We start from the raw sequence: 72,089 nt of genomic DNA, 5'->3' as shown, positions 1-72,089 counted from the left end.
TCTGTGTGAAAAAGTTATCCCTTGGGTCTCTTTTTTAAATCATTCCCCTCTCAAACTAAAACTATGCCCTCTAGTCCTGAACTCCCCGACCCAGGGAAAAGACTTTGTCTATTTATAATGTCCATGCTCCTCACACTTTTGTAAACCGCTATAAGGTCACCCCTCAGCCTTTGATGCTCAAGGGATAACAGCCTCAGCCTGTTCAGCCTCTTCCTATACTTCCAAGTCCAACCATGGAAATATTCTTGTAAATCTTTCTGAACCCTTCCAAGTTTCACAACATCTTTCCGATAGGAAGGAGAACAGAATTGCTCGCAATATTCCAACAGTAGTCTAACCAATGTCCTGTACAGCCGCAACATGACCTCCCAACTCCTGTACTCAACACACTGACCAAAAAAGGAAAGGATCCAAAACGCCTTCTTCACTATCTTATCTACCTGCGACTCCACTTTCAATGAGCTATGAACCTGCACTCCAAAGTCTCTTTGTTCAGCAACACTCCCTCGGATCTTTCCATTACGTGTATAAGTCCCGCTTTCCCAAAGTGCAGCACCTCACATGTATGTGATTTTAGATGAGATTACTTACAGTGTGGAAACAGGCCCTTCGGCCCAACAAGTCCACACCGCCCCACCAAAGCAGAACCCACCCATACCCCTAACCTACTGACAATTTAGCATGGCCAATTCACCTGACCTGCACATCTTTGGACTGTGGGAGGAAACCAGACCAGACACGGGGAGAGCATGCAAACTCCACACAGTCAGTCGCCTGATGCAGGAATTGAACCCACTGTGAGGTAGCAGTGCCGACCACTGTGCCACCGTGCCGTGCACTAATTAAACTCCATCACTTCTTACCTTTTCTTTCATCATGTTTTTTAGCTTATCAGACTCCCCAACTATGTTTGTCAGAATTACCTCACTCCAACTGGACAATAAACCAACAGTGTTAGGTCCCATTATCGTTCTACTTCTGTCACTATGGTTTCTTTATAATTCTACTTCATATTATTCGACTTCACTATTAGATATTCTACAGCCACCTGTGCTACAATGAACTTCCATCCCAGACTAACCTGTCATGATTAGATACTTACCTACCCCATCTATCACAATGTTTCCCTGTTCCAAGCTGACTCTACTAAGTACTGTTTAGATATTTAATGTCATATCTTTCCATCTACAAGCGTGTCAAGCAGGCTGACTTAACTATCAATTAATTATTTTAAGTCATGTCCTTAGTATGTATTGTCATGACTTGTCCCAAACTGCCATGATGATATTGAGTAGGCGAGTCTGACTTTACTGTTTGTTATTATCTCAGCCTGCCATTTTAAACTTTCAGCCCAGTCTGACTCTGCTTATTGGTCTAAGAACATTCCACTATTCTTATCCCATCCTGTCACACTGGCTCCATCCTGCCCCAGTAACCTTTTGACAGGTGTAACTTTCCGCAGACCCCTTGTAACAGATCGCCAGTAGTTTTCGTGCCTTTACCCTTCCCATGCTTTCATGCTCTGTATTTTCTATACAGTGTTCGGTTCTTTCATCAGACATCTGTTTAGCTTCACCCCACTTTCCAGTACCTGATCCTTATCCATGTGTGCTCTAGCTTCTCAGGTATTCAGTTTAATACTCCTGAAATGTTTTGCTGACTCATACCTTTACCACACGTTCAAACAGTGAATTCCAAATAAACAACACTCTAAGAGTGAAAACGTTCTTCCGAAATCTCGTCTGAGCACCCTCTCCCTTGTGTTTAACGGAGATCCCTGGTTGTTAACTCTTCCCAGAAGAAGTTTGTTCCTATCACACATACCGATCCCCTTAATGTGCACCTTAATCACTTCCTCACTCAGTCTTCTCCGCTCCCAGATAAAGAGCCTGAGCAGAGCTCGTCTATCTTCGCCATGGCGATAGTGTCATACTGGAAATGTATCGCAGGTCAGGCAGTATCCGAGGAGCGGGAGAACAAACGCTTCTGGCATAAGTCTTTGATCAGGAATGATACTTGTGTGTGGGGGCTGGGAGATAAATGGGAGGGGGTTGGAGTTGGGTGCAAGGTAGCTGGGAAAGTGAATGGTGGTTTGAGACAGGGGAAGAGGTGATATGTCAGACGGGGAGAGATGTATGGATCCGGAGGGTGGTGCTGAGTTTGATGCTTCAGACTGTAATAATGTGTAGCGAGGGGTAACGTGGGACCCATTGAAATCCACATTTTTCCCATGTGGTTGCAGGGTCCTAAGGCAGAATATGAGGCGTTCATCTTCCAGGCGTCAGGTGGTAACGGATTGGTGGTGGCTTATGCCCAAAACGTCGATTGTCCTGTTCTGCAATTCACATGATAGGATAGATGTTAATAACAAAGACTAAAAAAAGGACAAAGACTTACAGATACAGAGTTAATAGAATTAGACACAGTGCATACAGAAAACATTTGGCCAGTCGAGTGTACACTGTGCCATGGAAGATATTCACACTCCGCCACTCTATCTTTCTAAATCCGCATTTATGATCCACGTACAAAAATGGAAATTGTTCCAAAAGCTCAGCGAGTCAGGGAGCTCAGTGGAGAGAAGTTAGAGTTAACATTGTGAATTAAAAACAGTTCCGAGGAAGGGTCTGTTGACCTGAAACGGTCATTCTGTTTTCCTCCAGCTGCAATTCTGACTTTTGACTCTGATTTACAACACTTACAGTCCATTTAGATTTCGTTTGCCATTGACCTGAATTGCACACCTTTGCATTGTGGGAAGGAATCGGAGCAGCCAGAGGAAACTCACAAGGGAGAGAGAGAGCATGAGAGTTCAAATTCCACACACTCAGTCAAACAATTCTGGAATCGAATGCTGGTTCCTGGCGTGGAAATGTGCAGTTCTACCCACTGATCCCTCCCAATATGCAAACATTCATCCTGGAAGCGGATTGAACCGGATCTCATGCAGCGACATACGGTGGTACTATCCAGGAATTTTATGCAAAAAGAAGCCTATTTTGTATTACTGGATATTAACATTCGCTTATCTATCCGAACACTTTGTAAAATCACTTGGCCTATAGCCTCGTCTGTCTTGGCATCTTAAAATTCACATCTGAATACTTCTGAAAGTTATGAGAATTTCTGCATCTCCAACCTTTGTATGCACTGAGTTCCATATTTCAACCAATTGCTGTTTCAAAACATTTGTCTGTTCATTCACTCAAATCTTTCCTCTTCTCTCCTTAAGTCTATGCCACCTTCCTTTCCCCCCGTGATCGATCTCACCATCAAAGAGAAATGATTATTTCAGTCTACACCTTCTATTCCTGATTATTTTGTACATCTCAATCATGTCTCCTCTCAATTTCTTCTGCTTTAAGAAAAACATCTCCAGACTATCCAATTTCTCTTTATAATTAAAACTCTTCGACCCAGACAATATCCTGGTAAATCACTCCTGCATCATTTCCAGTGGTATCATATCCGTAGTATCATGAGAATTGCAGAACTGCACACAATAGACTAGATAGAGCCAAATGAGCAAGTGAAATAAATGATGTAGAAGTCCACATAGAGAGGTACTTCCAAATAAATTTTCTTTTCCTCACTGCTACCCTGTGTCCTTTTGCTGAGCCGGATGTTCCAATAATCTATGGTCCATGTTGTAAAAGCTGCGACACGAGAAATGATCTCATAACCACGGTATTGAAATGGAATGACTGCTTTGAAAGTGAGGACATGGTTCTTATATGATGGTACAGAGGCGCATGAAATGCCAAAGCTGGGAGTGTTCCTGGTCAAACGCGGGGAGGAAGGTCATATTTGTCTCCATTTATTAGATTATTAAGATACAACAGCAGCATTAACCTCCACTGCAGATTGGCTCAGCTGAAGCGTGCTGGAGTCTTAAGCGAGAGGTCAATTAATTGAAAACATTCTCTGAAATTTTCCTTAACAATGCGCTGTTTTGTTACTTTGACAAGAAGAGCTGTTTCTGATCACATCGTCTCCAAATCAGCCTTTTGATCCGAGTAAACATTCCAATCCAGCATACATCACTTTCATTCCGACACAGCCGCTAGTCATATTCGAATTCCCTCTGTGATAATTGGAATTGACAATGTCATTCTCTGAGATGTAGCAATGTAGCATGCAGTTGGTAGTGTAGTGAACACAGAGGAACAGAGAACACAGAAAATTTACAGGCGAAAAACAGACCCTTTGGACGTCAAAGCCTGAGCTGATCCACTGTCTAAACCTATCACTAAATTCCAAAACAACTGTATCCTTCTGCACTCCATCTACTCATGCATCTGTCCAGTCGCACCTGAAATGAATCTACCGTGCTTGCCTTTAATACTATCCAAGTACTTACCATCCTCTTAAACTTTTCAACTCTCATCTTGAACGTGTGACATCTCATTATTGAATCCCTCACCTTGGTAAGAAGCTTAACTCTATCGACCCTGGCTATACCTTTCATGATTTTGTAGACGTCAATCAGTTCCCCCTCAATCTCGTTTTCTTTAATAAAAACAAACATTACTTACTCAACCTCTCTTCAGAGCTAGCATCTTCCATACCAGGCAATATCCTCATAAACCTTCTCTGCACTCTTTCATAAACGTGCAAACCATTTTGGTAAGTTGGCGACCAGAACAGTACACAGCATTCTAAATGCGGTTGAACCAAAATCTTGTACAATTTTAACATGCCAGCTCTTATGCTCAATGCCCCGTCCGGTGAAGGCAAGCACGTCATATGCCTTCTTGTCCACTCAATCCACCTGTGCAGCTACATTCAGGGTGCAAAGGATCTGAACTCCCAATCGCTCTGCTCATCAACTTTACCAAAGGCTCTTCCGTTTACAGTACACTTCGTTCGAGAATTAGACTTCCCAAAATGCATTACCTCACATTTGCCTGGATTCAACGCCATCTGCCAATTCTCCGCTCAACTCTCCTGTCTATCTATATTCTCCTTCAGTCTTTGACACTCCCCTATGATTTCTGGTACTCCACCAATCTTCGTGTCATCTGCAAATGTAATGGCTATATTTGGGACAGCAACCCTTGGAGAATGGCGCATGGCAGCTGGTAGTAATTAGATTTGATGAATAAAACTGGAATATAAACCCGCTCAGAGGAACAGTGACAAAAGGTTTTAATTTGCTGAAAACCCATTCATTCATTTCCCTTCAAAAGGAAAATCTGCCGTCCTTAACGAGACCTGCCAATATATGACTCCAGTCGCACAATAGTACGGTTCACCCATAAATTCCCTCTGACTCAGGTCAAGGAGTGTTAAGGGTGAAAAACAAGTGCTGTTCAGATTATGATGGTCACACTCCGTGGGAGAATAAGGAAGGATACAAAAGACACATGGATGACGCGGATAATTGGGAGCCGTCTCAGCGTGGACTCAAATAAAGCTGCTTATCCAAACTAAACAGACACAAGGATACACACGCCGTAATGAAGTCAGGCCCATGCAGGCGGGTTCTGCAGGAAAGGATTCAATTACCAGCTGAAGTATAAACTCACTTGCTCAGTCACAACTTGGACAGGTTATTCACCACTCGCATATGTGAGAAGGAATCAGTCAGGAGACCAACCTGCAGAGTCACCATCAGGTTTACAAATGACAGCAAGGGTCCGATTCTGCTGTTATTTTAGGTATTCATACCATTCAAAAATGAACCATGTATGGATGCCTGTTTCCAGTGTAGTACCACTGTTTCCTCATTAGATCGATAATTCAAAGTTAGTTGTAGGAGTCATGGTTTAGAAGTTGACAGAAGATACAACAATTGTTTGTATAGTTGATTATGATGAATAATTTCAGGGACCGCAGGGATGTAACAATCAGGTAGAAAGGAAAAATGGCGAATGTAACTGAATCCAGACCAATAAGTGGTAATGAATTTGGGGAGTTGAAACAATAACAGTGGAGATTCTGAGTGGTGTACAGGAACAAAGAGATCTTGGAGTGGACATTCACAGATCTCTGAAGATTGTTGGACAGGGAGATCAGTTGATCGAGAAGGTTTTTGGATATTTTCTATTGTTGACCACAGGCTGAGGATGATATTCGATCTTTAGCAAGGGCCAGTTTAGGAAACAACCAAAGGAATGAGCACAAGTCTGGTCCATGCAATAGTCAATTTTTTAAAAATTGTATGATAAAAGGTGGAGGGCTGAAGTGTAACTCTTTGACCATCAAGACCGCTTCATCACTCAATGAGTTTACCACTGACTCCTCCCCAAGTCATGTTGATATGTTCCTTGGATGGTAATTTGCAAACGGTGACATTTCAGTGCATCTTCAACCTTGTATTATAGTCGGTAAAGTTTTTGAACATTGAAGGTTCTGTCAACAAAACCTGAATGACGTACTCCAGTGAATCTTCTAGGTGGTGCACTCTGCTGCAATTGTGCCTTAGCAATTAAGGGAATAAATATTCAGGTATTGAAGAATGTGCAGTTAAGTGACTGCATTGTCGTGGAGGGTGTCCAGTTCCTTCAGTGGTATTGAAGCTGCACCCACCTCGGCAAATGAGAGAGTTCTGTTAAAAATGTAATTCGTGCGTTGCGGACAACGTAGGCTTCACGGAGACGAGAATTGAGTTAATAATCAAACAAAGTCGACCAACGGACATGTTATTGTAGTCAACTTTTTCATATGGGCGGTAAGGTTCCATTTCTCCTAAATACTCCCTCCCAGGACGATTACATGGAGGAATTCAATTACAATGAAGCCATTGAATTTCAATAGAATATGATTAGATTCTCATTTGTCAGAATTATCATTGCTGCATTTGGTCCTTCTGTGGATCAATCCGATTTCAATCGCTTTCTGATTTCAAGTTCCAATTCCCATCTGCGCCTGAACTTTCAACCTGTTTCCTCACCGAAATTTCTCCACCTGTCTTATAACTTCGTAAGGACGCTGTAAGGGCCAGCAGAGATTTACAAACATGTTGCTAACTCTATATAAAATGGAGCTTCATGGATTGATTGGTTAGGCTGGGATTATTCTACTTGAAACAAAGGAGGTGGAGGGGAGCTCTATAATCACATAATAACAATTATAAACGTTCAATATTTACTGGATCTTGGCAGGGTAGATACAGGCAGGTGTCTTGCCCTATGGTGTGAGGAGAGCACCAATCGAAATGAACACAGAATTAGGTATTGCCTACTTATTTCAGAAATGATGAAAAATTTCTTTACTCAGGGGCCAGAAAGTCAGTGGCAATTTGTGGCACCCACTGTTGAGGTTGAGTTGTTGGGTATTTTCAAACTGTGACCGATAGTTAATCAGAAAGATGATGAAACTTTGTCGAGGGAAGTGAACAGAATCGAGTTGAAGATTATCAGATCAACCATGAGTTCATTGAATGTTGGGGCAGACTCGATGGGCTGAGTGGCACACTTCCACTTTTTTAACATTTGGTCTAATGCCTCATTTTATTCATAAGCTCAGAATTGTGAGCGAATGAGCTGAAGTGATAGGAAACATTTATTAAACAGATCAGACAGATTAGGAACAAGGCTCAGAAACTCAGGAAGAGGAAATGTGCTGTGGCCTGGGTGCAACAAATGACACTGGGCATAACACAGGTGGCTGTGTCCAGAAGCTGGGATTGCTGAAGAAAGTTGGTAGACCTTACACAGTTGGCAAGTCAGTGATCACGCTGGCTGATGAATCGTTGTATGGTTCACACACAGCAGAAATTTGTGGAAGAATGAAAGGTTCATTTCATTGGAGATGTTTTCTGCGGTTCCGATTCCGAATGACTGTTTGAAATACTGATCAAATCATTTTGTGAAGTGTCAGGTTAAAATACTCATGTACAACCCCATTGGATAAAGTCGTGCTCCTGATCTCTTGTTATCTGTTTTTCTTTCTTTCGATGTAACTTCACAGAAAGACAAGATGGAATGTGGGGCAGAAAGAAAAATGCTTTCATTCTTATTATAACAATTTAATGCACAATTGAATAGAATGACTGCTCTCGTTCTTCATTTCGACTTTAATGTGGTGCTGATTGCTCGTCAATCTCCCGTGCAGTGAAGGGCAAGAACAAGATTCTCGACCCAATCTGACGTGCAAAGGAAAACTGCTGGAGCGGTTTGTGAAGTTAGCAACCAGAGTGTGACTCGAATCCGTGAATGTGGAGAACAACAGTATAATAACCCACCACCATAATCGCTCGGTCTCCTCAGCACATTTTGTAAAGCAGTGACATGTGACCTCATCAGGTTACATGTAGTGAAAGTCATGGATGATAAATTTCCAGAGCGGAATCGAATCCACGCCAATGTGTTTCTGCTTTCACCAGAATTATAATGACAGCAAATTCCAATAAATAGCCATGCTGCTCAGAATGAATAGCTGTCATTGATACATTCTGAGTCTGAACTGTGTCAGAATCAAACAGAGAACAAGACTTTTACGTCATATTCTCACCTTCATTTGACTCATAATTTCTTCAGTGACTTTTTCTCTCACGTGAAGAAGCAGCCATGGAGATGGAGATAAAGACGATGTTGTGGCTCAATGGCCTTTCTAATATGGCTGAACCTGAATTGGATTAAACCGCAAGAAACGCTGTTTGTTCGTTTCATTTTAATTTTGCTGCAGCCTGACAATGTTCATTGTAATACCGGAAGTGAATTAGATTTATCTCATTGGAACGTTTAATGTTGTATTCAAATTTGCTCCAACTTTATTTCAGCTTAAGGAGAGTACTTCTTAGAAAAGCTAAGGGTTAAATTGCAGTTTTGTTGCTCGTTACTTTGGCAGATTTCACCGAGTATTAAATGGACCAAACATCCTGGTGTTTGTCCTCACATCTTTAACGCATGTGATTAAAGCACGAAGTCGATCTCCCAGCAACTGGTCACTTCCTATTCATTATGTAATATCTTCCCATCGCAATAAAAAAAAATCCGCTCAGTTCCATTTACAATGCTTGAAGTGGAATATTATGCCAAATCTTTCTAAACTTAGAGTTTTGGAATCGAATCTTATTCAGCTGCACATCTTCACGAAATGTCTTTGCATTCAAAGTCAACCAAATTAGACAATGTTTCCCCACAACTTCCGACCGACTACACCACACCCCTACTCCTTTACCTCGCCATACGCTGTCGCTCACCTTGTGAAATTTATTCCTTGTATGTCACCAAATGTGCCTTTTCAAATATTTTGAAAAACAGATTCTCGGAGTGACAACGGTTCTGTTATAATTTTTTTGTCCTTCAAAGGTTTTATTCAAATGATTTGAATGCCTGACATCTGGAAGTTTACTTACTTGAAAGAGGGAATTTTCCACCCATTTACTCTGTCCAAACATTTCATAACCGGAAAAAACCCCTCTAAGTCTTCCTTGGTTCAGCGATAACTGTTCTCAATTTTCCAAGAAGACAAGTGAATAAAATCTCATCCTCACTACACCCCGTCAGCATCTTCTCTAATGGCTTTACACCCCAGTAAACACCAACATTATCCTCTCCGATAGAATCACAGAATCCTACAGTGCAGAAAGGGCATTTCACTCAATCGAGCTGGTGTCGACTCTCTGAAGGTTATCTCTCCCAGACCTCGCTCCCCTCCCTATTCCCGTATATTTCACCTGAGGAAGAGGGAGCCCTCCCCCTTATGGTTTCAAATAAACCTATTGGACTATAACCTGTCGTCCTGTGACTTCTGAACTTGTCCCCGCGTTACCCATGGCTAATTCACCTAACTTACTTAATTCAGTCCCTGGACACGAGAGGGCAATTTAACTTTGTCAATCAACCTAACCGTCCCAATGAACAGCAGTGCAAATTACTGAGACAATGTTCCATCAGAGTGAACAACTGCTGTATCATTTTTTTAATGGCTTTATACCCTGGTAACTCAGCCTCATCAAAGCAAATCAACCCAAATTCAATGTATCGAAACGCTACTCTGTACTTTACAATTTCATTCGTCCTGCGGGAAATGTTTCTGCACTCATATTTGAATGTGTTTATGTTGTTTCTTCCTCAGGTTCCTGCTTCTCGTAAACACTTCAATCCTGAACAAGTCTGTCAAATGCTTTTCATTCCAACACATTCACAAGTTGTTGTTTGCAGAGGTCACGTGTTTGCACTTTCACTGACACTCTGCCTCCCTGAGAGCTGCAGTCCTTCCCCACCTTGATTCAGGCAGCACTGTCCTTCCTCAGACATGCCGCATCGAGGTTGGAAGGACAGGTATCAATACCCGCACTTGGAAATGGAGCGACAGTTTTAAAACATTTACACTGTCCCCAGCGGAGAATTGAGCCCTGTGACAGGCGGGGACGCAAACCATTATACTACCGAGGACAAGAGTGTCAAAGGAGGCCCTTCAACCAAATGTGGCCACACTTGTCAAAAACAACTGCTTAATGAACTGAATCCTATTTCAGAATGCTTACCCCACAGCCTTATATGTCTTGGCATCAAACGTTCACATCTGAATATTTATTCAGATTATAAGGGTTTCTGCCACTCTGAAAAATGCAGACAGTGTATTCCAAATTCCACCCCCCCCCCCCCCCCCCCCCCGCTGGCTGATAAAGCTTTTCCGCACATCTTCTCGAACCTTTCTGTCTTTCTCCTGAAGTCTCTGGCCCCTGCTGATTGATCCCTCCATCAATGGGAAACTCATTCAGTCAACCCTGTCCATACCCTAACTCATTCATGTCTTGTCCACGTCTCCATTACACTGCGACAAACACTCCACTCTGTCCTGTCATTCTTCACAATGGAAACTCTTCAGCCCAAACAGTATCCCAGGAAATATCTCCTGCAATTTTCTCAGTGTGATCACATCCCTGCTATAATGTTACTTACAGAACTGCACACAACTCACTTGCTGGAGCCTAATGAGCATTTGTTTTAAAATTTCTGGATTAGTGTGAGGGCGATTCTGGCAAAGCAGAATTTATTACCCATTTCGAACTGTCCAGAGGGCAGTTGATACTCAACAATATTGCTATGAGTCTGAAGTCACATGCAGCCCAGACCAAGTAAGGATAGCAAATTCCATCCCGAAATGACATCAGTGAAACAGATTTATTTTCAACAATTGTCAATGGATGTATAGTAGTCATTAGATTCTTCCTTGCAGATATTTTTTGAATCCAAATTTGACAATCATGGCATGGTGCTATTCAAGCCCGAGTACCCAGACTATTACCTCAGTCTCTGGACTGTCAATCCTATGAAATTATCACAAGACCAACACAGAAAGTCACAAAAGCTGATCTTTTCCAATAAAATGTCTTTTCACCCAAACTGCCCTGGGTATTTTCCATGAGCCTGACGCTCCAATTGTCTCTGGCCTATGTGAGTAAAAGCTGCTACATGGGGATTGATTTCACAACCATGGGATCCAAATGGATCGACTTGTTTGAAGGTCCCGATGGTGGAATTGGGGCAGGTTCACCCAACAACAGTGACCGCAGCAGCATCATAGACAAAACAGCATGAATGTGAAAGAGAGTGATAGGTTGTGCATTGCCTCAGAAAAATGGGAGGAGGGACGGAAAGGAGGTTTAATGATCGTGGGTAGAAGGGAAATCTCCGACAACGGGTGTGTTTGAATCCTGATATATGAAACGCAGAGATGTAAGAGAGCGGAATTTGAAGGTAAAACAATTAATTTCTGAGCATGTATCACAAAAAGGACAACGGAGAGAACACTTAGTGCCGTGATTTGGTTTCAAATCGAGGTTGCTGTGGTCACAATGCAAAATACCGACAACCACGATCACAGTAACCACAGAACAGGATGCTTGCAAACAGTAATAAGTATACTAGCAAAGGAAATGTTCGGAAGAACAGCAAATGTACAATATCAGTACTCAGCGAACAGTGACAGACATGTGGGAACTGAGAATGAGCTGAATCTTTCAGTTGGATGTCTTCAGAGGCTGTGGAGATCCCTTGAATGAGAATGTTGAAAGATGAGATTGATCGAATTCGACAAAACATCAAAGACTCGGGGGACAGTACAGGATATTGTTGAAATGTATGCTTCAGTAGCATTTTAGCTTAACAACGGCACAGCTGCCCAGATCCAACTGGAAATGGGGATGGGAATGTGTGTGCAAATTTACTCACTGGCTCCAGTGATGTAATAGGTGAGCGTCCTCTCCTTCTGTGATGGTACAGAGGCGCACGAAATTTCGCAGTTGATTGTGCTCCTGCTCAAGGGAATGGTTGTCCCCTTTTATACGATCATAGCCATTTCTGCCGCATCTTTCTAAGGCAGCTGAGTGGCACAAGTGGAGCGTGTTGAGCCCTTAACTTTGCAGTGGTGGGTTTAAAAGATAATTTTGCTGTTTGGATCTGTGTTTCCGATACTGGTGGTGGCAGCGACATTTGCTCGCATCAGCTCAGTATCAGTTTCTTCCACACAGTCAAGACTTCAACCTGGAGAAGGTGGTGTTGGGGTGATATTTTAAACTAGTCATCCTTGGGGGTTGGGACACGAAAACGGTGATGTTTACGATCGACGAATAAAACCTGAAATACAAGCCTGATCTCAGAAACAGAGATCATGACTTTAATTTCCTGCAATCCCATTCATTCATGCCCCTTATGCAGGGGATTCAATCATCTTCACCCAGTCCTGCCTACGAGAGACTCCAGGACCAGAAAAACATGCGCTGACCCTTAATTCAAGAATCTCCACCGCGTGGGGAAGCAGGCTTGTCAGCCCTTCCAGTCCACACGGTACTTCCGAAGCGCATCCCACCAGACACCAGGGTATACTCTGTCCTATGAGCCTGCATTTCCCATTGTTGATCCATGTAACTGGCACATCTTTGGTCTGAGGGAGAAATAAAAACGCAAACACAGAGAGAATGTGTAGACTGCCCACAGACAGACACCCGAGTCTGGGATCACACCCGGGTTTGTGGTGTAGCCAGACAGCAACGAACGAGGGGTGAATAATAAATGTTGTCCTGAACAGTGATACTCATACCCTGTGGGTGAATGAGGAAGAATGGAAGCACATTAACAACATGGAAAACAGGATTCGTATCTGTGTGGACACAATTTGAAAGGATCTTTTACCCTGTGTAGAAAAAAGGACATCGATACCACAGAGAAAGCAGAGCAATGTGGGAACTGCTGGAGGGATTCAATTAACCACAGAAATGGAATATCATTTAATCAGTAACACTGTGGAGAGACCGTTCACCAGTCCGGTGTGTGGGAAGGGGTCACTGAGCAAAACAACCTCCGGAGAGTCCAGCAGGATTACATATCCCATCAGGAGTTTGGTCATGCTGTCAATGCGCCTTTAATCCCAACCAGCTGCCTGCTCCATAGCGTCAGTCAGATTCATACAACATGAAAACAGGCCCGTCAGTCCAACCGATCCATGCTGAACATACTGCCAAACTAACCCATTCCCGTCTGCCTCCTCCTGTATCCGCTGAGTGGTGATAATGCCCTTGTAGTTTTATTCCTGTGTTGTTAATCCAAAACCCAGGTAATATTTTGGGGACAAAGAGTTCAGGTCTGGCATGACAGATGGTGGAGTTTGAATTCAATAAGCACCTTGAATTGAAGAGTCTCGTGATGACTTGAATCAGTTGTGTGGAAAAACCCATCTGATTCACTCATAACAGTTCGGGAAGCAAACTGCCATCGTCATCTGCTCCGTCCCACATGAGACTCCAGATGGATAATACCGTGGTTGAATCTTAAATTGCCTCTGGGATATAACTGATGTACTCGGCATGAATAAATTTATTTGAAAAATCCCACTTTCCCATTCATTCTTTGGAATCAATTGTCCATTAAATGTTGCAAACATACCCTCATCCATCACTTCCTCAGCAAGTTAATTATACACGTAAAACACCGTCCCTAAAAAAATGCCGCACATGACTTTTTTTTAAAAGAACTCTCTTTTCATCTTAAACATATGCCCTCTCGTCTTGAAATCCCCCTCCTGGGAAAAGGCTGCTATCGTTAACTCTAAACTTGTCTCTCAATAATTCATAAACTTCTGTCAGGTCGCCGCTCAAACCCCTAACCTAGAGTGAAAACAGTCTCAACTAGGAGAAAGTGAGAACTGCAGATGAAAGATCAGAGTCGAGAGTGTTGTGCTTGGAAAGCACAGCAGATCAGGCAGCATTTGAGGAGCAGGAGAATCAACGTTTCGGGGAAGAGCCTGGTGAACGACACTTGCGCGAAAAAAGAATTATTCTCCTGCTCCTCGGATTCTGCCTTACCTGATATGGTTTTCCAGCACCCAAATCTGGAATCTGAAAATAGTCTCAGCCTGTCCAGCCTTTCATTATAACTCAAACCTTCCACTGGCAACAAGCGTGTATACCTTTTGTGAACCTATTCCAGCTGAATAATATCATTCCCACAACTGGGCGACCAGAACTGGACATAATATTCCAGAAGAGGCCTCATCAATGTCCTGCAAAACTTCAACATAACATCCCAACTACGATACACAAAGGACTGAGCAATGAAGGGAAGTAGGTTAAATGCCTTTGAACCATCCCGTCTGTATGTGATGCAAATTACAAGGAATTATGTACCTGCACCCCTAGCTTCCGTGTTCTCCAACATATGTAAAGCCATACTCTTTTTGCTGTACCAAAATGCAATACCTTCCATTTATCCAGATTGAACTCCATGTTACATTTTTCAGTACAACGACTCATTGGATTAAGATCCTTTTGAAACTTAGATAATCTTCATCACTGTCTACAATACTGGCGTCGCCTGCAAACCTACGAAGCATGCCTGCTGTGAGTTCCACTGTTTTCTAATATAGATCAATGATTGCTATTTACTTGTAGTGGCCGTGATTTAGCAGTGTGCAGATCATACAACAGTTAGTCATGAAATTAACCATGTGGAAGAAAGCCGCAGACTGCAGGGAGATATTAAACAATTGGAAATAAAAATGGTGAAAGCAATTCATTCCAGGGAAGTGGGTGATAGTGAAGCAAAATTAAACTTCAAACCAGCTGCCCATGCTCCAGTTGTGGCACTCAGCTGTCTCAGCAAGATGCACTGTAGATTGCTATGTTATTATAAACGGGAACAGATTTTCCCTTCTGCCCCGCCTTTGGCCAGAAGCACTCCCAACCTCGGAATTGCTTGCGCCTCTAAACCATCATAGAAACACCGTTGAGTCACTTGAGCAACCGAGTATCTCTGCAACCTCATTCCCATCTTGATATCAAGTTGGTTATTTGCGACTGCACCACTCAGTTCCTCTGATTCTGGGGCTGGGAACTGGAACTATGTGGCAGCAGTGGTTACTGCCTTGTGTGGGGAAACACGTGAAGTAACCGATGTTAAAATGCATTGCTATTGAAGTATATATTTCAACAAAAATTTGGTAAAAACAATGACTGCAGATGCTGGAAACCAGATTCTGGAATAGTGGTGCTGGATGAGCACAGCAGTTCAGGCAGCATCCGAGGAGCAGTAAAATCGACGTTTCGGGCAAAAGCTCATCATCAAGAATTCAGGCAGATAGCCTGAAGGGTGGAGAGATAAGTGAGAGGAGGGTAGGAGTGGGGAGAAAGTAGCATAGTGTACAATAGTTAAATGGGGGAGGGGATGAAGGTGATTGGTCTGGGGGGAGGGTGGAGTGGATAGGTGGAATAGATGATAGCAGGTAGGACAAGTCAGGACAAGTCATGGGGACAGTGCTGAGCTGGAAGTTTAGAACTGGGGTGAGGTGGGGAAGGGGAAATGAGGAAGCTGTTGAAGGCCACATTGATGCCCTGGGGTTGAAGTGTTCCGAGGCGGAAGATGAGGCGTTCTTCCTCCAGGTGTCTGGTGGTGAGGGAGCGGCGGTGAAGGAGGCCCAGGACCTCCATGTCTTCGGGAGAGTGGGAGGGAGAGTTGAAATGTTGTGCCACAGGGCTGTGTGGTTGATTGGTGCGGGTGTCCCAGAGATGTTCCCTAAAGCACTCTGCTAGGAGGCGCCCAGTCTCCCCAATGTACAGGAGACTGCACCGGGAGCAACGGATACAATAAATGATATTGGTGGATATGGAGGTAACAAAAGCTGCACTGTCCACGTAGTCTTTGATGTTTTGGAGAAATCTATATATCTCAGCTCTCAACACATTAATGATGGAATCAACACAGACACTGGAGGAACCGATATTAAACGGTCAGACCATTCTGAGTTCCCACATATCTGCTCCTGTTCGCGGAGCACTGACATCGTGCATTTGGTGCTCTGCCTAACATTCCTTATGATACTGTACTTACTGCGCGAGTTTAGTGCGTTTGTCCGTAGGTTGCCGTGATCGTATAGTGAATTGTATTTTGCGTTGTGGCCGCAGCAACCTCGGCTCGAATCCGAGTCACGGCTGTAATTGCTCTTTGTGTCCCAGTCTTTTGTAAAACGCAAAGGAATCAGTTGTTTTAAAGGTTTGATTTTCTCCAAGGTGATTTTTTTTTCCTTCAAGCTCTGGTCGCTCACATCTCTGTGTTTCATATGTCAGAATTCAAATCCACCCGTTCTCAGAGATTTCTTCCCTCCAACGATCACTAACCGAACTTTCCATCCCATAACCGCATTTCATTACTTTGGAGATGCCAGTGTTGTACAATGGAGTACAAAGTTAAATATCACCCAACACCAGGTTATGGTCTTATGGGTTTAATTGAAGCACTAGCTTTCAGAGCGCTGCTCTTTCATCATGTGTTTACGGAGTCATTCCCTACTTCACTCAGGCATTGCAGAATCTAATACAGACTCTCCCATTGATACCGATCAGTCTGTGTGGCTGCAGTCACTGTTGCTGGGTGAACGTGCTCCAACCCCACCATCGGGATCTGCAGACCATTTGATCCACTTGGTTACCACTGTTGTGAGATCAATACACATGTAGCAGCTTTTACTGATATGGACCAGATATTATTGGGCGGGGAAGGGGGGGGGGGGGGGGTCAAGCTCAGGAAAATGGCACAGAACAGTATCGGGAAAAGCGACTTATTTGGATAAGATCAGTTTCACTGCTTTTCTGCAATGGCCGAGCGCTATTACCACTGAACATTGAACTGTTAATTCAGACACCAGGGACCTGGGTTTGACTCCGACCATGCTAGGTGGTAAAACTGGGATTCAATAAATATCTGGAATTACGAATCTAATAACTCCTACATATCCATGTTCAATTGTTGAAAAAAAAAATCTGAAGTCATTTAAGGTATGAAACTGCCATTCTTACCTGCTCGGGCCTCCATGTGACTCCAGACTCACTCCAATATGGTTAAGTTTCAAATGCCCGCTGTGCAATTAAGGATACCAATCAATACTGCCGAGCCAGCGACGCCCTCATACTGTAACAGAATAGAAAAAAAAGTTCATTTGGCCCTCGCTGGATTACTGTGTGCAGTTCTGCAATTCAGAGTACTGCATGGATGTGATCGCACTGGGAACGTTGCAGTAGAGATTCACTGGGATATTGTCTGGGCTGAAGAGTTTCAGTTGTGAGGAGAGATTGGACAGACTGGGGTTGTTTGTAACCGAACAGAGGAGATTGGAGAAGACATGACTGAGATGTACTAAATACTCAGGGATATTGATAGGATAGACTGAAAGAAGCGTTTCTTATTGATGGAGAGATCGAACACTGGGGCCAAGAGATTTCGGGAAAAGGCAGAAAAGTTTGAGTAGATTTGTGGAAAGGGTCAGAGAGGCGGAAATCATAATAACCTTAAAAAAAAATTGAGATGTTAATTTGTGATGCCAAAACATGTAAGATTATGGGCTAAGGCACAATTGCAGCAGAGTGCACCAACTATAAGATGCACTGGAGTAAGTCATTCGGGCATTTTTGACAACCTTCAAAGCTCAACAGCTGTACTGACTATAAGGACAAGGCTGGAAGATGCAATGAAGCGCCACCATTTTCAAGTTCCCCTCCAAGGCCCATAGCACCCTGACTTGGAAAGGAATCAGTGAGAAACTCATTGGTGAAACGGTCTTGATGGGCAAAGTTGCATACTTCAGCCTTCCATCTTTTATCTTACAATTTGAAGAAAAACATTGATTTATGCGGTGACCAGACTTGTGCTCAGTCCTTCAGCTGTTCCCTAAACTGGTGGTTGCTAAAGTTCTGCTATCATCCACAGCCTGTGGTCAACAATAGAAAATATCCGAAAACCATCTCAATCAACTGACTCCCCTCAAGATTAGGGTGGTGTTGGAGAAGCACAGCCGGTCCGGCAGCATTTGAGGAGCAGGAGAAATGGACGTTTCAGGCAAAAGCCCTTCATCAGGAATGAGACTGGGAGCACACGTGATGTAGAGATAAATCGGAAGGGGGTGGGGCTGGGGAGAAGGTAGCTGAGAGTGCTGTAAGTGGATGCAGGCGGGGGGTGAACATGATATGTTAGAGAAAGAGGTGGAGTGAATAGGTGGGAATGAAGATGCACAGGTGGGACAAGTCAGGCGGACGGTGTTGAGCTGGAGGGTGGGAACTGGGGTAAGGTAGGGGGAGGGGAAATGAGGCAACGGGTGAAGTCCAAATTGATTCCATGGGGTTGAAGGGTTCCGAGGCAGATGATGAGGCTTTCTTCCTCCAGGCATCGGGTCATGAGGCAGTGGCGATACAGGAGGCCGAGGACCATCATGTCCTCGGGAGAGTGGGAGGAGGAGTTGAAATGTTTGGCTTTGGGGCACTGGGGTTGATTCTTGCGGGTATCCTGGAGATATTCTCTGAAGTGTTGTGTGAGAATACATCTCCTCTCTACAACTTCGAGGAGACCTCATCGGGCGGAATGTATACAAGATATGGCATGTGTGGAAGTGCAGGAGAAACTTTGATGGATGTGGAAGCCTCCATTAGAGCCTTGGACAGAGGTGAGGAGGTAGCTGTGGGTGCAGGTTTTGCAATTCCTGCAGTGACAGGGAAATTTATATTTCCCTTCCCACCCCTATTCAGTTTTCACAAAGACTCTTTCCTCCACGACTACCTAGTCAAGACCACGCCCTCCAAAAACCCACCCTCCCCTCACGGCACCTTCCCCTGCCACCACAGGAATTGCAAAACCTGCATCCACATCTTCCCTCTCACATCCTTCCAAGGCTCCAATGATCCTTCCACATCCATTAAATGTCCGTGTGCACTTCCACACATGTCATTTATTGCATCTGTTGCTCGCCATACGGTCTCCTCTACATTGGGGCCAACAGACACATTCACGGAGAGCGCTTCAGAGAACATTTCCAGGGAACCCGCAACATTCAACTCCAAAGCCCCATGACCAAAAACAACAATTACCACGTCCCCCGACTCTCCCAAGGACATGCAGTTCCTGGGTCTCCTCCACCGCCATTCCCTCACCACCAGACGCCAAATCTTTCACCTCGGGACCCTCAACCCCAGGGCATCAACGTGGTCTTCACCAGTTTCCTCATCTCCCCACGGTCACCTTTTCTGAGTTACAAATTTCTAACTTGGCACCATCCTACTGAACTGTCCCACTTGTCTATCTTTCTTTCCACCTATCCGCTTCACCCTCTTCTCCGACCTATCACCTTTAACCCCATCTCTATCCACCTCTTGCACTCTCAGCTAAATTCTTCCCAGACCCAGTCCTCCCGTTTATCACTCCACCCTCGAGGCTCCTAGCTTTATTCCTGATGAAGAGCGTTTGCCCGAAACGTTATTTTTTTCTGCAACTCGGATGCTGCCTGACCTGCTGTGCTTCTTCAGCACCACTCTAATATTGATTCTGATTTCCAGCATCTGCAGTACGCACTTCCGTCCATTTGATTCCCCTGTCTATTGATCTTGAATAGGCCGTTGCTAAAGTTCCAGCATCATTTCCCTGCTCTTATATTCCCACCTGCGGTCAAGAACAGAAAATATCTCCAACCCCTCGAGACCACTTAATCCCTTGTCCAATCACATTCAAACATTCGTGAATGTCGACTCCAATTTCTCTTTTATTACTTGAAATCACTCAGTATTCACACTTTTCTCATTGTGCGTCCTCAAATTCATTATCACCCACTTCACTGGATTGAATTCCTTTCAGCACATTTTCTTGCCAATTGTTTCCAATCTCCCTGCAGTCTTTGACTTTCTTCCTCATGGTTAACTACATGACAAATTGTAACCTGATTTGCAAACAGCTAAATGATGGCAAATAAGTAAAAATCGTTGACCTGTATGAGAAAACAATTGAACTCATATAAACCATGGTTCATAAGCTTGCAAAGGGGAGCAGGATTGGAGACTGTAAAGAAGGTGATCTAAGGTTCCAGAAGGATCTTAATCCATTGCGTCTTTGGGCTGAAAAATATCACATGAAGTTCAATCTGGATAAATGGAAGGTATTGCATTTTGCTACATCAACTATTAGTAGGGCTTATACAATTAATGATCGGGCATTGCATCGTGTTGTGGAACATGGAGGCCAGGAATGCAAGTACGTAATTCATTTTAATTTGCTTCATATATAGACAGAATGGTTAAAAAATATGCCATTTTGCCTTCGTTGCTCAGTCCTTTGAGCGTAGGAGTTGGTACGTTATGTTGATGTTGAATAGGACATTGGGTGAGGCCTCTTCTGGAAAACTGTGTCCAGTTCTTGTCGCCCAGTAATAGCAAGGAAATTATTCAGCTGGAGTAGGTTTAGAACAGGTATACCAGCGTATGGCGAGTGGGGAAGGTTTGAGTTACAACGAAAGGCTGGATAGGCTGAAAATATTTTCACTCGAGCACTGGAGTTTGAAAGGCTACCTGATAGAAATTTATAAATGTTTGAGAGTTCGGCTGGAGTTAACTGTAACTGTCTTTTCTCCAAGGAGTGGGGACTTCAAGACGAGAGGGCAAATGTTTAAAGTGAAAAGAGGGATTTAAAATAAGACATGAGAGGCTTTTTTAACAGAGGATGGTTTATGTGTGCAATTCACTTCCTGAGGCAGTGATGAATGAATGTACATTTACAATATTTACAGGATATTTGGATCGATAAATGAATTGGAAAGTATCAGTGGGATGAACAAAAGCTATTCATTCATGTCTAGTACATAATTTATTGCACAGAGGGAAGTTCAGAATCAACCACGATATTATGGATCTGGAATCACATACCAGCCAGACCAGATAGGTATGGCAGTTTCCTTCCCTATCAGGAATTAGTGAATCAGATCTCCTGATTCAGCATCATCATTAGACTCTAGGTATTTGTTTAAATAAAATTCCAGCATCTGCCATGCCAGCGTTTGAACCCGTGTCCACAGAATGATATCTGGACATTCATATTAACAATACAGTAATAATATCATAAGGGCATTATTAACCCTCAGCATTTACAAGAGCCATCAGATGCGACTCGTTTAGTTTGGCATTATGTTCAGAATGAGCTGGTAGGAGTGAAAGGCCTGTTTTCATGCTGTGTGAGTCTATGACTTTGACGCTATGAAACCGGCAGCTGGTTGGGATGAACAGCAGCGTTGACAGTTTAATTGATCTCCTTCTGGGATATGTGATCTTGCTGGTAAATCTGAAGGTTCCTCTGCTCATTGAGCCCTTCCCATCCACGGGACTGTTGAATATTCTGTCCCCAGTTTGACTGAGTAGATGAGTTTCCACTTCACCAGGTAATTGAATCCCGCATTGCGCTGGTTTCTCTGTGATATCGGTGTCCTTGTATCTACCCAGGATAAACGATTGGTTGAAATCATGTCCACGCAGACGTAAGTCCCGTTGTCCATGTTGTGAATGTGTTTTTATTCATTCTGATACACCCACAGGGTGTGGATGTCGCTGGTCAGGACAGCATTTGTTGTTCATCCTGATTCGCTGCTGCCTCGCTGCTCGAGAGACATGGATTCGATCCCAGTCTCGTGTGACTGTGTGCAGTTTGCACATTCTCTCTTTGTTTGTGTGAGTTTCCTCCCACAGTCTGTAGATGTGAAGGTTACTGGGATCAGCCAAAGGGAAATGAAGGGGAATGGAATAGGTATGGAGTGTGGGTCTGATAGGATGTGCTTCAGAGGGATAGTGTCAACTGCAAGAGCTGAATGGCCTGCATTCCCGCGCGGTTTTCATTTTGGGATTAAGGGTCACCTACTTTGTTCAGGTCCTGGAGGCACAAGTAGGCAGGATTGGGTAAAGATGGTAGCATCCCCTATATAAGCGACCTGCATGAATGAGATTGCAGGAAATTAAAGGCATGTTCTCTGTTCCTGAGGTCAGGCTTCCATTCCAGGTTTTATTCCTCGAACTTTAACATTACCAGTTCCGTGTGTGAGTGCCCAAGGATGCCTAGTTTATTATATAAACACAACACCACCTTCTCCAGGTTGCAGAATTTCTTGGGAACAAGAAGCTGATTCTGAGCTGATGCGAACAAAAGCAGATGCCAATGTCAAAACCAATGATCCAAACAGGAAAATGAAATTTCAAACCTTGCCACCCCAAAGTTAAAGTCTCCACACGCCTTCGATGCGCCACTCGGCTGTCTCAGCAACATGTACTGTTTATGGTCATAATATTATAAATGGGGGCAAGTATTCCCTTCCGCCCCACTTTTGACCAGGAGCTGTCCCAACCTGGGAAATACATGCGCCTCTCTCCCGTCAATCCATCCCAGTTTCCAATTGGATCTTGGTCCATGCTTCACAGAGTTTCTCGGATTCCGGGTCTGGAACTAGGATTATGTGTGATTGCATGCAGCAATTGGCCCAGCCTTGTGTGGGCAAAGTCATGAAGTAGTCGATGTTCAAATATAATGCTATTGAAGCATACGTTTCGACAATATTCTGCACTCTGCCAAGAGTTTGGAGAGTTTCATTAATCCCATTCTCCTGTACTCTCATTCATGGAATTTCCACAGTCTCTGGGGACCCTAAAGTTAAGGATTCGGTTCATTCTGCGTTCCCACATGCCTGTCGCTAAATCCTGATATTGTACATTCTTCCTGACATTTCCTCTGCTACCATACTGGTTGCAGTTTACGAGTGTGGTCTGCCGAATGCTCCAACCGTTTAATAGATCGTATTCTGCGTTGTGATTGCAGCGACCTCAGTTCGAATCCACATCATGGCGGTCAGCTCTCTCAAAGTTTTACTTTTGGTGTAACACGGTCAGAAATTAATCGTTTTTACAAGATAATATCCTCCGAGGTGATGATCTGTTTTCCATCGAATTTTATTCTCTGATATTTCTGCGTCTCATGTATCAGGATTTAAACCCAAAAGTTCTCGAAGATGTCTCTCCCTCGCACTCTCCCTAACTCTCTTTTCCATCTCGCGTCCCATTTGACTGAGGCATGACACAATCTAACATACACTTGCACGTTGATACCATCCAGTCTGTGCCGTTTCTCTCACTGTTGCCCCAATCTCTTCATTGGCACCTTCAAATCATTCGATCCGTTTGGATACCTTGGCTGTGAGATCAATTCTCTTTTAGTAGCTTTTACTGACATGGACCAGAGATTATTGGAGTGTGAGGCTCAATAAAAGGGCATAAGGAATCATTGGGGAAAAGAGACTCTATTGGAAAAGATCCCCCATGAGGGCTTTCTGCGATAGCCTCGTGGTATTATTGCTGGATTGTTAACACATCAAAGCCAGGTAATATTCTGGGGAGAAGGGTTGGATTCTCACCACACCACGACGATGATAGTATGTGAATGCAATAAATGCCTAGAATTAAGAATACGTTGTCTGAAAAACCCATGTGTTTCACTGACGTCGTTGAGGGAAGGAAACTACCGTCCTTATCTGGTCTGGCGCCCACGTGACTCCAAACCGGAAGGCAATAAATGCTGCAGAGCCACCCCCGATGCTGATACAGAATAGAAATATGTTCATTCAGCTCAGTGCTAGAATTGTCCAGGGATGAGATCGCACTGGGAACGTTGCAGGAGAGATTCACTCGGATAGTGTCGTAACTGAAATTGTACATTGAAAAATAACTTGATTGTTTGCTAAGTCTCTGATCTGTGAGAATGACAATGTGAGCTTCACTTCTTTCATATGTAAAGTGCAATTTTTTTTATTTGAAAGTTTCATTCTCAGGTGAAGTTTAACAACTGGTGTCTGCCCCCCTCTGCTGCTGTCTGTTCCATAATGTTTAGACTGATTCTAATTTATAAAAATGAGTTACCAGAGACTTACATGGATTCATGCAGTTATTGTGCAAAGTACAATGTAAATCTGCAAGTACAAATTCACCCCACAGACGTATATATATGTGTGTGTGTGTGTGTGTGTGTGTGTGTGCGCGCTATCAGTCTCTGTGGGGGCACTTTTAGCTGCTGCCTGTTCCGAAGACCGCCTTGGAGGATTGTCACCCGAAGATCCGAGGTCGAATGTCCTGGATCACTGAAGTGCTCAACCTGTCTGTTGATTGATGTGCAGCGCCCATTCCGTTGTTGTAGTCTTTGCTCAGCTTTACCGATGTACCATGTTTTAAGGCATCGTTGCCTGCAGCGTGTTGTTTTTTTTCAGATGAGTGTCAGTCTAAACATTATGGCATGGGCGCGGCACACAGGGACTAACACTGTCAACATGTTATCTGTGCTGACACTAATTAGTAAAGTCCACCTGAGAATGTAACTGTTAAAAGAAAGTCTTTCGATTTACATAAGAAAGAAATGAACCTAACATAGTCATTTCAACAGATGGAAGACTTAACAATCAATCAAGGTATTTTTCCAATGTATAATTTCAGTGACATTACACTGTAACCTTTCGCTATAAATTCTGTACCTTACCACTGTGTACTCCACAGCCACCTGATGAAGGAGCAGCTCTCCAAATTTTATTGCTTCCATTAAACCTGTTGGACTATGACCTGGTGTCGTGCAATTTTAAACTTCGTATAAGAATGCGGATCCCACAATTAAAATAGAGATGCAGAAGCATTTATTCTCTCAGACAGTTCTGGATCAGTGGACTTTCTTGTAGCAGAAGGCTGTTCAAGAAGTGTCATTAGGTGTAATGAGGCTGAGAGCGGTAGATATTCAAACAGCGAAGACATCAAACATTATGGCGAAAGACAAGAAAGTGCAGTTCAAGGTTATCAGATCAGATATGAAACCATTCAATAGCGGAACAGACTTGGTGGTCTGAATGGTGATTATTTGTTCCTAAAATTGTTGGCCTTAATATGAAGCTGCAAAACCGACCTGAGTAAAATGTGCCAAATGTTAAAAAGTGTGGTCCCCCGGAGCACTGAACCGAGGTGAAATGTACAAAGAACAACACATAAAGGGCAGACAATATTGGGTCATTGATCTGTAGTGATCAGTATACCAAGGTAAACAGGAAACCCATATTCAGTGTCTACATTGAACCTGGCTCCACGAGGCATGTAGTTAACTCTCACAAACCACTATTCCCCTTCCGTTTTCCTGACGCCCCCTCCGTTCTTGTTTTAAACTGATTGAACGGGCGCCTCCTAGCAGAGCGCTTTAGGGAACATCTCCGAGACACCCGCACCAATCAACCAAACCGCCCCGTGACCCAACATTTCAACTCCCCCTCCCACTCTGCCGAGGACATGGAGGTCCTGGGCCTCCTTCACCGCCGCTCCCACACCACCAGATGCCTGGAGGAAGAACGCCTCATCTTCCACCTCGAAACACTTCAACCCCAGGGCATCAATGTGGACTTCACCAGTTTCCTCATTTCCCCTTCCCCCACCTCATCCTAGTTTCAAACTTCCAGCTCAGTTACTGTCTCCTTGACTTGTCCGACCTGCCTATCCTCTTTTCCATCTATCCACTCCACCCTCTCCTCCTTGACCTATCACCTTCATCTCCTCCCCCACTCACCCATTGTACTCTATGCTACTCTCTCCCCACCCCCACTCTCCTCTAGCTTATCTCTCCATGCTTCAGGCTCATTGCCTTTATTGCTGATGAAGGGCTTTTGCCCGAAACGTCGATTTCGCTGCTCGTTGGATGCTGCCTGAACTGCTGTGCTCTTCCAGCACCACTAATCCAGTATTTGTTTTTCAGCATCTGCAGTCATTGTTTTTACCTGATTGAACGTCAGGCAATTGCCGATTAAATTGCTGATGTGGAATTGTAGCATATAGAACATAGAACACTACAGCGCAGTACAGACCCTTCGGCCCTCGATGTTGCGCCGCCCTGTCATACTAATCTGAAGCCCATCCCATCTAAACTATTCCATATACGTCCATATGCCTCTCCAATGACGACTTAAATGCATTTAATCTTGGCGAATCTACCACTGTTACAGGCAAAGCATTCCATGCCCTAATTACTCTCTGAGTAAAGAAACTACCCCTGACACCTGTCTTATACCTTTCTCCCCTCACTTTAAAGTTGTGACCCTCGTGTTTGCCATCCCCATACTTGGAAAAAGACTCTCCCTATCCACCCTATCTAAACCTCTGATTATCTTGTATGTCTCTATTAAGTCACCTCTCAGTCTTCTCTCCAACGAGGACAACCTCAAGGCCCTCAGTCTTTCCTCGTAATACATTCCTTCCATACCAGGCAACATGCTAGAAATTCCCCTCTGCACCCTTTCCAAAGCGTCAACATCCTTCTTATAATGCGGTGACCAGAGCTGTTGATAATACTTCAAATGTGGCCGTACCAGATCTTTGTACAGCTTCAGCATAACCTTCTGATTCCAGAACTCAATTCCTCTATTAATAAAGGCCAAAACACTGTTTTCCTTCTTGACAACCCTGTCAATCTGGGTGGCAACTTTCAGGGATCTGTGTACATGGACACCGAGATCTATCTGCTCATCTGCACTCCCAAGAATCTTACCATTAGCCCAGTACTTTGCATTCCGATTACTCCGTCCAAAGTGTATCACGGCACACATGTCCACATTAAACTCAATTTGCCACCTCTCAGCCCAGCTCTGCATCCTATCTATGTCTCTCTGCAACCTACTACATCCTTCGTCACTATCCACAACTCCACCGACCATATGTTGTCCGCAAATTTACTAACACACTCTTGTAAGCCAGGTTATTTATAAAAATGACGAATAGCAGTGGACCCAACATCGAACCTTGTGGAACGCTGCTATTAACTGGACACCAAGATGAACATGTTGCATCAACTACAACACTCTGTTTTCTTTGAGAGAGCCAATTACTGATTCAAACTGCTATGTCTCCCACAATCCCATTCCTCCGCATTTTGTATAATAGCGTACTGTGGGAGCCTTATCGAACACCTTGCTGAAATCCATATACAGAACATCAACCTGCTTACTCTCATCCACCTGTTTGGTCACTTTGTCAAAAAATTCATAAGATTCGTTAGGCACGACCTACTCTTTACAAAACCGTGCTGACTGTCCCTGACCAGATTATTCTTTTCTAGATGATTATAAATCCTATCTCTTATAATCTTTTCCAATGCTTTACCAACGACTGAAGTGAGACTCACTGGTCTGTAATTACCAGGGTTGTCTCTCCTACCCTTCTTTAACAAGGGAACCACATTTGCAATCCTCCAGTCCTCAGGCACTATTCCTGTAGAATATGATGATTTCTAGATCAATGGCACAGGCTCGGCAATCTTTTCATTTGCTTCCCAGAGGATTCTAGGATAGATCCCATCTGGCCCAGAGGACTTGTCTATTTTCACACTCTACAGTATTTTTAATACCTCTTCCTTGTGAACCTCAATCTCTTCGAGTCGAGATGTAAGTATCTCGGTATCTTCCTCGCCAACATTTTCATTTTATATAATGAACACTGTCGAAAAATATTTATTTAGTGTTTCCCATGTCTCCTCTGACTCCACACACAACTTCCCACTATTATTATTGATTGGCCCTACTTTAACTCTCGTCATTCTTTTATTCCTGACATACCTGTGGAAAGCCTTAGGGTTAACCCTGATCCTATCCGCCAACAACATCTAATGTTTCCTCCTGGCTCTCATGTCTGCTCCTGGCTCTTCTGAGCTCTCTTATTAGGTCATGCAGGGAAACGTTTCTGTCTGCTGCACATCATTCTGCTTCGAAATATCAGGCAGTATTTCATGTTGATAACTGTAAACGTTAACCTTTAACAAGCCATGACAGTGAAATCACTGAATCCTCATCACGATACTAACAGGGAATATTTCTGTTAACATCACCCTGGACACCATGAGATTCGCCATTCTATTCTCCCATCCTCCTGTGCGGGGTTCCCTCGGCCCTATTCCGGTCTTGTTGGTTGGTTTACAATACTGAGGATATCCAATCATCTTTGCATTTCAGTTTCTAAAGGATGAAACCTTCTCTCTGAGCTGGCACTGTGCTTGCTCAGTGGTGATAACATTGGCCTTGTGAACTAGAAAAGTGCTTGAAATAGGCCATTCCTGTTTTTCATTCCAAGAACTTGAGGCAAACCTTCGTCAGGACAGGAAATAGCGGGCGTGAGCAGTGATCAAGTTTGGCAGAAAGAACGAGGTGAGGCAGTATAAACTACAGAGTTATGGGGAAACAATGGGCAAGGAACACTGGGACGGGAGAGGCTGAATGCTTCCTTTCTTTGCTGTAACCAGACATTGGTGTTTAACTCTGAAATGGGACAACATCAGACAAGTCGGTGAAATCTTACTTTCTGCTTGTTTTCTCCCGAGGCCTGTGTCACACTTGGGGAAATGTGTCTGCGTGCTTCAGTCTATGGGTAATAATGGGGTTCAGTTCCCATCTCAAACTTTAATCCCATTTATTGTGTTTAACGAGATTAAAACTTTCCAGAGAAATTAGCATTCGGGTGAAACGTCAGGGTTTACAAGGTTACAGACCAAGTGCTGGGAAACGAGATGAAGGGACCCAGTTCTGTGCTGTAAACACTCCATAATTCAATAATTTTTGAGGGTAAACATATCTACAGTGACGTATTGCCAAAAACTGTGTTATAATGAAACGGTGCAACTGCTTCTGCCCTCATCCCTGGTGGTCTAGTGGTTCGTATTCAGCGCTTTAACTGAGTGGCCTGGGTTTCATTACCGTTCAGAAAATCAGGACTTCTTGTTAGATCAGTCAATACCCGAGCTCTACAAATAAGGGAAAAGTGCCTTCCCTCTCTCTGCACAGTCGGACAGTTAATCCTTCATTCTCCTCTGATTCCACTTCCCAAAGAGTTTCAAAATATTGTCAAAACTGAGTCTCAGCTATTTCTTTTCTGTCTTTTCATACACAGGAGCTGCAGCGATTGTGTGCGTTGGTTTCTGAAAACGAAACGTACCCATGTGCAATGTAATGGGCTATTCCAGGATTGCCTACTCTGACAACGGTGGGACATGACTGATGGTGTCTATGATATGGAAGTGCCAGTGTTTGAGTTGAGTAGACAAAGTTAAAAAATTCACAATATCAGGGCAGAGTCCAGCAGGTTTATTTGGAAGCACTAGCTTTCGGAGAGCCGCTCCTTCATCAGGTGGGTGTTTTACTGCAGAAACTTGGTGTTTGTGTCAATATGCGCGATCTTTTGGAAGATCATCTGGACTTTAACCGACCGTTCGTGGTGTCGACGGTATCCATGACATGGAGTTGTTGGTGTTGGACTGGGGTGGATACATTTAATAATCACACAAAGCCATTTTAGATTCCAACAGTTGTCAAACACCTGTTGAAGAAGCAGTGCATGGAACACTGGTGCTTCCAAATACGTCTGTTCAATACAATCTGGTGCTGTGTGATTTTTACTCTGATAGCTTTTGGTAATGTTTAACTGGTCGAAGACAGTGAAAGAATTTTCGTTCGTGGAGATGAAAATTTCAAATATTACCCACCTCAGCAGAACAAAAATGATTAGGTCGGATGTGTGATGAATCTCCACAATGCGCTTGCGCAAAGTAAAAGTTGAACTTACAACCGCCTGATCCGTAGCCAGCTATACGAATGGTTGTACCACTGGCCGAATGCATAGCTGAGATTTTACACCCTGCAGAGCTGTGGTGTTAACAAGGACATGAGCAACAGCAGTAAGAGTCACAAGGTGAACAAAGAACCAAGATAATCACCATCATTGATTTACTTCAAATTGTCCTCAAAAAAACGACCATTCACAATCTGATCAGCCAATCAATGAGGTCACTGCTGATCAAGGGAATTGCAACTGAGTTTGCTACGTTTTCACCATAATTTGAGGTAAACTCCAGCCTAATCATAACATCGCATATTCCCATTAATTTTCAGTTTAAGATTACGTTAATGACCTGTCCGTACTTGCAGGAAATGAGTGAAAACGTCCTTCCGGTGATGTAATCCAGTCCAGAGTCTTCCAGAAAAGAAAAGACAAAGACATGAAACATCACTCCTTTTTCTCTCTGTACCAATGCGTTTTCCTGAGTTGAATATTTGCAGGAGTTGTCTTTACAATCTAAATAATTAATTATTTTTCCGGGAAAGATTCCTCATAAATCAATTAACATCTGAGGTGTTGAAACATATTTTACTTTAGATTAAAACAGTTGAATATCTTTTCCCGAAGCCTAATGTCCCAATCCTCCCTCCTCTTCCATGTAAATACAAGCTGTTCCAGGTGATGTTGGAGCTCCCAACCTGACGTTCCAATGCTCCTTGCTGCTCCATGTCAATAGAAGCGGCTCTACTTGAAGTTGGAGCTCCCAGTCTGATGTCCCAATGCTCCCTGCTCCATGTCAGTAGAAGTAGTGTAGTTCAGGTTAGACCTACCACTCTGATGTCCCAATGCGCCCAGCGGCTACATGTCATTACACGCTGGTCCTTGTGAGGTTGGAGCTCCTAGTCTGATGTCCCAATGTTCCCTCCTCCCTGTCAATAGAAGCAGTCCAGTTGAGGTTGGATCTATCACTCTGATGTCCCAATGCTCCCTGCTGTTACATGTCATTAAAAGCTGATCCAGGTGAGAGTGGAGCTCCCAGATGGATCTTGCAAAGCTTCCTGCTCCATGCCAACTGAAGCTGCTCCAAATGAGGTTAGATCTTGCATTCGGATGTCCCAATGCTCCCTACTGCTCCATGTCAATAGAAGCTGCTCCATGTGTGGTTGGAACTCCCAGCCTGATGTCACAATGCTCCCTGGTCCTCGTCAAAAGACGCTGCTCCAGATAAAGTGGGAGCTCCCATCCCTGGCACCTCAAATATATCTATACCATCATAGAAATACTGCCCACTGAACATTTCTACCACTGGAGCCATTGGTGGAATACCCGCATCATGAGAACCTAATATTATTTTTAGTCACCACCGAATCATTATTTACAAAAGTCATTCTTTCTTAAACCTTATTTAGCATGTGCATACTGCAGTCAATCCGAAGTAAGATAATGGTGCTAATTGATGTATGCTTAATAAACATTACATCCTATTTTTCATGTAGAGTAACTGCGACTGAACAAGGACAATGTTTATATTGAAATCACACTTTTATTCCAGATGAGAGAATGTGGTTTGCATTATTTAAAATGAACTTGTTCACTGTGTAAAATGATCAAATAGATCCCAGTTTCTAAACAAAATTGGTAACGTTGTCATCCATCTTGAAATGTGGTGTCTTCTTCTTTCAACCAGACGGGTCTTATAACGAAAAGTCTATGAATGATATGCGCATAAAGACACTTTAAATCGCAAGGTTTGTGAAGGTTTGTAGCTCAGTTTGAGGTTTATGGTGTCGGTATGCTCGCTGAGCTGTCGGTTTGATATCCAGAGGTTTCATTACCTGGCTAGGTAACATCATCAGTGGCGAGCTCCAAGTGAAGCTGTTGTGTCTTGCTTTCTATTTATATCTTTCTCCTGGATGGGCTTCCTTGGGTTTGTGGTGATGTCATTTCCTGTTCGTTTCTGCGGGGTTGATAGATGGCATTTAGATCTATGTGTTTGTTTATGGCATTGTGGTTGGAGTGCCATGCCTTTCGGAATTCTCTGGCATGTCTTTGCTTAGACTGTCCCAGGATCAATGTGTTGCATAAGTCCAATCGGACTACCAAAAATCCATAAACCAGGAGCCCCGCTCAGACACATAGTCTCATTACCCGGAGCACCAACTTACAGACTGGCCAAAGAACTACACGCAAGTCTGAAATACCTCATAGAAGAGTCACAGCACTCATTCCACTCCACCCAAGAATTCCTAAAAACACCAAGGTGGAGGAAGAGGAAGCAATGATCTCATTCGACATAACAGCACTGTTCACCTTCACCAACATCGACCTTGCAAAGGAAACACTAACCACACTTTTAGAAGAGACCATCAAACACACATCAACCACCATCAATCACATTACCAAGGAAAACATCGTGAAGCTAGTGGACTTCTGCCTCACCACCCACTTCACGTTCAACAACATCGTCTACAAACAAACCAACGGTACACCCATAGTATCTCCACTATCAGGCCTCATAGCAGAAGCGGTAACGCAAAGACTCGAACAAACAGCCCGACCAACAATCAAACCAAAAATGTGGGTCCGCTACGTGGATGACACCTTTGTCATCACAAAACGAAACAAGATAGTAAAGACATTTAACATAATCAACAACACCCTCAGAGGCATAAGGTTCACCAAGGAGGAAGAAACCGACAACAAACTCGCATTCCTGAACGTCACAGTAGAAAGAAAGGACAACGGAGAACTACAAACCTGCGTATACAGAAAACCGACAAACACTGACCAAATACTTAACTACACCAGCAACCATCCCAACACACACAAACAAAGCTATATCAGAACACTATTCCAACGAGCCACCACACACTGCAGCACAGACGAACTTCGGAAAACAGAGGAGAACCACCTATACAACGTATTCGAGAAGAACAGTTCCTCAAAAAATACAGTGCGCAGATTCCTCAAGAACAAACCACGACAAGCAGACCAAACACAGCCAGAAACCCTAACCACCTTACCATACATCAAAGAAGTTTCAGAAATGACAGCCAGACGACTAAGACCCCTCGGAATCCCAGTAGCACACAAACCCACCAACACTCTCAAACAAAAACTAACAAACCTAAAAGACCCAGGACAACCCATGGGTAAAACCAATGTCATACACAAAATTCCATGCACGGACTGCCACAAACACGACGTAAGACAACAGGAAGAAAGTTAGCCACCAGGATATACGAACACCAGCTAGCCATAAAAAGACACGACCTTCTCTCTCTCGTAGCCCTACACATGGACTAAAAATACCACCATTTCGACTGGGACAACACATCTATCCTGGGACAGGCTAAGCAAAGACACGCCAGAGAATTCCTAGAGGCCTAACACTCCAACCACAATGCCATAAACAAACACATAGATCTAGATACCATCTATCAAGCCCTCAGAAAATGAACAGGAAATGACATCACCACAAACCCCAGGAACCCCACAGAGGAGAAAGGTAAAAATAGAAAGCAGGGGACAACAGCTTCACTTCACTTGGAGGTCACTACTGCTGATGATGTTACCTTGCCAAGTAATGGAACGTCTGGATATCAAACGTACACCTCAGCGATCAAACCTACACCCTACATTTTAAATCATTTTTCATGTTTATGTTGCATGAATCTGCGGTTATTGATCCACAGTTTAGTTTCACTCCCGAAAGGTAACATGCTGATTTCTCCAGTTGTTCATAGTTCAATGTGATGCATCCAGTGTGTGCACAACGAGAGGGAGTTTGCTTCCCACATCTTGTGTTTATCTGTGCCTTATGTCCAGCATTCATCAACGGCGAGAGCAAGGGGCGAGGGAGAGACCAATGTGCAAGTCTCTCTGTGCCCATGCACGGAACCACATCGGCAATTCTCCACTGCGCATTTACAGCCAGTTCTCAGTGCCCCTACACCCACGCCCTGCCCCTTTGAAATATCTCCATTATTTTGTGCTGTCTCACTGTGCTCTTCTCACCAGGATGAATTACTTCTTCTCAACCTCCTCCAGATTTCATCTGACAAAACGTTCATTAAGAATTCCTTTGCATAAACATGCACTTCGCAGCTCGCGGTATTTGATTTTCCTGGATGTCTTTCATCCGAAAAAAACGTTCACAGCAACTTGACTTGAAAAAGAAAATCGAGTTTTTATTCATTATCCCAATGCAACCAACATTACAAAGCAGTTTAGTCAACAGGCTCAAACTATTCTTTGAGATTTTGTCATAGCGTCAATGCATACAAACTGGACATCGGAGTTTCAATTGGACAGCTGTGATCAACTGAAAGCAACACAACTGACAGCCGTTGATGGCAGCGACGAGAGTGGGATTCGAACCCACGCGTGCAGAGCACAATGGATTAGCAGTTCATCGCCTTAACCTCTCAGACACCTCGTCATAGCAGTGGCGAAAGCTATGACCTTATGAACAATTGAATTACGTAAATTAGGCAGAGCAGCAGATATTTCTCGCTGGTGTTGGTGAAATGAAAAATAACACAGTACGGATCAAAGACGATGGTCTGGCCCCTGGGTTGTGGGGCAAGTGCACTCCCACTGTCACACAATGCACACAGTGATCTGAACAAATATGAGGAAATGAATATATAACAAGGTCTGTTGAATTCTGTGAAGATTTGAAGTCAACGGAATGAAGAACCCGAGACAGCAGGAGGTTTTCTTTCAATAAAGAGTTGGAGAGAGCTCTTAAGGATAGTGGAATCAAGGGTTATGGGGATAAGGCAGGAACAGGATACAGATTGAGGATGTTCAGCCATGATCATAATGAATGGTGGTGCTGGCTCGAAGGGCAGAATGGCCTACTCCTGCACCTGCTGTCTATTGTCTATTACATTGCCTGTGAGGAATTGTTTTCCAGACTGGAGGAGAGTGCATAGTGCTCAATGTTATTATTTGGAACACCTAAGTTCCGCTCAGATGTTTTTGACACGCACTTGTGTACAGAACAGACAATTTCAAAATCCAAAATATGGCTAAACTGACAATTGAAGGCAACAATGCAAAAACCTTGAGCTGTCTCATTTTCCTGGGCTGTGCGACACCAAGTCACTGTTTGATCACAGCAACACAGTGAGCAAGTGTCAGAAGGAAAATGAGTGCAGTGCCAGAGCGCATGCTGGGAGCAGCACGTGACACACGGGGAAGTGCATATCCCACAACAGGAACACTCCCCAAACAGCGGACTGCGGTGGAAGAATTCAGAGGGGGTTTATATTTTGAAATTTGATGCCAGAGACACAAAGGAGATCTGTCATTGAGTCTGTTCAAGATGAAGATTTTAAGATTACTACAGATGCAAAACAAATAAAAAGCTCATGGGTTAGTGAAGGCGAAAGATGAAATTGTACATTTCATCAATCTATCGATCTTTACAATGAGTACCTCACCACTTTCTTCACTCGGGGACAGAACCACTGGTGAAGAAGATCATATAATCCCCGTTACTAGCCATGGAATCAGAGAAACTCGGTTTCCCAAACGTTAAGGTAAAACCAGGAATGTGGAGGTAAGCATTACCTCTGTTGCTCCTGTGCTGAAGGTGCACGGTATCTCTGTTTCAGTATAGTGGGGTGTGCTGTGCCGAAGTTTTAATTTTGATCCTCACATGGAGCAACTTCAATTTATCGTCGGGTTGAGGGATACGGACAGAAGGTGATATTGAGCAAAGCCAAGTTTATGGGAAAATAACCGTGTTTGTGGATTGAGAAACAACCTTTTCTGGATAATGACTCCTTGATCAACAAACTTACTGCAAGTATCTAAAACGTGGAGAGACATATGTGGAGAGAGAGCCGAAGGTGATTTTTCAGCAGATGGATAACGTTTCCCATGTGTACTGCATTAAATTCCGGGAAAATAGATGTTGAACTGGTTTCATTTTCTCACAGTTTGTTGCAAAGTCACAAAGGTTGTTGCAGTAATAAAAAAAAGAAATCACATAGGACCGTTTGAATATTGTATTGAATTGAATTTTGGTCTGAGCATATTTTATCTTCAATGGCGTGCTGCAGAGCAGTACCGGGGGTTAACAATACAAAAGGACAGAGTCTTCTTGGTGGATTTCTTGGGTGGAGTTAAGAATGTACGAAATATACATAACATCATGTGAATGTGGTCAAATCTTTAAAGTGGGTGTTGCCTCTCCAAGTGATGATTCAATTCCTGCTCATTAGGATATAATTTCTGTCTGCAGTTATTTTAGGACATCAGCTCCATTTACAGAGTTTCACCTTGAATAATACGCCACAGTTTACCAATCCATGAACTTGTTATACTCAGTCTTATTCAGTTGTACATGTTCATGAAATATCTTTGTGTCTGAAGTCAACAAATTCGAAATTGTTACGCAACTATACTGACTTTCACTCAATGGTAAATTCTCTCCTTGTACGTTTGTTCGTGTATCTTTTAAAACACTCTGAAATCAGCTTCTACGTTTTATTTCTGTAAAGTCGTTCACGATTTAAATAACTCTATTGAGTGGAAGAAACTCTCATCCAAACTTTTCTTAATCATTCCCTAATGGTTTTGAAGCTCTAACGAAAGTTATTGATTCACTCAAAAGAGGGACTTTCCCCGATTTACTCATTCAAACCTCGCGTTACGTGAAAATCTCATTTGTTTCCATTAAACTTGCGTGTTTGTGCATCCAGCATTTCCAAATCTCGTGAATAAACTACTTCATTCTTTCTATCATCCCTTTTGTATCCTTTCTGATATTTTTATGTCTCAGTAAACAACGTCACTTGGCTTTCTAATATCTTGCTATCCAGGAAACAGCGTCTGTGCCCTTTCTAACTTCTTTACATGTTTTTGGTGGAGAATGAGGACAAGGATTAAACACAATGTTCCCACGGAGTGTGACAAAAAGATTTTACAGTTACACCATGAACTCATTGCTTTTTAAATATGACGCCTCGATTTATAAACTCCAATAAGGTAAATTACTATCTATCCAGTTCATGAACATCGTCTCCATGGAGACAAAAAGTTTCTATCACTTCCTTTATTCTTCCACGGAATGCCTGAAAGGTTTGAAAGGCCAACATCTCTAAATCCCCGTGTCCTGAGTCAGTCCCATCTATTTCTAAAGGCGACTGAAGTTCGAATACTTCATAGTGTGTCTCCAGTCATTCCAGTGCAGACTGGTTCTGGACAGTAAATGCCATCACCAAAGGTCACTGTGGATCTGAAATCAACAGTTTTCACATAGTAATGGTCGTAGCTATTGTGTGTCGTATGTCCGTGTTCTTGTTCAATTTGTTCATCATTTCATGGGTCTCTGTATTGAATTCTACTGAATGATTAATTTGTGAATGGAAACATTCCCTTCACCACTCATTTGAAACTCCATGGAACATTGAAAGATTTAACCCATACGCTTCCAGAGGACAGTCCTGCCATTACTGGGATGAATCAGTCAACATTCCCCACGTATCCTCGAAGGCAAGGATTTCCTTTCCCATTTTAGGAGATCATAACAGCACTGAATCCCATGTGTGCGTTCATCAAAACCAAAACAGTTGCAGCAAGACTTTAAAACTAAGATTTTGCTATCTGCTTGCATTGGTTGCCCCAAACATTACATTCCATATTATGGTATGTTTCTGGATGAAAGCACTTTCTGAATCTTGAGCAATTATATTTCAGTTTTGTCAAAAAAACTATCATTCGCTGTTCTCCCTTTCCCTTTCAGTTTTCCGTTTTATATCCCGTGTTTTATCGGTTTATCTAAAGTTTTCAATAATTTCAATCAATCTCCCTCCTGATAGCCAATCCGAGAGAATGCCACAATTTTGTCAATTTATATGCAGTGCAGCTGTAGGGCGCGGTGACCCAGTGGAAAGGCATTGGTCACGTGAACCAAATAAAAGTAGCTGGCTGGTGGAATCTGGCCGTTCCATCACAGTCATATTTAAAACATCGAACGTAATCTTTAGCCAAATCATATTTGCAGAAAATAAAAAAAAATGAAAAAATTGCTGATGTTGAAAATCAAACAAAAATAGATGTTGCTGGAATATTTCAGAACATCTGACAGCATCTGTGGAGAGACGGACCCAATGGATGTGAAACGTTAACTGTGATTCATCTGCACAGATGCTGCCAGCATACCTGTGATTTTACAGCAATTTCTGTTTTTGTTTCAGATTGGCAGATTTTATTGCAGTCCATGAGAACAGTGCTCATTAGTATCAAACAGACAGCATGGACCTGGGAGTGTGAAATGAGACAGTAATAATGAATGAGTGGAGAATATTGTACTGGAAAAGCACAGCAGGTCAGGCAACATCCGAGGAGCAGAAGAATGGACGATTTAAGCATAAGCCATTCATCAGGAATTAGGCTTGTGAGTCGGGCAGAGGAACAAAGCTGAAGCCAGGTGCCAACTCGCAGGCACCTCCTCCTACTGAACCCGATCACAACCTCTCCTCCCCTCAACAAACCATCAGCTCGCAGAACATTCACAATCTCATCACCTCTGGGCATCTCCCATCCACAAACTTCAACCTCATTGTCTGTGAACTGCGCACTCCCCAATTCTACCTCGTTCCTAAGATTGACACACCTGACTGCCCCAGTCGACCTATTGTCTCATCCTGAGTCTCTCCCATCCGAATCATTTACTCCTACGTTGACACAATCCTCTTTCCCCATTTCAGGAAATGCCCACTTACATTCGTGACACCCCAATGGATTTCACCTCCTCCAAGAATTTCGTTTCCCTGGCCCTCAACGCGTCATCTTCACCATGGACATGCAGTCCCTGTACAAATCCATCTGCCATGACAGAAGTCTGCAAGCCTTCCATTTCTTAATCTCACAGCATCCCAACCATTACCTTTCCACTGACATCCTCATCCACCTAGCTGAACTGGTCCTCACAATCAACAACTTCTCTTTCCAATTCTCCCACTGAAACTGGTAGCCATGGGCACCCGCATAGGACCTAGCTATGCCTGTCTGTTTGTCAGATACGCGGAACCGTCCATCTTTCGCAGTTACACAGGCACCATCCTCCATCTGTACCTCCTCTACATTGATGAATGTTTGGTGCCACTTGGTGCTCCAACGAGCAGGTTGAATTGCTAACCAACTTTACCAACACCTTCCACTCCGACCTCAAATTTATCCGGATCAGCTTGGCAAATTCCCTCAACTTCCTGGACCTCTCCATCACCGACTCTGGCGACTGACTAATTACCGACATATACTACAAGCCCACCGACTCCCACATGTATCTAGACTACATCTCCACCAACCCTATCTCGTGTAAGAAGACCATTCTTTATTCCCAATTCCTCCACCTCCAGCACATCTCTTCCAGGATGACCAATTACACCTCAGAAAGAGCCAGTTGGTCTCCTTCTTCCACGATCACAAATTGCCTTCCCACGTGGTTGACAGCGCACTCAAGTTCATCACCTCTATTTCACACACCACCACCCTTGAAGCCACCCCTCTCAACGCAACAAGGACAGAACCACCTGGTGCTCACTTTACACCCCATCAAACTCCGCATAAACGCATCATATTCTGTCGCTGATGCCACCTCCAAACAGACACCACCAACAGAGATATGTTTCGCTACCCAGCCCTTCCAACATTCCGTAAAGACCATTCCCTCTTCAGGTCCACACATCCCCCCACCAGCCCTCAACCCTCTCCTGGCACCTTTCACTGCCACCAAAGGAAGGGTGAAACTAGCACCCACATCACTCCCCTCACCTCAGCCAAGGCCCGAAGGGATCATTCCACATCCATTAGAAATTCACCTGTACAGCTACCAATGTCATCTACTGAATCCGTTGCACCCAGTGTGGTCTCCTCTACATCAGGGAGACAGGAAAACTTCTTGCAGATCATGTCAGAGAACATCTCTGGGACACCCGCACCCACCAACTTCACCGTCCCATGGCTGAACACTTCAACTCCCCCTCCTACCCCATCAAAGACATACAGGTCCTGGATGTCCTCGACTGCCAACCGTTACCACACACCGCCTGTAGGAGGAACACTACACATTCCGCCTTGGGACTCTAAAACCACACGGGATAAATGTGAATTTGAACAGTTACTTCATTTCCCCTCCCCCAAGCACAAGCCTTCAACTCGGCACCGCCCTCTCAACCCATTCCAACACTGCCATTTCTAACCTATTATCTTCTCCCTCCTATTCATCCATCTATTGCTTTCCAGCTATTTTCCCTTAACCCCACACCACTTCCATTTATTTCTCAGTCCCGACTCACAAGCCTTATTCCTGATGAAGGGCTTAAGCCTGAAACCTGAATTCTCCTGCTGCTCGGATGTTACCTGATCTGCTGTGCTTTTCCAACATCACACTACCAACTCTGATCTCCAGCATCTGCTGCCCTAACTTTATCCTTGGAATTATCAATGACCGGAGAGTGCAGATATCCCTCGATTGCAGTGATCACAGTGTGACTGAGTTTTCCATTTATTTTGGGTGAGGGCAGGCTGCATCTGAGACGAGCGATTAACATCTAAACAACGGGACTGGTATCAGATAGCGAAGTTAGGGTGGGCTGAAGTGAAGTGGAAAATTCTGTCAGAAGATGGGTCAGTCCAACTGCATCACATCACCCAGACTGGAAAAGACCTGCAGAAGGAGAAAATCAACTTCAGTATAAGCACAATGACAGGTAAAGTGGAAAGGAGACAATACAACACACTTCGGTGCAGTGGAATTATTTATGTGAAAGGATTCGATATATAAGCTACACCTTTACATATGGACTGCCATCACATTGGAAAAAGGAATTTCCTGCAGTATAACGGCGACATTTGCCTGTGACATCACAATGTTGAGAGACACTGCCATAGTTTCTTCTGTAGCAGCGTGGCCGAGTAAAAGCATGATCGTCCCATCAACCAGAATTCAATACTTCAAAGCTCTCCTCTGCACTGTACAACTTATTTGCTGCTTCTGTAGTCAGATCTCAATCGCTTCACTGTGTATCTTCTTCTGCTTCCTGCTTCATGGAAACACTTGAAACGTGAATAAATCCACTTTCCACTTTCACTAATCTTCTGCAACTTCCGAGTTGGCACAGGTACGAGTGACCGATTGGCCTTCTCGAGCGTTCTCACTCTGGTATGATCTGAATGATAAAGTACACTGTGTCTAATCTGCAGGACGGTGCTGTTCATCCCATCCCCGGGGACTGAGCTGTCTCTATTGGCAGAGTATTCAGCCATTTCCCTCCACATGGAGACAATATGACGGGATGTAAATGCGGATATGCTCTGAAGCTTCCTCTCACGGACACAGCCAGGTGCAAGAGTGCCGCTGGAACTTAGCGACATCGATTGCGAACTTCCTCCAAATATCATTTATTTGAGAGAGAGCGAATCGTGCTGAGCTGGTGGGAAAGAGGGAAATGGGCTGTGGACTCTCTTCCCTCAGTAAAATTCAAATCAGTGCATTTTTGTGCTGCCCATTTGATGTTCAGAATCAATCTTCGCAGAACAATCCAGCAGAAAGGCTTTTGTTTCAGAGGCGTCGGTTTCTTTGCTGCAATCGGGCATCAGTTAACATCTGAGTCCCAACTGTCCCAGATGAAGTGACTCCGAATGAAACCGAATGGTACATGCTACAACTGACTTTTCTCATCTTCGCCAGTGTATTCCCAGCTCAGGCAAATGACTTTGCGAATCAGGTCATAACAGACCGACAGAGAACAGCAAAACAAATCTTCCATACCTTCAAACGTGGGTTTCCTCAAATGTATAAATGTGGCAGGTGCATCTATTTCAGATACCATTGAGTGTACTGACGCAGAAGGCTCATCAATATGCAATGTGAAGAACGGAGCACTGTTATAGTGAAACTCTTGCAGTTGCAGTGCATACACTGAGAGCTGGAATTGTCATCGAGCAGAGGATGCTTTTCATTCATTAATTTCTGGATTATGCGCTCACCACGATCCCTCTGGGCCGTTCTGTTATCGCTGACCACAGTAGTTTCACGCAGTCTTCAGGTTTTTGGAGCATGTACCTTCGAGGATGACGTCAAAAGATCTTCACTGTTATTGTGTGATACACTGTGGCACAGATGTGTCCCAGCTGTGTCAATATAACCACTCTGTAACTTCCCCAATTCTGCTGTTTTAATTACAAATGCAATCAGAATCACAAAATGTGTCACACTGCAGACTGATGCCATGCAGCCCACCTTCGCTCTGCTCGCTCCACGCAACGAGGAAATGACTGTGTTTTGATTGATTGATTGTCACATGTACCTAAGTACAGTGGAAAGCGTTGTTTGCGATTGGTAAAGGCGGATCATATTAATCAAGGACATGCAGATCACTGCGTGAGGAAAGCAAAATTTGACCAGACTTAGGAATTCTGGTTACTCCGGATCGGACGTGCGCTCAGCAAAATCCACATTGGCAAGATAGCATTCTTTCAAGTTAGACAATCCATTTCTCAGAGCAGCAATGGCCGAGAAGAAGCAGTTCTTGAACTTGCTTGTGTACGTTTTCAAGCCTTGGAATCTTTATCTGAAACCGATCTCATCGAAATCATCTTCACAGTCAAAAATGGAGTAGTGTGCAAAATTGCAAGGATCATCCGCAATGTGAACCCGAGAGCTGTCGCACGTATGTCACCTGTCTGAGGCAATATCACACCCGAGATAAACGATCCAGAACGGCGCCAGACATGGTAACCAGAAATCAGGTGAGTTTGTTGGTTAACTTAGGCTATTTCTGCTGTTTCAGAGTGAAAGAAGCACAGAGTCTTATTAACAGCTCCTTTCCATTCTGACTCGCTTCTCCCAGGAGGCTGTGCTAACTGCTTTCCCGGAACAGGGCGGTCTTCATTGAGAACTGGACTAACTCATTTTCCATTGTCACGCAGTGTTGGTGGACAGCAGCTTGAACTGGTCTTCAGCTCCCTATCAAACAAGAGTTTGTGGAGCGGGGTAAGCATCTGGCGGAAGTGGGAAGTATGGGAATTCTGGAAAGGTGTAGAAAAGGGAGATCGTGCATGCACATGAAATCATCTTTAGGGAACCATTGTCCAAATAGTGCCACCTGAGAGAGCTAGAACATGCAGAACTGCGAGGAAAGAGTGAATGTCTCCCCATTATTCAGGAACAGTGTCTGTGCTTCTCGAAGTCACAGGGAGGCTTCTGCTGTCTGAATCAGCATGGGATGTTACTGCAGCGAGTCCCATCGCTCACGCAGCTGCTGTGTATACATTTTTCCACGTTGCCTCCAGTTCACATCAAAGATTACACAGCTCACATCATCCTAGAGTGACGGGGAAGAGAAGGAAGCGATTCAGACCATCATCTTAACACAACCTGGGGATAAATTGGATGTGGGAGAGCGGACAGTCTCGACTTGTTCCAGCATTTACAATCTTGGTCCGTTTGGCAACAAAAGCAGGAAGCAGGAACTGTTTATCTTGCTTCTTAAAACAGGTGATTAAATTTTGAAGAGCATAGATATTTCTCCCTGGTGTTCATGAAATGATCAAGAGCAGAATACGGTTCCCTGAGTATTGTCTGGCTTCTGGGTTATGGGCCCAGGGCACTCCCACTGGGATATTCTGTTCACAAGAGCTGACCACATGGAAAGAAATGACACAGTGACAAGATCGATTGAATCGGATTCTATGAAAAAACAGAAGCCAATGGAATGAAAAGCGCCATGAGAGCGAGAATAAAACATTATATGTGAGGAAGTTGTTTTCCAGATTCGAGGAGAGTGCACAGTGCTGTTTCCAGGGGTCAATATCTGGATAAGTCGACTGAATCAGCATCGACTGTTATTGTACTGGATCTTTTGTACAATGTTGCAAAAGTACGGGCCTTTTCTATAGAGGGGACAACTTCAAAATCCTCAATGATGCAAAACACACAAATTAGGTGAACAACAAAGCAACTGCAGAAACTCGTGTTACGTCATGGGGTAAACGCCCCGGCTCAACCTTTGCTCAAATTCGCTCTCTGTCAAATTCCTGAGTAAGAGATTCGAACAGTGAATGGTCTATGTTAATAAACACTGCTCAAATCTCACAACTTCAGTATTTAATACGCCCCTACATGTATGTCTGACAACAGTAATTGCTCCCTCACTGTCTTACTTCAGCACACGTAGAGAAAAAAATACACATGAGAACAACAGTCACATATGTGATGGGGATTTGACCCGATGCACACCTCTTCCCACCCTACCTCTTGCACACCTCTTCCCACCCTACCTCTTGCATTTCACCTCTTCCCACCCTACCTCTTGCAAAAATGCCATCCCGTATTCCCAATTCCTCCGCCTCCGCCGGACCTGTTCCCAGGGGGACCAGTTCCGCCACAAAACACACTAGAAGGCCTCCTTCTTTAGAGAACGCAATTTCCCTTCCCACGTGGTTAAAGATGCCCTCCAACGCATCTCGTCTACATCCCGCACCTCCGCCCTCAGACTCCACCCCTCCAACCGTAACAAGGACAGAACGCCCCAGGTGCTCACCTTCCACCCTACAAACCTTCGCATAAACCAAATCATCCACTGTCATTTCTGCCACCTGCAAACAGACCCCACCACCAGGGATATATATTCCTAACCCTAACCCTCCCCTTTCCGCCTTCCACAAAGACCGTTCCCTCCGTGACTACCTGGTCAGGTCCACGCCCCCCTACAGCCCACCCTCCAATCCTGACACTTTCCCTGCCACCGCAGGAACTGGAAAACCTGTGCCCACACCTCCTTCCTCACCTCTCTCCAAGGCCCTAAAGGAGCCTTCCACGTCCATTAAAGTTTTACTTGCACATTCACTAATATCATTTATTATATCCGTTGCTCCTGATGCGGTCTCCTCTACATTGTGGAGACTGGGCGCCTCCGAGCAGAGCGCTTTAAGGAACATCTCCGAGACACCCGCACCAATCAACTACACCGCCCTGTGGCCCAACATTTCAACTCCCCCTCCCAGCCTGCCGAGTACATGGAGGTCCTGGGTCTCCTTCACCGCCGCTCCCTCATCACCAGACGCCTGGAGGAAAAACGCCTCATCTTCCGCCTCGAAGCACTTCAACCCCAGGGCATCAATGTGGACTTCAACAGTTTCCTCATTTCCCCATCCCCCACCTCACCCTAGTTCTAAACTTCCAGCTCAGCACTGTCCGCATGACTTGTCTGGAATTGTCCTACCTGCCTAGCGCCTTTTCTACCTATCCACTCCACCCTCTCCTCCCTGACCTTTCACCTTAATCCCCTCCCCCAATCATGCATTGTACTCCATGCAACTTTCTCCCCACCCCCACCCTCCTCTAGTGTATCTCTCCACACTTCAGGCTCACAGCGTTAATTGCTGATGAAGGGATTCTGCCTGAAACCTCGATTTCGAAGCTACTCGGATGCTGCCTGAACTGCTGTGCTCTTCCTGCACCACTAATCCAGAATCTGGTTTCCCGCATCTGCGGTCATTGTTTTTACCGCCTTGCAGTTATTCCCCACGCTGTGTCACACAGCAGGGTCCTCCGGTGAAATGAACAGCCATGAATGACATGTAGTTCAGTCTGTTGGAGACAGCATTTCGAGATAGATACAGTTCCCTATTATTAGAACAAGCATGATGAATAATCTCAGAGAGAAGCAAGTGACAGAGATTTACCGTGGACTCGATGAGCTGAACGGCTTCTGTCGGCACGTGAATGACGTCACACGTCTCTGCCGTCTCTCTCCCTGTCGCTGTGACAGAAGCGTTGAGGGAGAAATAATGGCTCTTTTTAATCTTCCCTTCCGCTTTGGACTTTCTGAAGCCTCGCAGCTCCTGGCTGTGGGGATGGTCCTCAGTGAGTGAGGGTTTCATTCGGAGTCGCTTCATCAGGGACAGTTGGGACTCAGATGTTAACTGATGCCCGATTGCAGCAAAGAAACTGACGCCTCTGAAACAAAAGCCTTTCTGCTGGATTGTTCTGCGAAGATTGATTCTGAACATCAAATGGGCAACACAAAAATGCACTTATTTGAATTCTACTGAGGGAAGAGAGTCCACAGCCCATTTCTCTCTTTCCAACCAGCTCAGCACCTTTCTCTCTCTCACAAATAAATGATTTTTGGCGGAAGTTCGCAATCGATGTCGCTAAGTTCCAGCGGCGCCCTTGCACCTGGCTGTGCCCGTGAGAGGAAGCTTCAGAGCATATCCGCACTTACATCCCCTCATAATGCCTGCAAGTGGAGGGAAATGGCTGAATACTCTGCCAATAGAGACAGCTCAGTCCCCGAGGATGGGATAAACAGCACCGTCCCAGTAGGAACATTCTGCAGATCAGACACATTCCACTTTATCATTCAGATCATACCAGAGTGAGAGCGCTCGAGAAGTCCAAGCGGTCGCTCGTACCTGTGCCAACTCGGGAGTTGAGAAAGATTGGTGAAAGTGGAAAGTGGATTTGTTCACGTTTCAAGTGTTTCCATGAAGAAGGAAGCAGAAGATACACAGTGAAGTGATTGAGATCTGACGACAGGAGCAGCAAATAAGTTGTACAGCACAGGGGAGAGCTTTGAAGTATTGAATTCTGGTTGATGGGACGATCATGCTTTTACTCGGCCATGCTGCTACAGAAGAAACCATGTCAGTGTCTCTCAACATTGTGATGTCGCAGGCCAATATCGCCATTGTACTGCAGGGAATTCCTTTTCCCAATGTGAGGGCAGTCCATATGTAAAGGTGTAGCTTATATAACGAATCATTTCACAGAAATAATTCCACTGCACTTCAGTGTGTTGTATTGTCTCCTTTCCAGTTGACCTGTCCTTGTGCCTGCACTGATGTTGATTTTTTCCTTCTGCCTGTCTTTTACAGTCTGGATGATGTGATGCAATTGTACTGTTCCATCTTCTGATAGAATGTTCCACTTCACTTCAGCCCGCCCGAACTTCGCTATCTGATACCATTCCCGTTGTTTAGATGGTAAGCGCTCGTCTCAGATCCAGCCTGCCCTCACCCAAAATAAATGGAAAACTCAGTCGCACTGTGATCACTGCAAGCGAGGGATATTTTCACTCTAAGGTCATTGACAATTCCAAGGATAAAGTTTGGACTGCAGATGCTGGAGATCAGAGTTGGTAGTGTGATGCTGGAAAAGCACAGCAGATCAGGTAGCATCCGAGGAGCTGGAGATATCAGGTTTCAGGCTTAAGCAATTCATCTGGAATAAGGCTTGTGAGTCGGGGCTAAGAGATAAATGGAAATGGTGTGGGGCTAAGGGGAAATAGTTGGAAAGCAATAGATGGATGAATACGAGGGAGAAGAAAATAAGTCAGAAATAGCAGTGATGGAATGGGTCGAGAGGGCGGTGCCGAGTTGAAGGCTTGGGTTTGGGGGAGGGGAAAGGAGGTAACTGTTCAAATTCACATTTATCCCGTGTGGTGTTATGGTCCCAAGTCGGAATGTGTGGCGTCCATCCTCCAGGCGGTGTGTGGTAACGGTTGGCAGTCGAGGACATCCAGGACCTGTATGTCTTTGATGGGGTAGGAGGGGGAGTTGAAGTGTTCAGCCATGGGACGGTGAAGTTGGTGGGTGCGGGTGTCCCAGAGATGTTCTCTGAAATGATCTGCAAGAAGTTTTCCTGTCTCCCTGACGTAGAGGAGTCCACACTGGGTGCAACGGATTCAGTAGATGACATTGGTAGCTGTACAGGTGAATTTCTAATGGATGTGGAATGATCCCTTCGGGCCTTGGCTGAGGTGAGGGGAGTGATGTGGGTGCTTGTTTCGCCCTTCCTTTGGTGGCAGTGAAAGGTGCCAGGAGAGGGTTGTGGGCTGGTGGGGGCATGTGTGGACCTGAAGAGGGGGTCATGGAGGGAATGGTCTTGACGGAATGTTGGCAGGGCTGGGCAGCGTAATATATGTCTGGTCGTCGTGTCTGTGTGGAGATGGCATCAGTGGCAGAATATGATGCGTTTATGCGGTGTTTGATGGGATGTAAGGTGAGAACCAGGTGGTTCTGTCCTTGTTGCGTTGAGAGGCGTGGCTTCAAGGGTGGTGGTGTGTGAAATAGAGGTGATGAACTCGAGAGCGCTGTCAACCACGTGGGAAGGCAATTTGTGATCGTGGAAGAAGGAGACCAACTGGTTCTTTCTGAGGTGTAATTGGTCATCCTGGGAACAGATGTGCTGGAGGAGGAGGAATTGGGAATAAAGAATGGCGTTCTTACACGAGATAGGGTTGGAGGAGATGTCGTCTAGATACATGTGGGAGTCGGAGGGCTTGTAGTATATGTCTGTAATTAGTCAGTCGCCAGAGTCGGTGATGGAGAGGTCCAGGAAAGTGAGGGAAGTTGCCAAGATGATCCAGATACATTTGAGGTCGGAGTGGAAGGTGTTGGTAAAGTTAGTGAGCAATTCAACCTCCTCGTTGGCGCACCAAAGTGGCCCCAAACATTCATCAATATAGAGGAGGATCAGGTGGAGGATGGTGACTGTGTAACTGCGAAAGATGGACAGTTCCGCGTATCTGACAAACAGGCAGGCAGAGTTAGGTCCTATGCGGGTGCGCATGGCTACCAGTTTCGATGGAGGAAGTGGGAGAATTGGAAAGCGAAGTTGTTGATTGTGAGGACATGTTCAGCCAGGTGGATGAGGATGTCGGTGGAAAGGCACTGGTTGGGATGCTGTGAGTTTAAGAAATGGAAGGCTTGCTGACTTCTGTCACGCAGATGGATTTGTACAGGGACTGGATGTTCATGGTGAAGATGACGCGTTGTGGGTCAGTGAAAAGAAATTCTTGGAGGAGATGAAATCCATTGGGGTGTCACGAATGTAAGTGGGCATTTCCTGAAATGGGGAAAGAGGATTGTGTCAATTTAGGAGTAAATGATTCGAATGGGACAGGCTCAGGATGAGAGAATAGGTCGACTGGGACAGTCAGGTTTGTTAATCTTAGGAAGGAGGTAGAATCGGGAATTCCGCGGTTCACGGACAATGAGGTTGAAGGTTGTGGATGGGAGATGCCCAGAGCTGATGAGATTGTGGATGGTCTGGGTGATGATAGTTTGGTGAGGGGAGGAGAGTTTGTGATCGTGGTCTGTAGGAGGAGGTGTCTGCGAGTTGGCACCTGGCTTCAGCTTTGTTCCTCTGCCCGACTCACAAGCCTAATTCCTGATGAATGGCTTATATCTAAATCGTCCATTCTTCTGCTCCTCGGATGTTGCCTGACCTGCTGTGCTTTTCCAGTACAACACTCTCCACGCATTCATTATTACTGTCTGATATCACAGTCCCAGGTCCATGCTGTCTGTTTGATTCTACTGAGCACTGTTCTCATGGACTGCGACAAAATCTGCCAATCTGTCACAGAAACAGAAATTGCTGTTAAATCACAGGTGTGCTGTTTTTGTTTGATTTTCAGCATCAGCAATTTTTTTCATCTTGTTTTTTTATTTTCTGCCAATATGATTTTGCTAAAGATTACGTTAAATGTTTTAAATATGACTGTGCTGGAACGGCCAGATTCCACCAGCTGGCTTCTTTTATTTGGTTCACGTGACCAATGCCTTTCCATTTGGTCACCGCGCCCTACAGCTGCACTGCATATAAATTGACAAAATTGTGGCATTCTCTCGGATTGGTAATCAGGAGCGAGATCGATTGAAATATTGAAAACTTAAGATAAACTGATAAAATACGGGATATAAAACGGGAAACTGAAAGGGAAAGAGAGAACAGCGAATGATAATTTTTTGACAAAACTGAAATATAATTGCTCAAGATTCAGAAAGTTCTTTCATCCACAAACATACCATAATATGGAATGTAATTTTTGGGACAACCAATGCAAGCAGATTGCAAAATCTTAGTTTTAAAGTCTTGCTGCAACTGTTTTGGTTTTAATGAACGCACACATGGGACTCAGTGCTGCAATGATCTGCTAAAATGGAAAAGGAAATCCTTGGCTTCGAGGATACGTGGGGAATGTTGACTGATTCATCCCAGTAATGGCAGGACCGTCCTCTGGAAGCGTATGAGTATATTTTTTCAATGTTCCATGGAGTTTCGACTGAGTAGTGAAGGTAAAGTCTCCATTCACTAATTAATCATTCAGTAAAATTCAACACAGGGACCCATGAAATGATGGACAAATTGAACAAGAACACGAACATCCGATACACAATAGCTACGAGAATTACTGTGCGAAAACTGTTGATTTCAGATTCACGGTGGCCTTTAGTGATAGCATTTACTGTCCAGAACCAGTCGGCATTGGAATGATGGGAGACACCCTATGAAGTATTTGAACTTCAGTCGCCTTTAGAAATAGCTGAGACTGACTCAGGACATGGGCATTTCGAGATGTTGGCCTTACAAACCTTTCAGACATTCCGTGGAAGAAGAAAGGAAGACATAGAAAATTCTCGTCTCCATCGAGACGATGTTCATGAACTGGATAGACAGTAATTTACCTTATTGGAGTCTATAAATAGAGGCGTCATATTTAAAAAGCAAAGAGTTCATAGCGTAACTGTAAAATCTTTTTGTCACTCTCAGTGGGAACATTGTGTGTAATCCTTGTCCTCATTCTTCACCAAAAACATGTGAAGAAGTTAGAAAGGGCACAGACGCTGTTTCCTGGATAGCAAGATATTAGAAAGCCAAGTGACGTTGTTTACTGAGACATAACAATATCAGAAAGGATACAAACGGGAATATAGAAAGAATGGAGGAGTTTATTCACGAGATTTGGAAATGCTGGATGCACAAACACGCAAGTTTGATGTAAACAAATGAGATTTTCACATAACGCGAGGTTTGAATGAGTAAATCGGGGAAAGTCCCTCTTTCTAGTGAACAGATAACTTTAGTTAGAGCTTGAAAACCATTAGTGAATGATGAAGAAAAGTTTGGATGAGAGTTTCTTCCACTCAATAGAGTTACTTAAATCATGAACGACTTTCCAGAAATAAAACGTAGAAGCTGACTTCAGAGTGTTTCAAAAGATGCCCGATCAAACGGACAAGGAGAGAATATACCATTGAGTGAAAGTCAGTTTGGTTGCGTGACAATTTAGAATTTGTTGACTTCAGACACAAAGATATTTCATGAACACGTACAACTGAATAAGATTGAGTATAACAAGTTCATGGAGTGGTAAGGTGTGGCGTATTGTTCAAGGTGAAACTCTGAAAATGGAGTTGATGTCGTAAAATAACTGCAGACGGAAGTGATATCCTAATGAGTCGGAATTGAATCGTCACTTGGAGATGCAACACCTACTTTAAAGACTTGACCACATTCACATGATGTTATGTATATTTCGTACATTCTTAACTCCACCCAAGAAATCCACCAAGAAGACTCTGTCCTTTTGTATTGTTAACCCTCTGTACTTCTCTGCAGCACGCCAGTTAAGATAAAATATGCTCAGACCAAAATTCAGTTCAATACAATATTCAAACGGTCCTATGTGATTTCTTTGTTTATTATTGCAACAACCTTTGTGTTTTTGCAACAAACTGTGAAACATGAAACCAGTTCAACATCTATTTTCCCAGAATTTAACGCAGTGCACATGGGAAACGTTATCCATCTGCTGAAAAATCACTTTCGGCTCTCTCTACACACATGTCTCTTCAAGTTTTAGATACTTGCAGTATGTTTGTAGATCAAGGAGTCATTATCCAGAAGAGGTTGTTTCTCAATCCACAAACACGGGTATTTTCCCATAAACTTGGCTTTGCTCAATATCACCTTCTGTCCGTATCCCTCAACACGACGACAAATTGAAGCTGCTCCATGTGAGGCTCAAAATTAAACCTTCGGCACAGCACAGCCCACTATACTGAAACAGAGATACCGTGTACTGGCCACCTTCAGCACAGGAGCAACACATTAATGCTTACCTCCACATTCCTGGTTTTACCTTAACGTTTGGGAAACCGAGTTTCTCTGATTCCATGGCTAGTAACGGGGATTATATGATCATCTTCACCAGTGGTTCAGTCCCTGAGTGAGGAAAGTGGTGAGGTACTCATTGTAAAGATGGGTAGATTGATGAAATGTACAATTTCATCTTTTGCCTTCACTAACCCATGAGCTTTTTATTTTGTTTTGCATCTGTAGAAATCTTAAAATCTTCACTTTAACAGTCTCAATGACAGGTCTCCATTGTGTCTCTGGCATCAAATTTCAAAATATAAACCCCCTCTGAATTCTTCCACCTCAGTCCGTTGTTTGGGAAGTGTTCCTGTTGTGGGAAATGCACTTCCCCATGTGTCACCTGCTGCTCCCCGCATGCGCACTGGCACTGCACTCATTTTCCTTCTGACACTTGCTCACTGTGTTGCTGTGATCATACAGTGACTTGGTGTCGCACAGTGCAGGAAAATGATACAGATCAAGGTTTTTGCATTGTTGCCTTCAATTGTCAGTTTAGCCATATTTTGGATTTTGAAATTGTCTGTTCTGTACACAAGTGCGTGTCAAAAACATCTGAGCGGAAGTTAGGTGTTCCGAATAATGACATTGAGCACTATGCCCTCTCCTCCAGTCTGGAAAACAATTCCTCACAGGCAATTTAATAGACAATTTACAGCAGGTGCAGGCGTAGGCCATTCTGCCTTCGAGCCAGCACCACCATTCATTATTATCATGGCCTGAACATCCTCAATCTGTATCCTGTTCCTGCCTTATCCCGATAACCCTTGATTCCACTATCCTTAAGAGCTCTATTCAACTCTTTATTGAAAGAACACCTCCTGCTGTCTCGGGTTCTTCATTCCGTTGACTTCAAATCTTCACAGAATTCAACAGACCTTGTTACATATTCATTTCCTCATTTTTGTTCAGATCACTGTGTGCATTGTGTGACAGTGGGAGTGCACTTGCCCCACAACCCAGGGGTCAGACCACAGTCTTGGAACCGTACCATGTTAAATATCATTTTACCAACACCAGGGAGAAATATCTGCTGCTCTGCATAATTTACCCAATTCAATTATTCATAAGGTCAGAGCTGCCCCCGGCTCTGTGACGAGGTGGCCGAGAGGTTAAGGCGATGGATTACTAATCCGTCGTGCCTTGCACGCGTGGGTTCGAATCCCACTCTCGTCGCTGTCATCAATGGCATTTCCGTGGTGCTGTTTTCAGATGATCAAAGCTGTCGTATTGGAACGCTAATGGTTAGTTTATATGCATTGACGCTATTCCAAAATTTCCAAGAATGGTTTGAGCCTGTTGACTAAACTGTGTTGAAATGTAGGTTGCATTGGGATAATGAAAGGGAGCGCAGTTTCCTTTTGCAAATCAAGTTGCTGTGAACGTTTTTTCGTATGAAAGACATCCAGGATAATCAAATAACGAGAGCTGCGAAGTGCATGTTTATGCAAAGGAATTCTTAATGAACGTTTTGTCAGATGAAATCTGAAGGAGTTTGAGGAGAAGTAATTCATCCTGGTGAGAAGAGCACAGCGAGACAGCATAAAATGATGGCGATACTTCAAAGGGGCAGGGCGTGTGTGTAGGGGCACTGAGAACTGGCTGTAAATGCACAGTGGAGAATTGCCAATGTTGGTGCCGTGCATGGGCACGGAAAGGCTGACACATTGGTCTCGCCCTCGCCCCTTGCTCTCGCCATTGATGAATGCTGGACATAAGGCACAGATAAACACAAGATGTGGGAAGCAAGCTCCCTCTCGTTATACACACACTGGATGCATCACATTGAACTATGAACAACTGGAGAAATCAGCATGATATCTTTAGGGAGTGAAACTAAACTGTGGACCAATGACCGCAGATTCATGCAACATAAACATGAAAAATAATTTAAAATGTAGGGTGAAGGTTTGCTTGCTCAGCTGTAGCTTTGATATTCAGACGTTCCATTACTTGGCTAGGTAACATCATCATCAGTGGCGACCTCCAAGTGAAGAGAATCTGTTGTCTCCTGCTTTCTATTTATATCTTTCTCCTCGATGGGGTTCCTGGGGTTTGTGGTGATGTCATTTCCTGTTCGTTTTCTGAGGGGTTGATAGATGGCATCTCGATCTATGTGTTTGTTTATGGCGTTGTGGTTGGAGTGCCAGGCCTCTATGAATTCTCAGGCGTGACTTTGATTAGCCTGTCCCAGGATAGATGTGTTGCCCCAGTAGAAATGGTGGTATTATTAATCCGTGTGTAGGGCTACGAGGGAGAGAAGGTCGTGTCTTTTTTTGGCGAGCTGGTGTTCGTATATCCTGGTGGCTAACTTTCTTCCTGTTGTCTTACGTAGTAGTTGTGACAGTCCTTGCATGGAATTTTGTAGATGACGTTGGTTTTGTCTTTGGATTGTTCTGGTTCTTTTAAGTTTGTTAGTTTTTGTTTGAGAGTGTTGGTGGGTTTGTGTGCTACTAGGATTCCGAGGGGTCTTAGTAGTCTGGCTGTCATGTCTGAAACTTCTTTGATGTATGGTAAGGTGGTTATGGTTTCTGGCTGTGTTTGGTCTGCTTGTCGTGGTTTGTTCTTGAGGAAAGTGTGGACTGTATTTTTTGAGTATCTGTTCTTCTCGAATACATTGTAAAGGTGGTTTTCCTCTGTTTTCCGAAGTTCGTCTGTGCTGCAGTGTCTGGTGGCTCGTTGGAATACTGTTCTGACGCAGCTTCGTTTGTGTGTGATGGGATGGTTGCTGGTGTAGTTAAGTATTTGGTCAGTGTTTGTCGGTTTTCTGCATACGCAGGTTTGTAGTTCTCCTTTGTCCTTTCTTTCTACTGTGTCATTCAGGAATGCGAGTTTGTTGTCGGATTCTTCTTCCTTGTTGAACTTTATGCCTGTGAGAGTGTTGTTGATGATGTTAAATGTCTTTACTATCTTGTTTCGTTTTGTGATGACAAAGGTGTCATCTGCGTAGCGGACCCAGATTTTGGTTTGATTGTTTCTAGGACTGTTTGTTCTAGTCTTTGCATTACCGCTTCTGCTCTGAATCCTGATAGCGGAGGTCCTATGGGTGGGCCATTGGGGGTTTGTTTGTAGACGATGTTGTTGAAAGTGTAGTGGGTGGTGAGGCACAGATCCACAAGCTTCATGATGTTTTCGTTGGTAATGTGATTGATGGTGGTTGGTGTGTGTGATGGTCTCTTCTAAAAGTGTGTTTCCTTTGCCATGTCGATGTTGATGAAGGTGAACAGTGCTATTATGTCGAATGAGACCATTGCTTCCCTTCCTCGACTTTGGTGTTTTTGATGATTTTTAGGAATTCCTGGGTGGAGTGGATGGAGTGCTGTGAAACTTCTATGAGGTACTTCAGTCTTGCGTGTAGTTCTTTGTCCAGTCTGTAATTTGGTGCTCTGGGTAATGAGACTATGGGTCTGAGGGGGCTCCTGGTTTATGGATTTTTGGTAGTCCGGTTCGACTTGGCCAACACATTGATCCTAGGACAGTCTAAACAAAGACACGCCAGAGAATTCCCAGAGGCCTGGCACTCCAACAACAATGCCATAAACAAACACATAGATCAAAAAGCCATCTATCAACCCCGCAGAAAACAAACCGGAAATGACATCACCACAAACCCCAGGAACCCCATCCAGGAGAAAGATATAAATAGAAAGCAAGAGACAACAGCTTCGCTTCACTTGGAGATCCCCCTAATGATGTTACCGAGCCAGGTAATGAAACGTCTGGATATCAAACCTACAGCTCAGCGAGCAAACCTAAACCCTAAACCTCAACCTGAGCTACAAACCTTCACAAACCTTGCGATTTAAAGTATCTTTATACGCATATCATTAATAGACTTTTCGTTATAATACCCGTCTGGTTGAAAGAAGAAGACATCACATTTTAAGATAAATGACAACGTTACCAATTTTGTTTTGAAATTGAGATTTATTTGGACATTTTACACAGTGAACAAGTTCATTTTAAATAATGCAAACCACATTCTCTCACCTGGAATAAAAGTGTGATTTCAATATAAACATTGTCCTTGCTAACTCGCAGTTACTCAACATGAAAAATAGGATGTAATGTTTATTAAGCATAGATCAATTAGCACCATTATCTTACTTCGGATTGACTGCAGTATGCACATGCTAAGTCAGGTTTAAGAAAGAATGACTTTTGGAAATAATGATTCGGTGGTGACTAAAAATAATATTAGCTTCTCATGATGTGGATAGTCCACCAATGGTTCCAGTGGTGGAAATGTTGAGTGGGCAGTATTTTTATGATGGTACAGACGTATGTGTGCCGCCAGGGATGGGAGCTCCCACTTCATCTGGAACCGCGTCTTTTGACGTGGACCAGGGAGCATTTTGGCATCCGTCTGGGAGTTCCAACCACACCTGGAGCAGCAGGGAGCATTGGCACATCCGAATGCAAGATCCCACCTCATTTGGAGCAGCTTCAGTTGGCCTGGAGCAGGGAGCTTTGGGAGATCATTCTGGGAGCTCCACTCTCACCTGGAGCAGCTTTTAATGACATGTAGCAGCAGGGAGCATTGGGACATCAGAGTGTTAGATCCAAACTCAACTGGACCACTTCTATTGACATGGAGGAGGGAACATTGGGACATCAGACTGGGAGCTCCAACCTCACAAGGATCAGCGTTTAATGACATTTAGCAGCTGGGCGCATTGGGACATCAGAGTGGTAGGTCTAACCTGAACTGTACCACTTCTGCTGACATGGAGCAGGGAGCATTGGAACATCAGACTGGGAGCTCCAACTTCAAGTCGAGCCGCTTCTTTTGACATGGAGCAGCAAGGAGAATTGGAACTTCAGGTTGGGATCTCCAAAATCACCTGGATCAGCTTGTATTTACATGGAAGAGGAGGAAGGATTGGGACATTAGGCTGGGGGATAGGATATTCAACTATTTTAATCTAAAGTAAAATATGTTTCAACACCTCAGATGTTAATTCATTTATGAAGAATCTTTCCCGGGAAAATAATTAATTCTTTAGATAGTAAAGTCAAGTCCTGTAAATATTCAACTCAGGAAAACGCATTGGTACAGAGAGAAATGGGAGTGATGTTTCACGTCTTTGTCTTTTCATTTCTGGCCGTCTCTGCACTGGATTACATCACCAGAAGGACGTTTTCACTCATTTCCAGCAAATACGGTCCGGTCACTAACGTAATCTAAAGCTGAAAATTAATGGGAATATGCGATGTTATGATTAGGATGGAGTTTACTTCAAATTTTGGTGAAAACGTAGCAAAGTCAGTTGCAATTTCCAAGATCAGCAGTGACCTCATTGATTGGCTGATCAGATTGTGAATGGTCGTTTTTTTGAGGACAATTTGAAGTGAATCAATGATGGTGATTATCTTTGTTATTTGTTCACCTTGTGACTGTTACTGTTATTGCTCATGTCCTTGTTAACACCACAGCTCTGCAGCGTGTAAAACCTCAGCTGTGCATCTGGCCAGTGGCACAACCATTCGTATAGCTGGCTACGCATCAGGCGGTTGTAAGTTCAAATTTACTTTGCGCAAGCGCATTGTGGAGATTCATCACACATCCAACCTTATCATTTTTGTAATGCTGAGGTGGATAATATTTGAAATTTTCATCTTCACGAGCGAAAATTCTTTCACTGTCTTCGATCAGTTAAACATTACCAAGAGCTATCAGAGTAAAAATCACACAGCACCAGATGGTATTGAACAGACTTATTTGGAAGCACCAGTGTTCCATGCACTGCTTCGTCATCAGGTATTTGTTAACTGTTGGAATCGAAAATGGCTTTGTGTGATTATTAAATGTATCCACCCCATTCCAACACCAACACCTCCAAGTCATGGGTACAGTCGACACCACGAACGGTCGGTTAAAGTCCAGATGATCTTACAAAAGATCGCGCATATTGACACAAACACCAAGTTTCTGCAGTAAAACACCCACCTGATGAAGGAGCGGCTCTCCAACAGCTAGTGCTTCCAAATAAACCTGCTGGACTCTGCCCTGATATTGTGTATTTTTTAACTTTGTCTACTCAACTCAAACACTGGCACTTCCTTATCATAGACAACATCAGCATGTCCCACCGTTGTCAGTGAAGGCAATCCTGGAAGAGCCTAATACATTGCTCATGGGTACGTTTCGTTTTCAGAAACCAACGCACTCAATCGCTACAGCTCCGGTGGATGAAAAGGCAGAAAAGAAATAGCTGAGACTCAGTTTTTACAATATTTTGAAACTTTTTGGGAAGTGGAATCAGAGGAGAATGAAGGATTAACGGTCCGACTGTGCAGAGAGAGGGAAGGCACTATTCCCTTCTTTGATGAGCTGGGGTATTGACTGATCTAAGGCATGAAACAGATTCCTGGTAGAGCTGCGCTCTCTGCATCAGGAATAAGAAGTCCTGATTTCCTAAACGGTAATGAAACCCAGGCCACTCAGTTAAAGCGCTGAATACTAACCACTAGACCACCAGGGATGAGGGCAGGAGCCGTTGCACCGTTTCTTCATCACACAGTTTTTGGAATTATGTCACTGCAGAGATGTTTCCCCTCAAAAATGATTGAATAATCGCGTGTTTACAGCACAGATCTGGGTCCCTTCATCTCGTTTCCCAACACTTGGTCTGTAACCTTGTATGCTCTGACGTTTCACCTGAATGCTAATTTCTCTGGAACGTTTTAATCTCGTAAAACACAATAAGTGGGATTAAAGTTTGAGATGGGAACTGAACCCCATTTTTAACCATAGACTGAAACACGCAGACACAGTTCCCCACGTGTGACACAGGCCTCGGGAGAAAACAAGCAGATTTCACCAACTTGTCTGATATTATCCCATTTCAGAGTTCAACACCAATGTCTGGTTACAGCAAAGAAAGGAAGCATTCAGCCCCTCCCGTCCCAGTGTTCCTTGCCCATTGTTTCCCCATTACTCTGTAGTTTATACTGTCTCACCTCGTTCTTGTTGCCAAACTAGATCACTACTCACGCCCGCTATTTCCTGTCCTGCCAAACTTTTTTGCCTCAAGTTCTTGGAATGAAAAACAGGAATGGCCTATTTCAAGCACTTTTCTAGTTTACAAGGACAGTGTTATCGCCACTGAGCAAGCACATTGCCAGCTCAGAGAGAAGGTCTCATCCTTTAGAAACTGAAATGCAAAGATGATTGGATAGCCTCAGTGTTGTAAACCAAGCAACAAGACCGGAATCGGGCAGAGGGGATCACGCACAGAGGGATGGGAGAATAGAATGGCGAATCTCATGGTGTCCAGGGTGATGTTAACAGAAATCTTCCCTGGTAGTATAGTGATGAGGATTCAGTGATTTCACTGTCATGGCTTGTTAAAGGTTAACGTTTACAGTAATCAATATGAAATACTGCCTGATATTTCGAAGCAGAATGATGTGCAGCAGACAGAATCGTTTCCCTGCATGAACTAATAAGAGAGCTCAGAAGAGCCAGGAGGAGACATGAGAGCCAGGAGGAGACATTAGAAATTGTTGGCGGATAGGATCAGGGTTAACCCTAAGTCTTTCCATAGATATGTCAGGAATAAAAGAATGACGAGAGTTAAATTACGGCCAATAAAGAATAATAGTGGGCAGTTGTGTGTGGAGTCAGAGGAGACATGGGCAACACTAAATAAATACTTTTCGACAGTGTTCACTATATAAAATGAAAATGTTGGCGAGGAAGATATAAAGATACTTGCATCTTGACTCGAAGAGATTGAGGTTCACAAGGAAGAGATATTAGAAACACTGTAGTGTGTGAAAATAGACAAGTCCTCTGGGCCAGAAGGGATCTATCCTAGGATCCTCTGGGAAGCAAAGGAAGAGATTGCGGAGCCAGTGCCATTGATCTAGAAATCATCATTATCTACAGGAATAGTGCCTGAGGACTGGAGGATTGCAAATGTGTTTCCCTTTTTCAAGAAGGGTAGTAGAGACAACCCTGGTAATTACAGACCAGTGAGTCTCACTTCAATTGTGGCTAAAGCTTTGGAAAAGATTATCAGAATAGGATTTATAATCATCTAGAAAAGAATAATCTGGTCAGGGACAGTCAGCATGGTTTTGTGAAGAGTAGGTCGTGCCTAACGAATCTTATGAGTTTTTTGACAAAGTGACCAAACAGGTGGATGAGAGTAAGCATGTTGATGTTCTGTATATGGATTTCAGCAAGGTGTTCGATAAGGTTCCCACAGTAGGCTACTATACAAAATGCGGTGGAACGGGATTGTGAGAGACATAGCAGTTTGGATCAGTAATTGGCTCGCTCAAAGAAAACAGTGTGTTGTAGTTCATGCAACATGTTCATCTTGGTGTCCATTTACTAGCGGCTTTCCGCAAGGGTCGATGTTGGGTCCAGGGCTATTCGTCATTTTTATAAATGACCTGGATGAGGGCTTAGAAGGGTGGGTTAGTAAATTTGCAGACAACACTATGGTCGGTGGAGTTGTGGATAGTGACGAAGGATGTAGTACGTTGCAGAGAGACATAGATAGGATGCAGAGCTGGGCTGAGAGGTGGCAAATGGAGTTTAATGTGGACAAGTGTGAGGTGATACACTTTGGATGGAGTAATCAGAATGTAAAGTACTGGGCGAATGGTAAGATTCTTGGAAGTGCAGATGAGCAGAGAGATCTCGGTGTCCATGTTCACAGATCCCTGAAAGTTGCCACCCAGGTTGACAGGGTTGTTAAGAAGGAAAACAGTGTTTTGGCCTTTATTAAAAGAGGGATTGAATTCTGGAATCAGAAGGTTATGCTGAAGCTGTATAAAGATCTGGTACGGCCACATTTGAAGTATTGTGAATAGTTCTGGTCACCGCATTATAAGAAGGATGTTGACACTTTGGAAAGGGCGCAGAGGGGATTTTCGAGCATGTTGCCTGATATGGAAGGAATGTATTATGAGGAAAGACTGAGGGCCTTGAGGCTGTCCTCGTTGGAGAGAAGACTGAGAGGTGACTTAATAGAGATATACAAGATAATCAGAGTTTTAGATAGGGTGGACAGGGAGAGTCTTTTTCCAAGTATGGGGATGGCAAACACGAGGACCACAACTTTAAAGTGAGGGGAGATAGTTATAAGACAGATGTCAGAGGTAGTTTCTTCACTCAGAGAGTAGTTAGGGCATGGAATGCTTTGCCTGTAACGGTGGTAGATTCGCCAAGATTAAGTGCATTTTAGTCGTCATTGGAGAGGCATATGGACGTACATGGAATTGTGTAGATGGAATGGACTTCAGATTAGTATGACAGGGCTGCGCAACATCGAGGGCCGAAGGGCCTGTACTGCGCTGTAATGTTCTCTGTTCTATATGCTGCAGTTCCACATCAGCAATGTCATCTGCAATTGCCTGACATTCAATCATTTTAAAACAAGAACGGAGGGGGCGTCTGGAAAACGGAAGGAGAATAGTGGTTTGTGAGAGTTAACTACATGCCTCGTGGAGCCAGGTTCAATGTTGATAATGAATATCGGTTTTCCTGTTTACCTTGGTATACTGATCACTACGGATCAATGACCCAATATTGTCTGCCCTTTGTGTGTTGTTCTTTGTACATTTCACCTCGGTTCAGTGCTCCGGGGGGACCACGCTTTTAAAAATTTGGCACATTTTACTCAGGTCGGTTTTGCAGCTTCATATTAAGGCCAACAATTTTAGGAACAGATAGACACCCTTTAGACCATCAAGTCTACTCCGCTATTGAATGGTTTCATATCTGATCTGATAACCTTGAACTGCAATTTTTTGCCTTTCGCCATAACGCTTGATGTCTTTGCTGTTTGAAGATCTGCCGATCTCAGCCTCATTACACCTAATGACACTTCCTCAACCGCCGTCTGCTACAAGAAAGTCCACTGATCCAGAACTGTCTGAGAGAATAAATGCTCCTTCGTCTCTATTTTAATTGTGGGATCCGCATTCTAATACAAAGTTAAAAATCACACAACACCAGGTTATAGTCCAACAGGTTTAATGGAAGCAATAGCATTTGGAGAGCTGCTCCTTCATCAGGTGGCTGTTGAGTACACAGTGGTAAGGTACAGAATTTATAGCGAAAGGTTACAGTGTAATGTCACTGAAATTATACATTGGAACAATACCTTGATTGCTTGTTCAGTCTTCCATCTGTTAGAATGACTATGTTAGGTTCATTTCTTTCTTATGTAAATCGGAAAACTTTCTTTGAACAGTTACATTCTCAGGTGGAGTTTACCAATTTGTGTCAGCACAGATAATATGTTGAAGGTGTTAGTCCCTGTGTACTGCGTCCATGCCATAATGTTTAGACTGACGCTAATCTAAAAAAAACAACATGCTGCAGACAAGGATGCCTTAAGACATGGTACATTGGTACAGCTGCGCAGAGGCTGCAGCAATGGAACGGGCGCTGCACATCAATCAACAGACAGGTGTGCACCTTCCCAGTTGGAGAGCACTTCAGTGATCCAGGACATTTGACCTCGGATCTTCAGGTGACAATCCTCCAAGGCAGTCTTCGGAACAGGCAGCAGCTAAAAGTGCCCCCACAGAGACTGATAGCTAAATTCGGTACCCATGGTCATTGGGTTCATGTCACAGTACACGTGATCCCATTGTCCTATCTTCAAACAGAGACCGTCCTGCACACACACACACACACACACACACACACACACACATATCCGTCTGTGGGGTGAATATGAACTTGCAGAGTTACATTGTACTTTGCTCAAAAACTTCATGGAACCATGAAAGTCTCTTGTAATTCATTTTTATAAACTTGAATCAGACTAAACATTTTGGAACAGACAGCAGCACACGGGGTCAGACACCAGTTGTTAAACTTCACCTGAGAATGAAACTTTAAAATAAAAAAGTTTTGCGCTTTGCATATGAAAGAAGTGAAGTGAACATGGTCATTCTAACAGATCGGAGACTGAGCAAAAAATCAAGGTATTTTTCAATGTACAATTTCAGTTACGTTCACACTGCAAACATATGCTATAAATTCTGTGTCTTACAACTGTGTACTCCACAATCACCTGATGAATGAGCAGTGGTCCGAAAGCTAGTACTTCCAATTAAACCTGTTGAACTATAACCTGCGGTTGTGTGATTTTCAAATTTGCATATCCCAGTCCAAAACCGGCATCTCCAAGTCATTCGATACAAGGTGCTCTGGTCACAGAACCAAACTTTCTGCATCCAACTTATTAAATCCTTGAAAATGCCTATATGTTTGAATAAGGATCATTTTGTAGTACTGAGTCTCAGCAGGCAAAGGCAACTTATTTCAGCGTTTCTTCCCATTTGATTTCATCTCCGATATGAAATTCTCACTGACTCTGACAGAACTGTTTCCTTTGTTGTTTTGTAATGTCAGGAACTCGTGTTCAATTACAGATTTTCATAAGGAACAACATTTTTATTTTCCCTGACTGGAAATCAACATTGGGAAATAGCAGTGAGACAGCTGCATTTCAGCACGTTCGCACCAAGGATGACATATGCAATGCTTCGAACTTTTCTTGATGACTTTGTTTTTGCCTGTTTTGTTCAGTTGAAAAATGACAGTTTTTGAGTTTTTAAAATCATGGCGAATGGTCCTTCAGCCTGTTGCATTGTTATCAGTTATCAAACATCTGGCTTGGAAACACAGTTTCCAGCACGTGACTCATCGCCTGGTGTGTTCGAACATTTCAAGTCTTAGATAAATTGTTATTCAAAATCTTAAGGGCTTAAGAGGAACAAAAACCATCTCTGTGAACTAACAGTTCTGAAAGACAAACTCTTTCTCGGAGCCATTTGTCAGGTTTCCTCATGATGCTGCGGAAAATGTTTCTGTGCTCACATCTGAATTGGTTTACCCTGTTTCTTCCTCAGTTTCCTCCTTCTTTCTATTAAATGGTATAGACTCCAGTACAGACACAAGGTGCAGGTTGCGGAAGTCATGTGTTTGTACTTTCATTAACACTCTGTCTCGCCGGGAGCTGCAGACCTTCCCCACGCAGATTCAGACAGCACTGTCCTTCCTGTGACATTTCCCATGGAGAATGGAAGGACAGTCATTAATAACCCGCACTTGGAAACGGAGCGACAGTTTTAAAATATATACACTGCCCCAGCCAGGAATTGAGCTCCGAACTCCCGCATAACATACGGTGACACTAACCACTATACTAGCAAGGACAACAGTTTCAAAGGAGACACTTCAGCCCGTTGTGGTTGCATTTGTCAAAAGCAACTGCTTAACGACCATTTAGCCCAAAGCCTTACAGGTATTGGCAGAAAATATTCACATCTGAATATTCCTTCAGGTTATAAGGGTTGCTGCCTCTCTGACCCTTCCAGACAGTGTGTTCCAAATTCCAACACCCGCTGGCCTATACCGCTTTTCCACACATCTACTTTAACCATTCTGTCTCTCTCCTTAAATTTCTGCCCCCCTGTGATCGTTCTTTCCATCGCTGGGAAACGCTTCTTTTAGTCTACCTTATCTATACCACTCACAAACCCCTCTGCACGGTGACAAACCACCCCACTCTATCCTGTCTCCCTTCATGACTGAGACTCTTCTGCCCAGACACTATCCGAGTGAATCTCTCCTGCAACTCTCCCAGTGCGATCTCATCCCTGGACAATTCTAGCACTCAGCCGAATGAACATATTTCCATTCTGTGACAGCATCGGGGGTGGCTCTACAGCATTTATTGCCTTCCGGTTTGGAGTCACGTGGACGCCAGACCAGATAAGGACGTCAGTGAAACAGATGGGTTTTTAAGACAACGGATTCTTAATTCTAGGCATTTATTGCATTCACATACGATCATCGTCGTGGTGTGGTGGGAATCGAACCCGTCTCCACTGAATATTAACAATCCAGCGAAAATACCACTAGGCTATCGCAGAAAGCCCTGCTGGGGGATCTTTCCCAATAGAGTCACTTTTCCCCAGTTATTCCCTATGCCCTTTCATTGAGCCTCACACTCCAATAATCTCTGGTCTATGTCAGTAAAAGCTGCGAAAAGAGAATTGATCTCACAGCCACGACATCCAAACGGATCAGGTGATTTGAAGGTGCCAATGAAGAGATTGGGGCATGGTCACCCAGCAACAGTGAGTGCAACAGCACAGACTGGATGGTATCAACGTGAAAGTGTATGTTAGATTGTGCAATGCCTCAGTCAAATGGGATGAGGGACGTAAAAGAGAGCTAGGGAGAGAGTGAGGGAGAGACATCTTCGAGAACTTTTGGGTTTAAATTCTGATATTTGAAACGCAGAACAACAAAATTCGATGGAAAATAAATCATCAACTCGGAGAATATTATCTTGTAAAAAACGATTGATTTCTTACCGTGTTTCACCAAAAGTAAAGCTTTGAGAGAACGGACCCCTATGGTGTGGATTAGAGCCGAGGTCGCTGCAATCACAACGCAGAATGCGAACTACTGAACGGTTACAGCTTTCCACAGACCACGCTTGCAAACTGCAACCAGTATGGTAGCAGAGGAAATGTCAGGAAGAATGTACAATATCAGGACTTAGCGGCAGGCATGTGGGAACGCAAAATGAACCGAATCTTTAACTTTTGCATCCCCAGAGACTGTGGAGGTTCCATGAATGAGAGTACAGGAGAATGGGATTAATGAAACTCTCCAAACTTTTGGGAGAGTGCAGAACATTGTTGAAACGGATGCTTCAATAGCATTATATTTGAATATCGGCGACTTCATCACTTTGCCCACACAAGGCAGGACCAACTGCTGCATGCAATCACACATAATCCCAGTTCCAGACCCGGAATCAGAGAAACTGTGTGAAGCAGCCACGAAGATCCAATTGGAAACTGGGATGGAATGACAGGAGAGAGGCGCATGTATTTCCGAGGTTGGCACAGCTCCTCGTCAAAAGTGGGGCGGAAGGGAATACTTGCCCCCATTTATAATATTATGACCATAAACAGTACATGTTGCTGAGACAGCCGATTAGCGCATCCGAAGTGTGTGGAGACTTTAACTTTGGGGAGGCAATGTACGAAATTTCATTTTCCTGTTTGGATCAGTGGTTTTGACAATGGCATCGGCTTTTGTTCGCATCAGCTCAGAATCAGCTTCTTGTTCCCAATAAATACTGCAACCTGGAGAAGGTGGTGTTGTGGTTATATAATAAACGAGTCATCCTTGGGGACTCACACACGGAACTGGTAATGTTAAAGTTTGACGAATAGAACCTGAAATGGAAGCCTGACCTCAGGAACAGAGAACATGCCTTTAATTTCCTGCAATCCCATTCATGAATGTCGCTTATACAGGGGATGCTACCATCTTTACCCAATCCTACCTACTTGTGCCTCCAGGACCTGACCGAAATAGCTGACCCTTAATCCGAGAATGACGACCGTGTGGGAAAGCAGGCCATTCGGCCCTTCCAGTCGACACCATCTCTCTGAAGAACATCCTAGCAGACCCTCACTTCATAACTATTCCGGTCCCCTTCATTTCCCATGTCTGATCCCAGTAGCCTGCACACCTTCAGTCTGTGGGAGGAAACTCACATAAGCAAAGAGAGAATGTGCAAACTGCACACAGTCACACGAGACTGGGTTCAAATCCATGTCTCTCGTGCAGCGAGGCAGCAGCGAATCAGGAAGAACCACAAATGCTGTCCTGACCAGCGACATCCACACCCAGTGGGTATATCAGGAAGAATAAAAACACATTCACAACATGGACAACGGGACTTACGTCTGCGTGGACATGAATTCAACCAATCGTTCATCCTGGGTAGATACAAGGACACCGATATCACAGAGAAACCAGCGCAATGCGGGATTCAATTCCCTGCTGAATGGAAACTCATCTACTCAGTCAAACTGGGGACAGACTTTTCAACAATCCCGTGTATGAGAAGGGCTCAATGAGCAGATGAACCTCCAGAGTAACCAGCAAGATTACATATTCCAGAAGGAGATCAATTAAACTGTCAACGCTGCTGTTCATCCAAACCAGCTGCCAGTTTCATAGCGTCAAAGTCACAGACACACACAGCATGAAAACAGGCCTTTCACTCCTACCAGCTCAAACTGAACATAATGCCAAACTAAACGAGTCGCATCTGACGACTCTTGTAACTGCTGAGGGTTAATAATGCCATTGTGATATTATTACTGCATTGTTAATATGAATGTCCAGATATAATTCTGTGGACACGAATTCAAACCCTGGCATGGCAGATGCTGGAATTTTATTTAAATAAATACCTAGAGTCTAATGATGATGTTGAATCAGTAGATCTGATTCACTAATGCCTGATAGGGAAGGAAACTGCCTTACCTATCTGATCTGGCTGGTATGTGACTCCAGATCCATAATATCGTGGTTGATTCTGAACTTCCCTCTGGGCAATAAATTATATACCAGGCATGAATGAATAGCTTTTGTTAATCCCACTGATACTTTCGAATTCATTTATCGATCCAAATATCCTATAAATATTGTAAATGTACATTCATTCATCACTGCCTCAGGAAGTGAATTGCACACATAAACCATCCTCTGTTAAAAAAAAGCCTCTCATGTCTTATTTTAAATCCCTCTTTTCACTTTAAACATTTGCCCTCTCGTCTTGAAGTGCCCCCTCCTTAGAGAAAAGACAGTTACAGTAAACTCGAACCGAACTCTCAATAATTTATTAATTTCTATCAGGTCGCCTTTCAAACTCCAGTGCTCGAGTGAAAGTAGTCTCAGAATGTCCAGCCTTTCGTTATAAGACAAACCTTCCCCACTCGCCATCCGCTGGCATACCTGTTCTAAACCTACTCCAGCTGAATAATTTCCTTGCTATTTCTGGGCGACAAGAACTGGACACAGTTTTCCAGAAGATGCATCACCCAATGTCCTATTCAACTTCAACAGAACGTACCAACTCCCACGCTCAAAGGACAGAGCAACGAAGGCGAGATGACATTTTTTTTAACTATTCTGTCTATATTTGAAGCAAATTAAAATGAATTATGTACTTGCATTCCTGGCCTCTGTGTTCCACAACACGATGCAATGCACGATCATTAGTTGTATAAGCCCTACTAATATTTGATGTAGCAAAATGCAATACCTTCCATTTATCCAGATTGAACTTCATGTGACATTTTTCAGCCCAAAGACGCAATGGATTAAGATCCTTCTGGAACCTTAGATCAACTTCTTTACAGTCTCCAATTCTGCTCCCCTTTGCAAGCTTATGAACCATGGCTTCGATGAGTTCTATTGTTTTCTCATACAGGTCAACGATTTTTAATTATTTGTCGTGGCCATCATTTAGCTGTTTGAAGATCAGGTAACAATTAGTTATGTCGTTAACCATGAGGAAGAAAGCCATAGACTGCAGGGAGATTGGAAACAATTGGCAAGAAAATGTGCTGAAAGGAATTCAATCCAGTGAAGTGGGTGATAATGAAATTGGGGAGGATCAATGATAAAAGTGTGAAAACTGAGTGGTTTAAAGTAACAAAAGAGAAATTGGAGTAGACATTCACGAATGTTTGAAGGTGATTGGACAAGGGATCAAGTGGTCTAGAGGGGTTGGAGATACTTTCTGTTCTTGACCGCAGCTGGGAATATAAGAGCAGGGAAATGATGCTGGAACTTTAGCAACGGCCTATTCAAGATCAATGGACAGGGGAATCAGATGGACGGAAGTGCGTACTGCAGGTGCTGGAAATCAGAATCAAGATTAGAGTGGTGCTGAAGAAGCACAGCAGGTCAGGCAGCATCCGAGTTGCAGAAAAAAATAACGTTTCAGGCAAACGCCCTTCATCAGGAAAAAAGGTGGGAGCCTCGTGGGTGGAGCGATAAACGGGAGGACTGGGTCTGGGAAGAATTTAGCTGAGAGTGCAAGAGGTGGATAGAGATGGGGTGAAAGGTGATAGGTCGGAGAAGAGGGTGGAGCGGATAGGTGGAAAGGAAGATAGACAAGTGGGACAGGTCAGTAGGATGGTGGCAAGTTAGAAAGTTGGAACTCGGATAAGGTGAACGTGGAGAGATGAGGAAACTGGTGAAGACCACGTTGATGCCCTGGGGTTGAGGGTGCCGAGGTGGAAGATCTGGCGTCTGGTGGTGAGGGAATGGCGATGGAGGAGACCCAGGAACTGGATGTCCTTGGAAGAGTCGGGGGACGTGGTTATTGATGTTTTTGGTCATGGGGCGTTGGAGTTGAATGTTGCGGGTTCCCTGGAAATGTTCTCTGAAGCGCTCTCGAAAATGTTGTCCCCAATGTAGAGGAGACCACATCGTGAGTAACAGATGCAATAAACGACATGTGTGGAAGTGCACACGGACATTTGATGGATGTGGAAGGCTCATTGGAGCCTTGGAAGGATGTGAGAGGGAAGATGTGGGTGCAGGTTTTGCAATTCCTGTGGTGGCAGGGGAAGGTGCCGTGAGGCGAGGGTGGGTTTTTGGAGGGCGTGGACTTGACTAGGTAGTCGTGGAGGAAAGAGTCGATAGGGTTGGGGAGGGAAATATAAATTCCCCTGTCACTGCAGAAATTGCAAAACCTGCACCCACATCTACCTCCTCACCTCTGACCAAGGCTCTAATGGTGGCTGCCACATCCATCAAAGTTTCTCCTGCACTTCCACACATGCCATTTCTTGTTCCGGTCCTCCCGATGCGGTCTCCTCTCAGTTGGAGAGAGGAGATGTGTCCTCACACAACACTTCAGAGGATATCTCCAGGATAACCGTAAGAATCAACCCCAGTGCCCCATGGCCAAACATTTCAACTCCCCCTCCCACTCTCCCGAGGACATGCAGGTCCTGGGCGTCCTGTATCGCCACTGCCTCACGACCCGATGACTGGAGGAAGAAAGCCTTATCATCCGCCTCGGGACTCTTCCACCCCATGGCATCAATTTTGACTTCACCCGTTGCCTCATTTCCCCTCCCCTACCTTACCCCAGTTCCCACCTTCCAGCTCAACACCATCCGCCTGACTTGTCCCCCCGTGCATCTTGATTCCCACCTGTCCACTCCACCTACTTCTCTGACATATCATGTTCACCCCACGCCTGTATCGACTTACAGCACTCTCAGCTACCTTCTCCCCAGCCACACCCCCTTCCCATTTGTCTCTCCATCACATGTGCTCCCAGTCTTATTCCTAATGAAGGGCTTTTGCCTGAAACGTCCATTTTTCCTGCACCTCAGATGCTGCCGGACCTGCTGTACTTCTCCAACACAACTCTAATCACGAGGGGAGTCAGTTGATTGACAAGATTTTCAGATATTTTCTATTGTTGACCACAGACTGTGGATGACAGCAGAACTTTAGCAATCACCAGTTTAGGGAACAGCTAAAGGACTGAGCACAAGTCTGGTCACGGCATAAATCAACATTTTTCTTAAAATTGTAAGATAAAAGATGGAAGTCTGTAGTATGCAATTTTGCCCATCAAGACCGTTTCACCAATGAGTTTCTCATTGATACGATTCAAAGTCAGGGTGCTATGGGCCTTGGAGGGGAACTTGAAAATGGTGGCGTTTCGTTGCATCTTCCAACCTTGTTATATAGTCAGTATAGCTGTTGAGCTTTGAAGGTTGTCAAAATGCCCGAATGACTTACTCCAGTGCATCTTATAGTGGTGCAATCTGCTGCAATTGTGCCTTAGCGGTGAAGGGAAGGAATATTGCAGGTGTTGAAGAGGGTACACTCAAGTGACTGCATTGTGGTGGACGGTGTCCAGTTCCTTAGGTGTTATTGAAGTTATACCCATCTAGGTAAATGGAGAGAGTTACATTCCATGTCTCTTTTGTGCCTTGCAAACGATGTAGGATTCACAGAACAATGAGTTGAGTTTATAATCAAAAAATGTCTCAAGAACATGTTATTGTTGTCAAAGTATTTATGTAGCCAGTTTCGATAAGCTTTTCCCCTGAAATAATAGCTCTGTGGACGATTACACGGGGTAATTTGTTTACAGTAAAGTTATTGAATGTCAATGAGATATGATTAAATTCTCGTTTGTCAGAGTGATCATTATTCTATTTCCTCCTTGTGTTGAACAATTTGATTCCATTCGCTGTCTGATTTCAAGTTCCAATTCCCATCTGTGCTTGAAATATCAACCGTTTCTTCGCATAAATGTCTCCTCCTGCTGTAATAATATGTAAGGATGCGGCAGGGGACAGCAGAGATTAATGAACATGTTGTCAACACTGGAGAAAATGGAGCTTCGTGGAATGATTGGTTAGGCTAGGATTATTCTCCTTGAAACAAAGGAGAGGGAGGGGAGCTCTATAATCACATAATAACATTTATAAACGTTCAATATTCATGGGATCTTGACAGGGTAGTTACGGGCAGGTGGTTCACCCTCTGGTATGAGGAGCGCACCAGAGGACATGAACTCAGAATTAGATATTACCTAATTCAAAAATGAGGAGTAATTTCTTTGCTCAGGGGCCAGTGAATCGGTGGAACTCCTTGCCGAAATTGTTATTGAGGCTGAGGTGTTGTGTATTTTCAAACTATGCCAGACAGATATTTAACCAGAAAGATGATGAAGCTTTGTCGTGGCAAAGCTGGAGAATGGAGTTGAGGCTTATCAGATCAGCCATGAGTTCGTTGAATGGTGGAGCAGACTCGATGGGCTGAATGGCCGACTTCCAATCCTACATCATTTGGTGTAACGTCTTATTTTATTGATACCTTTAGAATTCTGAGGGGATGGGATGAATGATAGAAAAGGTTTCTCAAACTGATCAGACAGATCAGGAACTAAGCTCATAAGGTCATGAACAGGAAATGTGCTGTGGCCTGGATACAACAAATGGCACTGGGCACACCGCAGATGGGTATGTGCAGATGTTGTGATTGCTAAAGAAAATTGGTGGATATAATATTGTTGCCAACTTGGTGACCACGCTGGATGCTGGATCATAGTATGATTCACACAGCAAAAATTTGTGAAAGAATGAAAGATTCGTTTCATTGGAAAAGTTTTCTGCGGTTCCAATTCAATTGACTGTTTAAATTACTGATCAGAACTTTGTGTGGTGTATTAAACTAAAATTCACAAGCCCACTGGATAAAATATTGCACTCGATCTCTCCTTTTTTGTTCCCCTTTCATTATAAGACCATAAGACATAGGAGTGGAAGTAAGGCCATTCGGCCCATCGAGTCCACTCCGCCACTAAATCATGGCTGATGCGCATTTCAGCTCCACTTGCCAGCGTTCTCCCCGTAGCCCTTAATTCCTCTAGACAACAA

At 43.9% G+C, this 72,089-nt stretch overlaps 2 non-coding genes across 2 annotated transcripts; one reads left to right on the top strand and one right to left on the bottom strand.

The window, feature by feature from the left end:
• Positions 1-34,204: 34,204 nt before the first annotated feature.
• trnas-gcu (transfer RNA serine (anticodon GCU)) lies at positions 34,205-34,286 on the bottom strand. The gene has a single exon. It is a non-coding gene; the product is annotated as a tRNA-Ser (tRNA).
• Positions 34,287-52,909: 18,623 nt separating this feature from the next.
• trnas-acu (transfer RNA serine (anticodon ACU)) lies at positions 52,910-52,991 on the top strand. Its single transcript has one exon. It is a non-coding gene; the product is annotated as a tRNA-Ser (tRNA).
• The last annotated feature ends 19,098 nt before the right edge of the window (positions 52,992-72,089 follow it).

Source organism: Chiloscyllium punctatum, chromosome 52 (genome assembly GCF_047496795.1).
Source record: "Chiloscyllium punctatum isolate Juve2018m chromosome 52, sChiPun1.3, whole genome shotgun sequence".
Taxonomy (NCBI): domain Eukaryota; kingdom Metazoa; phylum Chordata; class Chondrichthyes; order Orectolobiformes; family Hemiscylliidae; genus Chiloscyllium; species Chiloscyllium punctatum.
The sequence above is the reverse complement of the archived record's forward strand: the minus strand, read 5'-3'. Positions and strand labels throughout refer to the sequence as shown.